Below are 72089 nucleotides of genomic sequence, written 5' to 3' on the forward strand. Positions count from 1 at the left end.
AGAGACAGAGAGACAGAGAGAGAGAGACAGAGAGAGACAGAGAGACAGAGAGAGACAGAGAGACAGAGAGAGACAGAGACAGAGAGAGACAGAGACAGAGACAGAGAGAGAGAGAGAGAGACAGAGAGAGAGAGAGAGAGAGAGAGAGACAGAGAGAGACAGAGAGAGACAGAGAGACAGAGAGAGACAGAGAGAGACAGAGAGGGAGAGAGAGAGAGAGGCACAGGTGAGAGGAGAGTTTGAAAGGGAAAGTCATGAGGTCTACTTTGGGAATGTTTTCTTTGAGATGCCTACAGGACAACCATTTTAAAATGTCCAAAAATCAGGTGACAATGCATGACTATACTTTAGGAGAAAGATTAAGGAGTATGGATCTGGGAATCCATATCACAGAGGTGATAACTGAACCCTTGGCAATTGATAAGATAATCAATGAGAGCACATACCATGAAAAGAAAAGAAAGAGGGTCCTACACAGAACCTTGAGGGATTTTCATGCTTAGTGTATAAGAAATGGATAAATAATCACTAAAGGTGACTGAGAGGGATATTTCTGATAGTTATGAGAAAGAAGAAAGAACAATTCTATGGAAACATAGAGTGTTGGGAATTCAGGAGGAAGTAGTCAGCATCGTCAAATACTGTTGACAAGGATGAGGCCTACTAAAAAGACCATTTGATGGCAATTGCAAAATCACTTATTACTTCGAAAAGGTCAGTTTTAGTTAAACAATGAGATGAGAAGCCAGTTTGCTGAAGGTTTAAAAGTGAGTGAATGAAGAGAAGGTAAAAGCAATGAACACAGATAAATTTCTGAAGGAATTTAACCATAAATTAGACAAGACATGATAGCTAGAGGGAAAAATAGAATTAAGTGAAAGTTTCTAAGGATGGAGGATCGATTTTTTTTTGGTGGAGGCAGGGAAAAGTTGAAGAGTTATGAGAAGATTTGAACAGGCTCTGTGAAGATTTGAAAAATTCATCAATTAGGAAAGAATTAAGTATTTGCTTCTCTTCCTGCTATGAGGGTTCTGTTGAGATAGTAAAAATTTCTCCACATTTTTCTGAGTCACAGTGTGTAGGATGAACTTTTGACAGATAATGATTGTGTCTAGACCTTGTTCAATGTGGAAAGTGTAATTGATCTGGGATCCTTAGATTAAGAGACCAAATACTACAATTTAAAGAGCACTGGTTAGAAGTCAGAGGTTTGAGTTTGAATCTCAGCTCTGCTACCTAATTATTTAATCTCATTAAGTCATTTAACTTTCCTGAGCTTCTTAGGCTTAATAGCCCCATGTTTAGGTTCCACATATGGTAGAAAAGAAAAGACTCACAAGTCCCTGGACAGTTAAAAAAAACAAAAGGAGATTTAATTTGCCCTAACAAGGATATGATGGCACTTAGCTTCTCTAGAAGTTACTTCCAACAGTGAGGTGGCACAGTGCATAGAGACCTGGAGTCAGGTCTAAGTTAAATTCTAGACTCAGGCAGTAACCAGCTGTGTGATGCAGAGCGAGTGACTTAACCTCTGTTTGCCCCAGTTTCCTCAACTATATAATGGAGAAATAACAGCACCTACCTAGCAGGGTTGCTTTGAGAATCAAATGAGATATTCATAAAATGCTTAGCCTGGCACATAGTAGGTGCTACATAAATATTTATTCCCTTCTGATCCTTCCCTTCCTAAACCTTGAATTTCCATATGGAAACCTTTCTGGTCATCTGGAAAGGATATGATGAGGGCGAGATATGAAGACTCATGTTGTCTATAGTTATCACTTCTTAATCTGTGGGTCGTGACCTGGTCTACAAAAATGCACCAAGTCTAAAGGGCCCAGCTCTAGAGGGGTTGTTTTTATGTCCTTAGGTTAATAGGAAGCTACATTAAGGGAGAAACGAACCCATCAATCCCAGAGAAAGGCCTTCTGCCTTTCAGAAAAAACTAATCCATATTGTGGGTAAATTAAGGAAGCTGGTCTTACCCTATCTGCCAAATAAGGTGTTTAGACTGGATGAACTATAAGATATATTTCCGTACTACATCAATTGTGCTTCATGTCAGCCAAAATGATCTGGGTCCAGTGACCAATTCTGATATATCCTGGCTAAAGTAAATCTTTCAATGTCCCATTCATCTCTCTAAGACAATAAGTTATAGAGAGGACAGAAATTTGTTTTGGTGAGAGGGAATTTCCTTACCCAAGAGCTTATATACCATTGAATTAATGGTTCCAGTATTAAAAAAAAAAAGCACCTTAGCAATTCTGTTATAGAGTCACTACACAGATCAAAAGAGATAATACAGATAAAACTTTTTTTTAATCTTAAAGTGGTCTATAACTGCCACTTATGATCATTAGTATGACTTCAAATATATTATTCTGAAAGCCTGGATAACAAAATACTATGGTAAGAATTTCCTTTTTGTTGGTGCTACTTTAATTTTTAGAAAAGTCCTTCATGTTTTAATCTATATCACCTTCTAGTTAAATCATGCCTCACTGGTGACTAAGGGGCTGTAAGGGGTGGATGCTAATTTTTTCTTTCTCCATATATAGAAATTGAATGAAAAATTCAATGATTTTACTGAGGAGTTTGGCACTATATTGACAAAGGAAAAGTATGAAATAGTCTCCTTTTGAACACTAGAAGATTTTTGACTTGGTTCAAAGTCAGAAAATTTTCTATTCATTATCACCTTATTAACCTACTGTGACAAAGTCTTGGAAAACTCTGCAAAATGACATTGACAATGGAGTTAGTGGCACTCTCAGACCAATTTTGTGCAATGCTTTTATGGTCCAATGAATTATTTTTATTGTCTTAAAGTCTAGCAGTCTCAAGTTAGCAGTTTCGGTGACTTTATGGATTGAAAATCCCTAAATGACCATATGAACAAAATTATGTAATACCTTGAAACTTATTTTTATAATCTGTCTAATATTAAATTTCCATATTATTAGATATTTTCTTTCAAATTCTCTCTTTGAAAAGAGTATAAGATACTGGGTATGTGAGATAATGAGACTAATTATCATATATAAATACAAAAATCTGTCAAAATTTTCATAGTAAAATGTTTCAAAGTGGCTTATTTTCATTCCATAGGTTTTCAACTCAGATTATTTTTCTCACTCCCAAAATGTAGACTTTTTCTTTCAAAGTAAGGGTAGAATGGAGAGACCTGGGCTTGTTACCAAAAGCTTTTCTTTGAAACCCAATGCTGCTGCTTAATACATATCATAGTCCTTAGACTACTGAACTTGGAGTTCAAAATACAAAAAAACAAAAAACTTGTTCATATGTTGAGTCAAACACTAAATAACTATCTAACTTTGGGAGAATCATTTAATCTTCAGCTTCAATCTCTTCAATTTTAAAGTCGGAATTGTAATAGCACCTCAATTATGATATTGTTGTGAAAACCAAATAAAGTATATGTGTGTATAGATATATAATATATGTGCATATATTATATAGGATAATTGTTATATGTTTGCATATGCATGTATAATATTCATGAAATGAAAATATATATTTCATTTATGATTTCTAGAAATATAGCTCTGAAAAACCAGGCTTTGTTAAAGTCCTTTGGATTTCAAATGGAGTTATTCGATTATGTTTTTCACTGGTTGGCTAATAAAAGGTCTTACATAGCCCAAGCCTTACTTGCTTATGCTTTGTTTTTGATTGTTCAGAATGAGTGTAAATAGCAACTGTTTCTGTTCTAGCCAAAAACTCTAAGAGTCTTCCCCTCTCAGACTGTTCTTCTTTTTACCCAATTGTAAAATGACTAAACCATCCTAGATCTATAGCTCTTAGATCTCATCATAGAACTATCTATTTTAAAAGTGTGAAAAAATAAGTATTTTTGATTCACATATTAGGCATATTTTAATACAACTATTTCCAGTTAAATATGAATTTATGGTATTTAAACTACTATGTATTTTTATTTATTTTTTTGTCAAGCTGGACAAATGGACTCCCAGATGCTCATTATTTCCAGAGAGGAAGCATGTATAGAGAACTACCAAGGAGTTAGGAAGACTTAGTTTCAAGCCCTGCCTCTGACACATACTAGCTATGATCATAAGGGCTAGTTATTTAACTTGTCAGTGCCTCCCTCAGAAAACTTTGTGATGACCTACAAATTAGAGTCAGACTATTGTTCTGTATCCATGGAAAGTGCATTCACACTAGTATGTCCCTATGTTGATAAAATTATGGGTGTGGACCCCACCCTCCTCCTGCCCCCCCACAAACATAGACACACACACACACATACACACACACAGAGAGAAAGATGACATAGTGCATAGTAGTATAAGTATTAATAAGTATAGTGACTTTAAATATTTATGTATATGTTATTGAATTTCAGGGAAATGATTTTGCTACTCCTATCTATACAATTCAATAAATAGTAGGAACCCATAAATACTGGAATTTGCTGAATCTGCAGCTTTCCAAATAATAACAGCTTTACAAAGTTTAACAAAATATTTTTAAGGGCAATTGAGGTTAAGCAACTTGGCCAAGGTCACAGGGCTAGTTTTTGTGTTAAGTGTCTGAGGCCACACCTGAACTCAGGTCCTTCTGACTCCAGGGCCAGTGCTCTATTCCCTGCGCCACTCAGCCACCCCAACAAAATTTTTTACAAATATTATATCATTAGATTTTTACAAAAATCTTGCAAGGTACAGTGAAAATGCAATTATTATACCCATTTCATAAATGAAGGAATGGAGGCTCAGAGTACCCAAATTGATACAAATAGCATAGATCTGAGGCAAGGTTGAAACACATCAATCTAGGATAAATATGATTACTTATGAAAATCTGGAAACAGTGCAGTGGATTAAGAAAGAAGAAGAGAAATGGCAACATAATACAATGGATGGAATTTTACCATTTATCAAAGAACTTTTCATGTAAGACTATTTTTGTCAAAAGTGTCTCAAGACATGAATTACTCATATAACTAGTACTGACATGTGTGCAGTCATGGGAGTGTAATGCGAAGGGTGAATTCTTTGCAGCTGTATGAATAATCCTTGTAATTAAGTTTCCTAATAGAAATCTCTTTAACGTATTATACTAATTATTGAAGTGAACCCATTACCTTTTCTTTACTGGTGTAGTCAAAATCTATGTCCAAATAAATAAATTTCAGCTATCTGGTTTGATATATGTGAAACTAAGAATAGACACATTTCAAAATGCATTATACAAATACATACATACACATATAATCATATATGTGTACACATACATATATATTAGAAAACCTAAATTGTAATTTGTTTACCATAACTTGTCTAATTTAGCTAAACATCCTACATGAAATTGACCATGAGCATTGGTGATCCTTTAGATAAATGTTTCCATTTCAAAGCATGCTTTTAGAATAATATTGTAATGTGATATCCATTCTGTATGCAGCTATATTCAATAACATGATCTTTGATCGTGAATGTCAGCCAAAAGCATTGTTTTACTGGAAAAGAATTTCAAAGTTTTCCCTTGTTATCAATAAAGTGTATTTCACTGGATCTGTTTTGATGTACCAATTTTAGGTGAAACAACATAGAAAAAAGCAGCTGGTTAAAGTGTTTTACATTTCTCAGTCAACAACAACAAAAATAAAGTTAGAAGATGCAGATGTCTCTGCATTTGAAATCACTGCTACATTAGATGAGAGATGGAAGGATGTGACATGCTTTCCTAAAATAATATTTGAGTCCTTCAAGAAGCTGCAATTTCATTGAAGTAGATGTTCACTTCATCAGCACAGATCTGTTACCCTTCTATAACAAGATAAATATCTATATCTATATTCATCTATCTATCTATCTGTCTATCTATCTATCTATCTATCTATCTATCTATCTATCTATCTATCCATCCATTCATCTATCTATCTTATCCCTTTGGCACCAGTGAATGGGATGATGTGTGATGAGGCTGTAATGCCAAGCAAAGGTAACTTCACAAGTTTCAAAATATCAGCATAGGTGCTCTCCATTTTATTCAGTGAAAAATTAAGAACAGAGAAAATAAAAATATATCATCATTCAAAATACAGCATTCACCAAGTATAATTCAATAATCTCCAAGTACTACTCCACCCGTGAACATTATAATTCATTTACTCAATCCCAAAGACCCTCTTCTAAGTACTACTCCATCCCTAGGCTGTACATTCATTTAGTCAACCACAAAGCCCCTCTTCTCAAATGGAGATTAGTTTCCAATCTTAAGTAAAGTACATTCATTTGTTCAATCACAGAGCACAAAAAAGTCAAAAGTTCCCCACCCTTGGATCACAATTGAATCTACCCCAGAGTTATAACAAGATTAAGCACAGCATTTAATACCCAAAGAGAGGTCTTTTCTTCATCTTGACCTGAGGCAAGTTCTCAGCAATCTTTGTTTCTGGGGAGACAAAGCTTAGCAAGGCCACAAGATACATTGCCAGTGTCTTCATTAATTCATTCTCTGTCTGCAGAACAGTCCTAAGACCCCTGAAAATATTAGCAAAATCCTCTTCCAGGATTTCTGTAAACATACAACAAGAAAATCCTTCTTCAGGGCTTCTGAACCAACAGCAAGGTTCCAGCACCTCTGCAACAACAGCACTGTCCTTCACCAGTAGACAGAATTCACTCTCTGTCTGAAGAACAGTCTCAGTATCTCTGAAACAACAGCAAGGTTCCAAGACCTCTGCAACAATAGCACTGTCTTTCACTCATGGACAAATCTGGAAAAACAACATCAAAACAGACAAAGTACCAGCATAACAGCCATGTCTCCTCAGTCTTTGGCAGCTCTGGGTGGCAGCTCTCAGAAGTCCTGGGCAATTCAAACTGGCTCTCAGCAATCCCCTCTGTCTCTATCTGCCTCCAAGATGCTGCTTCCAAAAAGTTCTTCTCCCTCTCTCTTTGCTTGTGTCTCTCTAAATTTATGTCACCAGCTCCTCCCAGTTCAGCCTTCTCTTTTCACATCAACAAGTCCATCCCACAAGTGGGATTCACAGGCTCTGGGTTTTAATACAATCAATCCAAAAACCAAGCCAATTACAGGGGATCTTTAAATTCCATTACTATTACAGAGGCTTTCTAGACTGATCTTTAAACAACATTACCAAGTCCATATGAAAGATTTTCCAGCTTAGTAAATCCTATCAAAAGCTAGATTGACCTTCAAACCACAATTGGTTATGGCTGAAGGACTTTATGAAGATTTGTTAAAATAGAATGTCCTAAATTGGTGAGTATAACAGAAGAGTCACAAAATACATACCAAAATAGCATTTTAGAGAAACTATCTGCAAATAGAACATATTCAGTATAGCTTTGTGCACAGCATATTCTTTTAAAATCAAGAAAATTATTTTGTCTACAATTAATCTACCTCAGAGCCATTTTTACTTCTAATATAGCCAAAACATGGTCAAAGAACCCAGATTTTACCATTTCCTTTGAGTTTTTAGATCAGATCTCTAATTTTATTAAGACAGGGACCTCCCAGTAAGGAAACTCCCTTATTCAGCTGTTCTCAGACTGGTCATAGATAATTATCTGCTTTAAATTACAGGTTAAGTGACTCTACCAGGGTCAAAAAGTCAAAATGTGATGGAGGTAGGATTTGAATCCAGGTCTTTTTTGATTCTGAGCTCCCTCACTACCCATTATACTATGCTGTTTCATTTGTGAGTATGGAATGAAAAAAAGTTTCCTGCAATTGATGGTTTTGAAGTATTGTTTTCTAGGTTTCCTCCTCCATAACCATGTGCACCCACACTTACTCTCTTGTCCCCCAACCCACAAATAGAGACCCAAATTAACAGTAAATACATATGAGACAATTAGTTGAGAACCACTCATAATGCTTGTAGGTGCCTTCATTAAGAGATTATATCTCATATACATTTTTGTGTCCAATGGTAGTGTATCAGCAATGCCATATTCACAATGCCTATAGAGATTACAAATATGCTGATATAATTATCCATCACAAAATACATCAGGTTTGCCATTTGGGGAAATAAACTAGAAAATTTATTAAGATACCAAAAGACTGAGTCCCAAAACCAGAAAGTGAAAGCCATCAGAGTAGTTATGATATTGGCACAGGTAGATAAAGTAGAAAGCACCCACATTTTCAAGTCTTTAAAACAGAACAGGCTACCTCAGGCAAAGGTCCTCCTCTCCCCACTCACAGCAACCACCCAGCGTCCTGGAAGCATGCTCCCAGCAGCTCCGGCCCCTGGCAGTCCTCAGCAGGAGTCCTAACTCAAAAAAAAAAAAAAAAAAGGCAACCGCCACCAACTGCCAACCGCAGGACCGTTAGCTCGGCTTTTCACTTTCTCTTGCTCTGCTATGTCAGCACGTCCATGGGGCATGGGAGATCTTTAAATCCCATAACCCTTACATTCGGCCCCAAGATCTTTCATGTCCCTTACTTAGCAAAAATACAGTAGGAATAACTGGTGTCAACAAAATTTCACAAAATATAACAAGAATAGCACACAATAAACACAAAAAACCATATTTTAGGGTGGGGCTTGAGCACAAGCTCCCCATCATTCCCCCCACCCCGAACAAATGGGGCCCCAAAATCTTGTGGTAAGGGGTGAAGATCTCTTCTTCTATGGCTACTTGCTGCTGAAATTGGATGTAGAGCTGTCCCTGTCCTTAGGGGTCCCATTTGAGAGGTCAGTTCTTAATATGCTTGATGCCAGGTCCAAGGGTGACACATCACAGTTGCAGACAGGGGGTGACATCCAGCTTAAGCTATCAGGCATCTACAGATGGAGGGTACCAAGCCTGTGGAAACAAATCTAACAAACAAGGTGAACAAACAAAAAAATCAAGAAGAAGCAAAGAGACAATAACCAGACTATTGTAGCCTCACTCACGGTAGAATAAATGATTTAAGGGTACAATTTTGTAATCATCTTCTCCAGAATAATCAATAGTTACAGTGTTATCCTTCCCATATGCTATAATCTCTGCAGCCTTTGGAACATCATCTGGCTTCCGTTTTACCCATACTTTAGCTCCTGATTTTATTCTCTCAGTAGAACCAAATCCTTCAGTTCCTGTGACAGTTATTTGGAAGGAGGGTCAGTTTTTACAAGTGGCATTGTTTTACAAGGAACGATAATCACTTGAACTATCCTATCATTCTTGTGAATCTGTATGGGCCCTTCACTTAAATTCTGGAATGTTACAACAATTTCTCCTTGATAATTAGAATCTATTACTCCAGCCAATACATGTATTCCTTGAGCTGCTAATCCTGATTTGGGTAAAATCAGTCCAAAGTTATTTTTAGGGATTCTTATGCATATCCCAGTGGAAATTTTTCTTACTTCTTTCCTGTCCAACCAAAAGTCCTCTAAACAATGTAAATCATACCCCACCGAACCAGGTGGTCCTGGGTACGGTGCTGGGACATCTGGCCTCAAGGTCCAATACTCAATATTTGGGATCTTGTGTGTTTGTTGTTTTCTAATTTGCAGATTGGGGGGTCATCATTCTGGCTAGAGGTGTACTTCCTCCCAATGGACTATTATTCAAATTACGCAAAGCCATGAACAAATTATCCTTCCAATGTTGATATGAATTATTGGAACTTAACTTCCTCAACTGTTCTTTCAGTAATCCATTCATTCTTTCAATTAACCCAGATGCTTCTGGATAATATGGAATATGATATATCCATTCTATATTGTTTAGTATACAATACTTCTTCATTTCATTGCCTTTGAAATGTGACCCATTGTCACTTTGAATCTGCATTGGGGTTCCATAATATAGACTTATGAGATCTAGGGTTTTACAAGTGTTTTTCTGGGTTACATTCTTATAAGGACAAGCTACTAGTACACCTGAATAGGTATCAACACAAGTACATATAAATCTGCATCCTTTATCCAGTGGTAGTGGACCAATATAATCTATTTGCCAGATTTGGGCTGGGACTTTTCCTCTTGCTATCTCTCCAGTTACTACCCGAGGAACAGTTCGCTCCTTTTCCAATTGACATATATGACAGTCTTCTGCTATCTGTTTTAACAGTGAATGAGAGATACCAATACCTCGATCTTGTGCCCACTGGTGTGTGGCCTGGACCCCCAAATGGCCTGCTGTTTGGTGGACCCATTTTGCTAATACCGGATCATCAGTTGTTGTCAAAGTAGGGACAATACGTTCAGTAGCAATCTTTGCCAGTCGATCAGCATGAGCATTGTACTAACGTTCTGGTGTGGTGGGGGCCACATGAGCATCTACATGAAAAACTGACAAGTCAGTGACCAAGACATGTTCCAGATATCTTCCCATAATTCTTTGCCCCAGACTTGTTTCCCATGAATTTCCCAATTTTCATTTTTCCACATGGGCATCCATGTAGCTAACCCATTAGCTACCACCCATGAATCAGTGAATATATGACACTGTCTTCCTTGTTCTATTCTGATGGCTTGATATACTGCCATAAGTTCAGCATATTGGCTACTTGCACCTATCCCAGTACTTTCCAAAGTCCTTCTAGTACATGGGTTATAGGCCACTGCTTTCCAATGTCTTTTTTGCCCCAAATATTTTGCTGTCCCATCAGTAAACCATGCATGTCTCTTTTGTTCCTCAGTTAATACATCATATCCCTCATTCCATTTTACATTGGTCTGTACCAACTGTTGCTTTGGCTCGGGGGTGTGTCATTCCTCTCAATTTCTATGTTTGCTATAGATTCATGCAGAGCAGAGACTCCGCTTTTGCCTGTTTTCGCTCTATTTTGAATATACCACTTCCATTTGATTATACTAGCCTCTTGGGCATGTCCAATTCTGTGAGAAGCTGGGGTACTCATTACCCAGGTCATAATTGGGATTCCAGGTCTTAATATCACTTCATGGCCCACACTCAGTTGTTCAGTCTCCACCAAAGCCCAATATGCAGCTAACAACTGCTTTTCAAAAGGTGTATACTGGACTCCAGATGAAGGGAGTTTCCTACACCAAAATCCCAAAGGTACATTTCGGCTTTGTTGTTTTTGCCATAAGCTCCAGTTTGCATAATCATCTTGTACAGTCACTTGCAATTCCACTGGACCATTTTACATGGGCCACAAATCTAGGGCCAATTGTATGGCAGCCTTGGCTTCTTCAAAAGCTTTACTCTGGTCAAGTCCCCAATCGAATTCATATTTCTTCCGTGTGACTCTATATAAAGGTTTTAAAATATGTCCCAAATGTGGAATGTGGTGCCTCCAGTATCCAAACAATCCTATGAACTTTTGGGCCTCCTTCTTATTGGTAGGGGTAGGAAAGTCCTGAATCTTTTGTCGGGCTTGAGGAAGAATCTCCCTTAGCCCCTTGTTCCATTGTATACCCAAAAACTTCACATTCTGAGCTGGTCCTTGAACCTTTCAAGGGTTAATTTCCCACCCTTTACTTTTCATATGCTCAATTAGAAGGGTCAAACTCCTTTCCACTACTTTCACATCTTTTCCCTGTATCATGATATCATCAATGTAGTGGGTAAGCTCTACACCAGGTAGCTTTAATTCATCCAACTGTTCAGCCACAATCCTGTGACAAATAGTGGGGCTATGTATGTACCCTTGTGGCAAGCGAGTGAAAGTATATTGTCTACCCTGCCAAGTGAAAGCAAAGTGGTCCCATTGTTTAGAGTCTATTGGGATGGTGAAGAAGGCATTTGCCAAGTCAATAACTGCATACCAAGTCCCATCATATTTCTGGATCCTTTCTATTAAGGTGATGGTATCTGGAACAGCAGCATACAAAGAAAGAGTTACCTTATTCAACTGTCTATAATCCACAGTCATTCTCCATGTCCCATCTGATTTTCTTACTGGCCAGACAGGATTATTCCATCTTGTGGTTGTAGGGACTAACACTCCTGCTTCAACATATTCCTTTATAGTAGTGGCAATTTCATCTTGCCCACCTGGCACACGATACTGTTTTAAAGTAATTACTTCAGAAGGTTCAGGTAAAGTGATTGGGTCCATTTTTAGTTTTCCTACTAAAACTGTATTAATTCCTATCTTCCTCACAGCAAATTGGTATCTTCCTTCAGGTAAATTCAGAGTCATGCCTCTCAATACATCTATTCCAATGATGTATTCAGGAATGGGTACAACAACCACAGTATATTCCTTCTTAGGTAACTGCCCAATTTTCATTGTTATTTTAACCTGTCTGGCTGATATTTCAGTGCCTCCTAGACCTGTGATGGTAATAGGAGTTCCATGTTTAAACTTATCAGGGTTTCCATAGATAAGTGTGGCCTCAGCCCCAGTATCAATCAGTGCTCTAGTCACAGTAGTTGATCCATTCTTCCAATATATTGTTAAAACAATATGGGGTCTGCAATCTCTTCTGCATATTTCTTTTATCTGGGCTGGGGCTTGGCCTATCTCCTATTCCCCCGGAAGGTGGGGCAAACTTGGATACAAAGATTCAGATTCATAAATACCTGCTGGGGTGGTTCCTGCTTCCCTGTTCATTCTAATGCTAAGTACCTTTTCTTGGTACAGCTTATGCAGCTCTTCAGTTGGAATACCATCTATTCTTCTAAAGTCCACCCCAGCTCTTAATAGAGCAGTGAACAGTTCCCTTCTTGTGGGTCTATTTTGTCTCTGAATCCTCTGGCTGTTTACTCTTCTCTCTTGAGGCAATTTGTCTTTTTCCCATTCCCCTAAATCGCTTAATTGTGAAATCTTATCCAGCACCTCTGAAAGAGGGTGCCCTATTTCTCCAATTAAAAGAGTCAGAATTAGGTGCTTATATGCAGGAGGAGCCGTCTTCACTATGATATTTCTATGAGGAACTCCTAGGGGGGTATCATAATATGCATTTGCATCTCCAATCAGGATAGCAGTTTTCATTACCTCCTCCTTTAGTTTTCTCATACAGTCTCTAAGTGAGTACCAGGGTCTGTCTCCCCTAGGCCACATAGATTCTGTTGGATATTGCTTTTCGCAACCTTCTGCAGCTAAAGCTAGAAGATTAGTTTTGTTATTTCCTCCTTGCATATGGTGATCCCTAAAAGCCTGGTGTACAAAAGGATTCTGACTGATACTTATGAATTTTAAACAGTCCTCATTGTCCAGTGTTATTCCTCCTGCGCCTTCATCAGTGATTCTTACTATCCAAGACACTAAAGACTCCCCCATTCTTTGGGTAAATCTACTCAATATATCAGTGATCTCCTGTTGAGTGAAATCCTCAATTATCTCCCTGGACTCTGTTTTGCCTCGGTGGCTCTCCTGTCTTCTTCGTATGGGGAGAGCTTCTACATTAGAAGACTCCTCATCTAACCTTGCTCCATTCTCCTCACACACATTCTCCTGGAAGCTGTCAGGGCAACTCTGCCCAGCCTGTACAAAAGCTGCATGCACATTCCTTCTGCTAGTTTTTTGCTTCCTTTTAGCTACATGAACAGTAGCTTGCTCCTGGACCACATGGGTCCCTCCAGTTTGCTCTTCTGAGTACTGTGACACAGAAGAATCCTCAGGCAAACCAGCTGACTCCCTAGCCATCCTAGCTCTTTCCTTCAGCAGCTTATCCCTACTCTTACACATAAGGCTATAACTTGTTAGCAGCACCCAGCCTCTCCTGCACACTCCTGTCAGTTCTTTGCCTGGTTCTATGGGTATTGCTTTCAAAAATCTTTCCAAATCTCCAGGTTCTCCCTCTTTTAGCCTTGGTTCCCAGTTTTCACAGGGCCCTGTGCTTTTAGCCCCTTCTCTGGCTAGAGAAGAATAAGGCAAATCCTCCCAACCTGGAATAGCCATTTCTCCCTCTAAAGCCCCACTGCTTCCAAATAGAGGCCTGACATTTTGTGATCCCATCCTCGTCGCCAAATGTATCAGCAATGCCATATTCACAATGCCTATAGAGATTACAAATATGCTGATATAATTATCCATCACAAAATACATCATGCTTGCCATATGGGGAAATAAACTAGAAAATTTATTAAGATACCAAAAGACTGAGTCCCAAAACCAGAAAGTGAAAGCCATCAGAGTAGTTATGATATTGGCACAGGTAGATAAAGTAGAAAGCACCCACATTTTCAAGCCTTTAAAACAGAACAGGCTACGTCAGGCAAAGGTCCTCCTCTTCCCACTCACAGCAACCACCCAGCGTCCTGGAAGCACGCTCCCAGCAGCTCCGGCTCCCGGCAGTCCTCAGCAGGAGTCCTAACTCAAAAAAAAAAAAAAAGGCAACCGCCGCCAACTGCCAACCGCAGGACCGTTAGCTCGGCTTTTCACTTTCTCTTGCTCTGCTATGTCAGCACGTCCATGGGGCATGGGAGATCTTTAAATCCCATAACCCTTACAGGTAGCCATTTCTAGAGAGGAGGAGGAGAAGGGAAGGAAAAAATTTATATGATAATTTTATCATATATTTAAAAGGAATAGTGCCTGCTAGGTATCATAGTGAATAGAGTACTGGCTCTGGAGTCAGGAGTTTCTTCAATTTTGCTTCAAATTTGGCCTCAGACACTGGACACTTAACTAACTGTATGACCTTGGGTGAGTCACTTAATCCAATTGCCTTCCCTTCCCCCCTCAATAAATAAATAAAAGGAATAGCAAGTTGTACATAAAAGACTTTAGTTTCATGTGCAATTATTTTTAAATATATTGTTATAGAAATGCTTGTTTGATTCCATAAATTAAAAACAAATAAATGAAAATAAAATAATGCAGATTAAATATTTTAAAAGATAATGTCTAATAATCAAATTTCTGTCATTTTCAATAAAATAATCCATAGATTAATAACTAGTCTATAACACCAATATTCATCTTGAAATGTGTAAAGGCCTTTATAGTTCAGTCACTAATATGTGAAATAAATATTAGTATATAATCCACATTTTCCAAGCTCTGTGTTTGAATAAAGATGGCTGTTTGACTCACTGTTGTCTCTGGAATACCTGAGTTAATTCTCTGCACATTGAACTAAAATATATGTCCAATGGCTAAAATATGACAAAGATTGAGCTATTCTTTTTTCTCCAACAATTTACACTTCCATTTTTCTCCTGTCACCCATTATTATTTTCTCTTTCTCTGTCAGTTACAAAGAAGTATAACTTTTTCAATTCCTTTCTACTTCTTCCACCTTATTCACCTCTTGGAATGGGGCTACCACCAAATCATGTTGCATCCTTTGAAACCTGTCCAAAATTCATTCACTTGTTACTTTTATCTCGAATATCACAACCACCTCTTCCCTGATTGAGCTGTCTTCACCTCTCTGCCCTACATTTTATTCAATATACTGTCCCCAAAATTATTCTCCTCTATCACTATTCATATTCTACCAACCAATCTCTAACCAATTACTCAATTCACTGCATCTCTTTCCCATTTTCTATCAAATTAGGACTTCTGGTTTTTGCTTACAGCTCTCTTTTAGCCCTTTTTTCACTTCTTGATTTTTTTACGCTTCTTTCCTTTTACTTTTCCCTGAAATGAGAGAAAAGAAATAAGAAAATAGAGACATGAATTCATAATAAGCCGTTTTTAAAAAGAAGTAATTTCTTGTTACAATTTTAAAGAAGGAAAGAACCTTAGAGAACATTTGTTTCAACACCCTCAGTTTACAGATGAGGAAACTGAGGCCAAAAAATGTTAACTGATTTGTCCAAGCTTAAATAGGTGGCAAATATGAGAGCAGAAGCAAATTCAAAGCTAGATTTTATGGTTCTGTAATTGGGAGGGAGTTGATCAGGACATCATGAGCAATTGAATAGTCATTCTCCCAATTCAAATCATAAAATTCCAGACATTAGGGGTAAATTAGAGAGATAACAATGTGTTATGTTATTTCATGGAGTGTGAAAGAGAATTTACACACTGTTACTTCTTTATAGGGTGTGAAGTTCTAAAATCTAATGGAATTAAAAGTCAGATAGCCTTTGGCTGGCCAAATATTAGGGATATCTTTATTTACACCTAAAATTCAGGTATACTATGTAAGACAGTTGAGTCAAGAAACAAACTTAAGATTGCAACTTCTAACAGTCTTGGAAATGGAATGAATTTATCATTCTTTCTAACTAGTAATATGTCAAATCATTGACAGGACCTTTGGAAAACCAAAGTCACTCCCATGTCTTGGAATATGAATTTAATGCAAAATTGCCCAATCCTGAGTTACTTAGCTAGTTGGATGGTTCGTTAGTTAGCCAATTAGTTGTTATCTTTCATTCATGGAGACCAAAATGACAACACTATGTTAGAGTCAAGTTACAATGTGTCAGACTACCTTGGATTGGACCATTCCAAGTTTGGAATGCTCTACCATAAGTCAGGCACAAATAGTCCATGTGGACACTTGGGGTGGGATCTCTAAATTTTTTTTTGAAAGCAATTGGGGTTAAGTAACTTGCTCAAGGTTACACGGCCAGTTATTTCTGGGTGTGGTGCTGAATATCTGAGCCTGGGATTTTGACACTGGAGCCGGTGCTCTTACTCGCTGAGCCACCTGGCCACCCCAGGGATCTCTAAATTTTTACATCTCATGTTTCTTTTGAGCTACTTCAATTCTACTTTGTTCATAAAACAAAGCACCTTCTCTAATGAGGACACACCATGCTGGGCAGTCCTGTGCTTACTGTCTTCCACATCACAAAATCAATTCCAAATTTCTTCACAGACACCTTGAGAGTGTCCTTGTATCCCTTTTTTTCTGACCACCATGTGAGCACTTATCCTATATGAGCTCTTCATAAAATAGTCTTTTTGGCAAGTGTGTGTTTGGCATTCAAACAGTGTGGCCAGCCCATTGGAGTTGCACACTCTAAAGCTGAGTTTGAATGCTTGGCAGTTTAGTATGAGAAAGGACCTCAGTATCTGGTATCTTACCCTGCCAGGTGATCTTCAGTATCTTCTTAAGAAAATTCAAATGGAAGTGATTCAGTATCCTGGCATGGTGATGGCATACCATCTGGGTTTCATAGGTATACAACAATGAGATCAGCATAACCACTCTGTAGACGTTCAGTTCCGTAGTCAGTCTACCAAAGTCTCCAAAGAAGTCGACTCTTCTCTCCAACACTTTCCTTCAAAGCTTCCCAAACACTGAGCTAGCTCTGACAATGTCTGTGTCAACCTCATTATCAATGTGCATATCCCTGGAAAGTGCACTGCCAAAGTAAGCTAACTTATGTACAGCATTCAAAACTTCTCCATTTGCTATACCCAGTGGTTCAACATTAGGATGCTGTGGTGCTGGTTGATGGAGCACCTGTGTTTTCTTGGTGGTAATTTTTAGGCCCAAATTAGCACAAGCAGAAGAGAATTGATCCATACTTTGTTGCATTGCAGCTTCAGAGGCTGCATTGACTGTGCAATAATCTACAAACAGAAAGTCATGCACAAACTTTCTCTCTACTTTGGTCTTGGTTTGTAGCCTTTTCAAATTGAATAATTTGCTAGCAGTGTGGTAGCTGATCTTGATGCCGTGTTTGTCCTCATTGAAGGTATTTGACAACCTGACTGAAAACATAATGCTAAAAAGCATGGGAGCAAGCACACTGACCTGTTTCACTCCATTGGTCACTGGGAAAGTGCAAGAGCATTGTCCGTTATCTAGAACTCAGGCAAGCCATCATGAAATTGATATACAATACCAATGAATGTCTCCAAGCAACCAAATTTTGACATAATTTTCAATAAGCCTTCATGATTGACAGTATCAAAGCCCTTATTCATTTTGATGAATGTTGAGTACAGACCTTTGTTCTGCTACTGGCTATTTTTCCTGAAGTTGTTGGAAAGAAAACATTTTATTGATCATTCCTCAACCTGTTCTAAAGGGTTCTCAGGTAGATGATCATCTTCCAAATGAAGGATAAGCCTATTTAGAAGGATTCTGGCAAGAATCTTGGAAGGAATGACTAAGTGATGGTTACAGGACAGTATATTTCCTTTAGTTTTACAGAAATGAAAAATGGAGATGTGCTTGAACTCCTGGGGGATGTAAGCAGGTCTCCCAAGGATTAGTGCTGTGAATAACTTTAAGGATATAATCCCATAGCACAGTGAACTCTCTATTTATTCATCAGTAAACTAAAGCAAAACATTCAAGAAACTAAAGCTCCACATTCACAACAATATAACATAGCAACTTATTACTAAGGTGGCCACATAGTCTTAAACAAAAGGTATCATCCAGGAAGTCATAATCTCTTCAATAAATACAGAGTATTCAAGTAAAGTTTTCTTTCATCTTGACTTGAGGCTGGTTTCCAATCATCCTTAAGCCAATCATCCTTAAGGGGGTAACAAAAAGTACAAGCACCCCTAGGTCACAATAAGTCATAATCTCATCAGTCAATACAGAGTACCCAAGTAAAGTCCTCTTTCATCTTAACTCCAGTTGTAATACCAAGCACAGAAGCTTTCCAGAAGAACTGCTACTGTGAACAGCTTTTTAAAGGTTCTGATTACTCAGTACAGTGATCACTCTATTTATTCCATAACAAAACATCCATAAAAAATCAAAGTACAGCATAATTCAAAATACAGCATTCACCATATTTCAACTTATCACAGAAAATCACAATATAATATTCACAACATAGTCTCAAAGTAAAACAATCACTCAATTCAATTAGTCAAAAAGTAGTCACTCTTAAGTTAATTCAATTAGTCACTTAAATCAGTAGTCTCAAAGTCTTCCACTCTTGGGGCAAAGTCTTAATCAACTCAATCAGTCACTAATAGGTAACAATACTCAAAGTACTCAAAGTACAATTAGTCTCTTATTGAGTAAAGTCTTACCAAGTATCATACACAAAATCCTCTACCCCTTAGGTCACTAGTAAACTATATAATTCCATAATTATTCAGTACCCAAGGAGAAGTCTTTTCTTCATCTTGACTTGGGGCCTGTTCTCAGATTCCCTGTATCCCCTTCCATGGCCCCAGATTCTAGCTGGATTCAATGGTCAAATTCCTTGACCAGCTCTCTGGGGAGTTCCTGCTCCACACTGGTGTTCACAGGGTCTGGTCCATGTCAGCTCCTTCACCATTTCTGCTCCAAGGAATTCAAGGCTCAACCAAGCCACAAACAAAGTCTTAGCATCCTGGTCAAGCTTCAGTCACATGGGCTCCTCGCTCCTGGCTCCTGGGCTCCTGACCTCTTAGCTCTGGGCTTCTGGGATCCTGAACAGAAGATGCTCCACCAAGACAAGTTTTCAGGACTCAGCTCTCCATTCTTTTGTAGCTGTTCTGCTGCCAGATTTCAGTCTCAAGGAAATTCTCACTGTTCCTCCCTGGGGCTTTTCTTATATACACAGTATTACCTATGTCACTTCCTTCAGCCAATTTCCTGTTATGTCATTAACAAGGGACAGGAGTTCATACCTTCTGTTCCTCCAATCAGAGGCTTGATCAGTTACTAAGTATTAAGTACCTGCTATTTTTGCCAACACAAAGGGATCTTCAAATTCAAAATTGCATTACCATTACACTAGTCTGACTTCCAAACCCCATGGTTCCTCTTCCATGGCCTGGATGCTCCCAATTCTTGCATGGATTGACCCAACTCTTGCCTGGATTCACATACAGGCATCTTTCTGCTCTAGTTCTCAGCCTATAGGGGCTATTCCATTCCAAGCTCTTCACAGTTCCTGTTGCTAGGAAGACAAAGACTAACAGAACTACAACAATATTTATACACATTAAGCTTAACAGTGCTACAACAATATTTACACACATTGTTGGCATTATCATCTCAATTCATTTACTGCCTGACAAAGTAACACAAACCAACAGACAAAACTTCTGTCTGTGAAATCAAGCACAAATCAACAGTAAACAGCAGTAAAGTCCTCTTTCAACAGACATAATGCTTCATTCTGACAAAGTAACAATAACCCAGCCGGAACAGGCAGAAAAAAAAAAAATGCGGACATCACATTCTCCCTCTCTTGGTCCCAGATCCTGCTAGAGTTTTTCTATGCTCTGCTCCTTCCTGTTCCTGTTCCACTCTTTTGGCAATTTCCTCCCACCATGAGCTCCACCTGATGATGTTAGGCCTATTAAGGATAACACAATGTATACTGTTTCCAACACAGACTTGACACAATCAAAGGTGAGATTCAAAGGCACTTTAAAAGCTGAAACAAGCAGCAAAGTGTTACTTTCTTTGCCATTACTGTGGATAACTTCCTCTTATCATATAAATCAGAAAATTTCAGTCACCTTTTTGTTTGAGCAATGGCCTTGTATCTTAGCTGGAATAGAATCAACGCCACGTGCCTTGCCATGTGACAGGAGACTAATGGAATTCAAAACCTCTTCTTCAGTTGGAATTTCAGTTAAGGACAGATAAAGGGTCAATGGCTTCAACACTGATGATGGTCTGTTGAGAGCACTATGGAAGTGTTCAGCTCATCTCTCTAGGATCATATCCTTATCACTAGTCAGCGTGGTATAGATAGGTAAAAATGGTAAAATGGTATGGGTGATGTCTTTTGATTTGTGTGCTAATTAAAGTTAAGTGAGGCAGAGTTGCATGAAGTCATTGACCTCACTCTCTTTGCCAGAGTCATCATAATTCAGTGGAAGAACAGAGTCAAAATGACTGGTGATGGCTCAAGAAGCAGTGGACAGCCTTGGGATCTTTGAATGTCTAACCAAACTCTAAGCACTCTAAGTGCCTGCTTCAGCTGCCTTGATGGCCATTGGAACAAATTCTTCTCATGAGTCCACTTCAGGAGGGGAAGTCTTCACATAATTGGGGTAGATAGCCCTATAACATATCCCCACCAATGAGTCTGACTCCCTTTGGTTACCTCAACCTCATTTAGCCCTTCTGCTGAAATGGTTTACGGAGGTGTGGCCACAGTGCATGCCACAGCTTCTTGGAGCCACAGGCAAGTTAGGTGGAAGAGGAAGACACTCAAAGGAAAAGCAGCCCTATAAAGGTCTCGGCAGCCCTCACACTAGAGCTACTAGTCTTCCCTGAATTTACCCTACTTTTCCTCCCAGTACTCCAGAGTAAAGTAACCAGGATAGCCAACATCCATGAAGTCATGTCAGAGATAAATGGAGTGAAAGAACTATAAATGTTTAGCCTAAAGAAGAAATTTACAGGGGAAATAGAAATGAGATTGCTATATTTGGTCTCAGAGGGGAGAACTAGGAATAACTAAAAGAAGTTAATTTTGGCTTGAGGTAATATAAAGCATAACAAACTGAGATATCTAAAAATAGGATGAATTACTTCAAGAATAGGCCCATAACTCACTGGAAATCTACAAGTATAGCTGACCATTTGTGTGTTCTGGTATATATTAGATTAAATGACTTCCTGAGTCCTTTCCAGCCTTGACATTCTGCATTGTTTTAGAAAATGGGTAATAGCAATAGAAAATAGTGTCTGAAGCAAAATAAATGGCTTTAGTATCTGTTATTATGAGGGATTACTGTATCTATGAGCTTAACTAAGAAAATACCCAAATGCAAGAAGCTAGAAAAAATACTCAACTTTCTGCTCTAGACTTGCTTAAACTTTTTTTCCCCTCTATCCAATTCATTTACTGACCAGGAACCTACCTTCTACTAGATACAGTGAAGTACACTGAATTTACAAAGACAAAAATTAGAACCCCTGTCTTCAAGGAGCTTAAATTCTGTTAGATTCTTCTACTTCAAATAAAGGGCTACCCTATAATGATCAGTCAGAATTATAGACTTGGAAAATTGTTACTTCCTTGTTTATGATTGCATTTTCGCATGCGTAAAACTGGGTGATTTTACTAGATGATTTTTATGGTCCACTGATACTTTAAATCTATGATCCTATATTACATGTCTCTGAGTCAGACTGATTTATCATGACAATCATCTGATATGGCATGACAGCATTCAGAGAAGAAATGTCATACAAGGTGTAGACTCTGAAGTCAGAGGATTTGTATTTAAATCTCACTTTTGCTACTTATTACCTATGTGACCTTTGGCAATTTAATTATTATTGATGTTGTTTTTGTTTTTATCAATTTTAGGAGAGGGGGTGAAAGGGTACCAGTGTATTAAGGGACAGGCAGGTAGTGCAGGTAGGATAGAACACTAGGCCTGGAGTTAGGAAGACCTCAATTCAAATGTGGCCTCAGACACTTACTAGCTGTGTAACCTGGGGCAAGTCACTTAATTCTGTTTACATCATTTGTAAAATAAGCTAGAGAAGGAAATGACACACAACTCCAGTATCTTTGACAAAAACAAAACAAAACAAAACAAAACAAATCAGATCATGAGGAGTTGGATACAATTGAAAAACTATTGAAAAATAATTGATTCAAAAAATTGAATTAAACATATAAAATATGCTGGTTGAACTAGATGTCCTCTTAGGTACCTTCAAGCTATAGATCTCTAATTCTATACTCCTAAACCTCCATTAGGGAATAGAAGGATTTGGGGGAGAGATTTTTAATTAGAAAGACTGGGGGAGGTTTCTTCCTGTTCAATGTGAGAAGAAATCAAAGAAATGTTCAACTATAGTGTAACAATGATAACTTCCTAAAAATGAAGTTATACATTTTGTTGCCTTCACATCACTGTTTTTTCATCACCTTTTATTTAATAAACATGTTCAGATTTCCTCTAAATAACTGTGAAATGATATCTAATTACCTAGGTGTTGTTAAATTACTTTATTATTTTGTCTTAACAGAAATAATGATCATACCTCTATGCTGGTTCCTTAAGGCATATTATTGAGGAAATATTCCAAGGCAGTTGGTGGCACAGTGGATAGAGTGCTTGTCTTAGAATCAGGAAAACTTGAGTTCACATCTAAACTCAGTCATTTACTAGCAGAACGACTCTGGGCAAATACCTTTACCTGTTTCCTGGATGATAAAATTAGGATAATAATAGTACCTATTTCACAGAATTGGTGTGAATATCAAATGAGATAATATTTTTAGAATATTCTTAACACAGTACCTAGAACTTACTAGGTACTATATAAATTCTAAACCCTCACCCACCCACCCACACTTTCTTAGAAAGATTTAGCTAACTTCCAATATATGGTATTATTCTAATTATGTACTCAAATAATTATTATGATAATTTTTTTTGCTTTTTGGAGGGCAACTGGGGTTAAGTGACTTGCCCAAGGTCACATGGCTAGTTTTTCTGTTAAGTGTCTAGGGCCGAATTTGAACTCAGGTCCTCCTGACTCCAAGGCCGATGCTGTATTCGTTGCGTCACCTAGCGGCCCTTATGATACATTTTGAATCTTTTTTTTTTTATCTTGGTTATCTTGTTAGCTAATTCCCTTGAATACTCACTGATGCACATGCACTTATTTTTACTTTGTTTTCTCTTATTTTCTGATTTTTATTTACCTAAATCTTATACTATATTCCTTTTACTTTACTAGCACTGGAAATCTTTTGTTTCATCTCAATGTTATAATTAATTTTCTTAATTTCTTGGTAATTTAGGTACAATAAATTCAATATAACAAACTTCTAAAGACTTTTGTCATGTTTTGGTTTTGTTTTGTTTTCTTTTGTTCGGTTATTTGAGCCAAAAATGATTTAACTGATATAGGGAATAATCTAAGAAAGTTTCCTCTACCAATGCAACTCAGAACTTTCTCAACAGTGATGTCAAACTACTGAGCAGTGCTGTTAAATATACATTGGGACCATTAAACTATATATATATAAGGATACTGGTGGGCATATATTTGACTTAGAAAACTACATATTGACATTATCTGTGCTTTATTATAGTTTTAATTACTTTGTTAAATATTTTCCAATTACATTTTAATCTGATTTGATTTGTTCTTAGGAGTATCATGGACTGCATTTGTTGAAAGTCCCATGTTTAACACCTCTTAGAGAATTTTCCATGGGAATTTGAGATTAAATAACTATTCCAGGGTCAGATTGTCAATATGTATCTGACCCAGAACTAGAATCCAGGTATTTCTGACTAGGAAGCTGACTTTCTATCAAATGTGCTTACCCACTGATAAATGGTTATGGGAAAAAATCAACTGGTATTTAAAAATAAAACTTTTTTGGACATTTTGTTTGAATATATTTTTATTGTTTTTTAAGTAGATAAATCTAATTTTCATTTTCAAATACATCAAGAAACTATCTTCTCAAAATACTAGAAAAGAACCCATCTAGAATACTAGAATAGTATTCTAGTCTAGTCTAGAATAGTATTCTAGTATTCAAAATACTAGAAAAGAACCCACTAGAAAAGAACATCATCATGTCTGGTATTTACATATTATTTTAAGGTTGACAAAGCTCTTCACAAGTGTTGTTTTCTTTTATGTTAATAACAATCCTGGAAGTGGATGTTACTATTATCTTCTTCTTATAGAAGAGGAAACTGAGGGTGAAATAGGTTGATGTGTCTGGGGTCACATAACTAGTAAATGTCTGAGGTCAGTTTTGAGGTCAGGTATTTTAGATCCAGTATTGGTTGTACTTTCATTCATCTCAGCTCCATGGTTGAAGTGGAAAGTTGAATAATCTTTGCTCCTCATCACTACTTGCAGGTTCTCCACTCTCCTTGTTTGAGGTTTGTACAACCCACATCTTCTATGCAACTGAATTCATGGTAGCTGTTATCTACAGACCTTCAGATCACTCTCTCTCTTCCCATATCAAGTTCTGTTCTTTGTAACACCATGAACCTTCTATTGCTTAACCCTTTAGTTCTCTTCCATCCCATCATCACTGCACTAATCTTTCTTCCTTTCTTCATTTGACACCTTAATAGACCAGTTCAACTATACACTTCTCTCTTCTCAATCCTTAGTGCCCTTATCATATTTCCTATTGTGTACTGCCAAGCTTAAGGTTTGGTTCACTCACATCAAGCACCATCTTTACTACTGATAATAACTATAATAATCATAAGTTTATGTAACACTGTGCTAAACACTTTACAAATATTATCTTCTTTGATCTTCACAACAACTTTTAGAGGTAGATACTATTGTTCTGATTTTATAGATGGGGAAACTGAGGTAAACAGAAGTTCAGTGACTTGCTCAGATTCTGAGGTCAGATTTTAACTCAAGTCATCTTGACTGACTCCAGGATCATTTTCTTTCAATGTGTTGCTGACACCAAAGTTTCTGAACAAAAGTTAAGAAAATAACACAATCACTCTGATGCTGCTAGTCATTTTTTTTCTACACCTCCATTGTCAACTTAATGTCACATTTTTCAGAGACGCTTTTGCACAACTTTTTCATCAAGTCTACAAACTTTTCATGACTCTCCTTCCCCCTCATCCTCTCAGTTGAGAATCTTCCCTCATATTTCAATGAAAAAAATAAGGACATCTACCAAGATCTCCCTCTTCTCCCTTTATTCTCACCTCATATTATTCAGATTTCTTTTGTCATGATCTTCTTCACCCTCATTTCAAGTGAAAAGAGGGTTTTTCTCCTTACCAAGACAAGCCCTGCTACTTTTACAGCAATCTCATTACATTCTGTCACTCTGGCAGCATGGCCCTTCTGTCATCTCAGTTCTCTCATTTATCTTAAATTTTTCCATGTCTACTGGTTACTTTGGTATTGCCCCCAAAACATGTACATTTCCCAAAAGACCCTTATGTGATTCTTCCATCTTTGTTATTATTTCGTATCACTTTTTCCCTTTTCTGGCTAAACTAATTGAGAAAACAATTAACAACAGATGACACTACTTCCTGTCCCATCACTCTCTATTTAATTTTCTAAAATTTGGCATCTGGGCTTCTAACGTCATCATTCCACTGAAATAGCTTCTTTCCAAAGTTACCAATTTCTTCCTTCCTTCCTTCCTTCCTTCCTTCCTTCCTTCCTTCCTTCCTTCTTTCTTTCCTCTCTCTCTTCTTCATTCTTCCTTACTTTCACATTTTCTTCCACAAAATGACTAATACATTAATATGCTTTACATAATTGCACATGTATAATCTGTATCACCTTGCTTACCATTTCAGATAGGATGCAAAAGATGGAGGAAGCGATAGAATTTGGACGACAAAACTTTTTTTTAATGTTATATATTATTTTACATTTAACTGGTGAAAAATAAAATATTATTTTTAAAAATAGCTTTTTACTGTTTCGGAATATCAATTGTTCCCATATTTTCTCCTACATATTTAACCCCTCTTCAGTTTCCTTTGCTAGATCTTCATCCAAGTTAAACCCACTAATGAAGGGTTTTCCATAGGGCTCTGTCCTGTATCTTCTTCTCTTCTCCCTTTACATTATTGCACTTTGTGATCGCATCAGGTGGACAGGAAGATGATGTAGTGTATTTTTTGGAGTCAGGAAGATTGAGGTTCAAATCCAAACTCAGAAACTTACTAGCAATATGATCCTGGGCAAGTTGCTTAACCTCTGTTTGTCTCAGTTTCTTTAGGAAAATAACACCTACTTCGTAGAATTGTTGTGAGGGTCAAATTAGACAATAGTTGTGAAGTGTTTAGCACAGTGTTTGGCACAGAGTAAGTGTTATATAAATATTAGCCAGAACAGCTAGATGGTGCAATGGATAGAGTGCTAGGCCAATAATCAAGAAGACCTGAGTTCAAATCTGCCTTCAGACACCTGCTATCTATGTGACCTTGGTAAGTTACTTAACTCTATTTGGCTCAATTTCATGATCTGTAAAATGAACAGGAGAAGGAAATAGCAAATCATTCCAGTGTCTTTGCCAAGAAAACCTGAAATAGGGTAATAAAGAGTCAGACACAGCTGCACAACATAGCCTGTCTAGAAGCTAATCTTTTACCTAACCTATAGCATTGCCTATAGAATAACCATTGAAGAATCAGACACAACTGAAATGACTGAACAACAGCAATAACAAATGTTAGCCATCATTATCAGATCATATGGATTTAATTTACATTTCTATATAGATGATTCAGTAGATGGATTCTACTCCTAAACTATCTGCCATCCTTTAATCTTGAATTCAGACAGATTGAACTCTAAGATCAATAGCATTTTAATCTCAATAGGCTCAAAACTGATCTCATTATCTTCCCCCTTACACTCTTCTTCCTTGCAAACTTCCATATTGTGATTGAGGACACCAAAATCTTCTCAGTCTCCCAATCATATGCTAGGTATCATCCTTGAGTCCTCACTGTCTCCAAACCCCCACCCCACTCCCCACATTATATATGATCTGTTGATTTTCCTCAAATATGCCCACTTATTTCTTCTAATACTGTCACACACACACACACACACACACACACAATGCAAGCCCTTTTATCTGGACTATTGAAAGGGTCTGGTAGTTGGCAAGACTTCTGCAAGTCTTTTGCTGCCTTTCCAGTCTGTCTTCCATTCATCTACCAAAGTTACTTTCCTAAAGCACCACTCTAACCATATCACTCCTTTAACAGATAAACTACAATGGCTTACTAACATCTACAGGATCAAAATCATCTGTTTTGCATTCAAAGCACTTCAAATCTATTCCTGACTCTTCTGGTCTTCTTATGATCTAACCTAAGCTCACTAATTTAAACATATACTTTTCTCTCCAGTAACATTTGCTTCCTTACAGTTCCCCAAATCAAGCACTCAATCTTTTGGCTCCAATTTCTCCACCCTGTTTTGGTTCTCCTCTATGTCTGGAAGCCACCTCAGCATCCTCACTTCTCTAGTTTTCTTTAAGTGGCAGTTAAACTGCAACCTAGTTTTTTTCTTTTTTTAGTTATCTATTTTTTTACTTTATCAAATGCTTTATCAATATCTAGTTTGCATCATTCATTTCCACAAGATTTTGATTTATTAAATTTTCTCCCCGGTTTTCCCCTACCCAACACCCCAAATAGTGATCCCACTGGATATCCCCTCCTCCAATCTGTTCTATCCCATGTCTTCCCCCATCACCACTCCGATTTTCCAGTAGGGCTCAGTGGATCTCTATGTGCCACTGACTATATATCTTATATCCCAGTTATATGTAAAATAATATAAATAATAGTATGTATATACCTAAACATTTGATTTTAAAACTTTGAATTCCAGATTCATTCTCTTCCTCCCTTGTCACCCACCCTTATTGGGAAGATAAGCAATTCAATATAGGTTGTACATGTGTAGCTAAGCAAAACATTTCCATGGTGGATATATTGTAAAAGACTGACAATGTTTCTCTTCCTCCTATACCACCTCCTACTTGTTCTATTCTCTATTTTGATCCTGTCCCTTTTCAAAAATTGGTGCATCCACCTTCCCTCCCCCCACAGCCTGCCCTCCCTTCCACCATCCCCTCTCTCATCCCCTTCCCCCCTACTCTCTTGTAGGGTGAGATACCCTATTTAGTGTGTATGTCATTCCCTCCCTAAGACAAATTCAATGAAAATAAGGTTGACCCATTCCCTTTTGCCTTCCTGTTCTTCCCCTCCAATGTATTTTCCCTTGCCTCTTCTATATGAGATAGTTTACCACATTCTGTCTCTCTCCATCTCCTCTCATTATATTCCTCTCTCACCTCTGAATTTCACCTTTTAAGTATCATCCCTTCCTATTAAATTGGTCCTGTGCCCTCTATCTATATATACCCATACACATATGTACACACAGTCACATATATATTCATATGCTCATATATTCTCCTATATAGACATATGTTTATGTATACACACATATGTATATATGTGTGTGTGTGTATATATATATATATATATATATACACACATATATACACATACCTTTCTATTCCCTTCAACTGCTCTCAAACCAAGAAAAGTTTCATAAGTTACAATTATCCTTTTTTCATGTGGGAATATAAATAGTTCAACTTTGATAAGTTTCTTATGATTTCTTTTCCCTGTTTACCTTCTCATCCTTCTCTTGCTTCTTGTATCTGAATTTCAAATTTTCTATTCAACTCTGGTTTTTTCATCAAGAATGGCTGAAAGTCCTCTATTCCATTGAATGACCATATTTTCCCCTAAAAAATCATACTCAGTTTTGCTGGGTGGGTGATTGTTGGTTTTAATCCAAGCTCCTTTGACTTCTGGAATATCATATCCCAAGCCCTTCTATCCCTTAGTGTAGAAGCTTCCAGATCCTGTGTTATCCTGACTGTGTTTCCAGAGTATTCAAATTATTTTTTCCTGGCTGCTTGTAATATTTTCTCCTTGATCTGGGAATTCCAGAATATGTCTATAATATTCCAAGGAGTTTTCTTTTTGGGATCTTTTTCAGGAGGTTATCAGTGGATTCTTTCAGCCTCTATTTTGCCCTCTGGTTCTAAAACATCAGGGCAACTTTCCATGTGAATTTCTTGAAGGATGATTTCTAGGTTCTTTTTTCGATCATGGCTTTCAGGTAGTCCAATAGTTTTTAAATTATCTCTCCTGGATCTATTTTCCAGGTCAGTGGTGTTCCCAATGAGATATTTCACTTTGCCTTCTATGTTTTCATTTGTTTGGATCTGTTTAATAGTACCTTGATCTCTAATAAAGTCACTAGCTTCTATTTGCTCCAATCTAATTCTGAAGGAATGATTCTCCTCAGTGAGCTTTTGAGATTAATTTTCGATCTGGCAAATTTGGCTTTTTAAGGCATCCTTCTCCCCTTCTCCTCATTGCCTTTTTGAGCCTCTTTTGAAATTTGAATTAGTCTATTTTTTAAGGTATAATTTTCTTCAGTCAGGTTGTTGACTCTCATTTCATAATGTTCTTGCCTTGTTCTCATTTGTCTTCACAATTTTTCCTCCACTTCTCTTATTTGGTTTTCAAAATCCTTCATATGGTCCTCTATGGCCTGTAACCAGCTCATATTTTTCTTGGAAGCTTTTGGTGCAGCAGTTCTGACTTCACTGTCTTCCTTTGATTCATATTTTGATTCTTTTTGTCCCAAAAATAGGAGTGTAAAGTTGGATTGTTCTGCTTGCTTTGCTTCCTTTGTTTTCTCATTTTGACACTCAATTACTTGAGTTTTGAGCTTTTTGGCATAGTAGGACTCTGCTACCAGACAGGGGAGCTTTGTCCCAATCGCTAGGTTTTTCGAAACTGCTGGAGCTGTTAGTCGGTGCCCTCTCTGAGCCTCCACATGCTCTGGCAAGCTGTTCACGCAACCCAGGACCTCCACCCTAGACCACAATCCAGATCCAAGCAGGTTAAAACAAGATCAATTACCCCTCTGACTTGGTCCACCTACAATTTGCAAGCCAGGAGCTGAAGCTGCCATGTAGTGGCAATTGTACGGCCATGGCACTTCAATCACTTCTCTTTCTAGGGGGTAAAAGCCGGACCACACTCTTGAACTACTGCATCCCAAAATCCATACTGCACTAACCTTTCACTTTGTCCTTGACATTTATGGGTTGATAATTCTGGAAACTTCCACAGCTGCTGGTGATCTGAAGTCCCTCCAGCCAGCAACTGGTCAGACCATCCTGAGTCTAAAACTTCAGGCTTGTGCGGGGCCGGGCTCAGCTTCCAGAGTGCTCCGCTGGTCACTTCCTGCCAGCTGCCCAGTCTGTCCTCACTGGGATTTTCACTTCTCTGTGTCATTTTGTGGGTTTTGTTGCTGCAAAGTTTGTCTGGAGTAATTTTTTACATGAATTGGATGAGGTAGAAGCTGGAGCCACAGAAGTCCTGTTTCTACTCTGCCATCTTGACTCTGCCCCTATCTATTTGGTTTTTTAGTTTTCAACTTTCATGTCCACAAGATTTTGAGTTACAAATGTTTTCCCCATCTCTCCCCTACCTCCTGCCCCAAAATGGAAAGCATACTGAATACCACTTCCCCCAATCTTCCCTCTCTTATATTTTCCTCATACCCTTCCTGCTTACTTTCTTTTAGGGCAAGATGGATTTCTATACCCCATTGCCATGTATCTTATTTCCCAGTTGCATGTTAAAATAATTTTTTTAACATTTGTTTTTAAACTTTGAGTTCCAGATTCTCTCCTTTTTTTCCCTCCTCACCCAAACACACTGGGAAGACCAGCAATTCAATATAGGTTATACATGTGTAGTTATGCAAAACATTTCCATAGTAGTCATGTGAAAAACTAACTATATTTCCCTCCATCCTATACCATCCCCCATTTATTTTATTTTCTCCTTTTACCCTGTCCCTCTTCAAAAGTGTTTGCTTCCGGGGCAGCTAGGTCACGCAGTGAGTAAAATGCTGGCCCTGGAGTCAGGAGGACCTGAGTTCAGTTCCGGCCTCAGACACTTAACACCCATACAAAAAAATCTAGCTGTGTAACCTTGGGCAAGTTACTTAACCCCAATTGCCCTCCAAAAGGCAAAAATAAAAAAAAAGTGATTTCTTCTAAACTACCCTCTCCCCAAATTTGCCCTCCCTTCTATCATCCCCCCTCTCATTCCCTTCCCCACTACTTTCCTTTAGGGAAAGATATTCAGTTGAGTGTGTATGTTATTCCTTCTTTAATCCAAATCCAATGATAGTAAGATTGACTCATTCAAATTCACCTTCCTTCTCTTTCCCTCCATTGTAACAGGTTTCTCTTGCCTCTTTTATGTGAGATAATTTGCCCTATTCCATCTCTCTTTTTCTCCTCCCAATATATTCCTCTCTCACCTCTTAATTTTATTTTTAGATATCATCTCTTCATATTTAACTCATTCTGTGTTCTCAGTCTATGTATACATGTACACACATATACATACACACATACACCTATGTATACATATATGTATATTTTCATATATATATATATATATATATACATATCAAAATGTAATCTTCTACAGAAAGGCTTCCCTTATTCCTTCTTCATTCTAGTGCCTTCCCTCTCTTGATTATTTCCTATTATTCTGGGTATCATTTGTTTGTAGCCAGGAATTTGCATGTTTTATCTTCTAGTAGATTACAAACTTCTTGAGATTAGGACTATCTTTTACCTTTCTTTGTGCCCCTAGTGTTTAATATGAGATTATAAATATATTTATTTGTGCTTTACATCCCTTACCTACATCATTAGCACTGAGACATAATATACCTGACACAGTTGAAAAATAAAATGTCTGATCTATTTCATATAATATCTGTTTGCTATTACTAGGAAATTCTTTAGCCTATTCAATATCTTCTAGATAGAATTGGGTTGTACTAAAATGAGTGACCCTAAGATTTAACTTCCCCTTCAAAGTCATAAAATTGGTTTCATTTTGGGGGGAGGGGGTGTGGGGGCTAGTTGTTATTGATAGGTATGATGGGGTTTTAGTGGGAAGCAACAGCAAGCACAGAGAAAATGACAAGACTTAGGGAAGAGAAGAACTTACTACCATTGTAGATGTCAGAATTAACCAAAAAATAGAATTGGCTATGTTGGGAGGTAATAAATTTTCTTTCATTGTAAATCTTCAAGTATTATTTGCTTGGTTTGGTGTAAGAGGATTGGAGAAATAGAAGTGGGTATGGACATAGGAAGATAGTGAAAGTTTCCTAGTGTAGTTTGTAAACCTTTGAAAAGTCTCTATTTTCTGAACATCTTTTATTATGATGTTTTCTCATCAACAACACAACCCATTCTGCAAATTCTTTTTGTTCTAGCCTCATAAATAAGGAGTATTTATATTGTATATTCATAAGCCAAGCAACATCCCTATCTGTACAATATAGCTCATATAACCAAATAATTTCATTGAGCCAAATAGATATAGCAGGAACAACTGAGCTTTAGAAGCCTGATCCACTGATTAGGTGAAGTACCAGCTCAATCCTTTCCATACATACAAAGATATAAATTCTTCCGTCTTTTATCATAGAATCCTCTATTTACATTGCAGAGGGACATTAGAAGCCTATCTAGTCCGATTCTTAATATTAGAGATGAAGAAAATGAGGCCCTGAGAAGTTAAGTGTTATGGTCAACAAGAAAAAAAATATTTTCACTTTCTTTCATCATTGGTCTGAAAATACAGTTTGTGGATAGAAAAACCTCTCACTATATTCTTTCTCTGCATCAGTAGGTAGTCAAATGTGTATTTTTGAATTAGAATAGTCACTTATCTGCTCATTCAGTACATGGTTCTTCAGAGAATAAATACCCAGAAAATATGTGGACTGACTAAACACTCTCAACTTTTATTTTAATTTCAATGATTACAGATAAAAGATGTATAGAAAACATGACAATAATTTGTTTTGTATAACATAACATCCTCCCACACCAATAAACTTTAACCATTGGCAATCTTCATAGAAATCTGTTATCCTTTAAACTGCATATTTTATATTAGAAAGTAGCTCTGCATAATTTTATATCTGTGTGGGAGGTATCAGACTAAAAATAGAGGTAGAAATATATGAAAAAAGTATTCAAATCCTTCCCATAATTAAGGATGCAACATGGCTAAAAAAATTAATTTGGAAATAGATGAGTAGACTACCTTAGGGAAATCTAAAAAAAAGGTCAAACAAAGACTGGTTATTAAAATCTCTCTTTTCCCCCAGCACTTCATCATATTTGGACAATGATGCTTTATTGATAAGAGATCAAGCAGGAAATAAAGGAAAAGGATCTTTTTTTCTCAGTCATTATCATTTCTCACATAATATTCTTTGTGGCCAAAATGCTAATGATTTAGTGTAATAAATATAATAGCACCTCAAAGCTGTAATGGTCCAAAATTCATATTCATTCTATGATCATCACATTTATTTTATACATAACTATATTCTCATTCTTATAACATATAAAATTGTGTCTAGTTAAACAATGTCCTTCCTGCTATATGAAAAATCATTTCATGGAAATAAATTCAGGTTTTCAAAGGCTACACTAGTACATAGCAGGAAAGTCTTAAAATTCAATACTGGCAATTGAAACCGGCCCAAGTTCAAAAGGATTATTACCAGAAAGTTGACCATCAAAAATAATAAGAAGAAGAAGGTGGAGAAAAAGAAGAGAAGAAAAATAAGAAGTAGTAGTAGTAGTAGTAGTAGTAGTTTGGAAATAGCAATTCAGGGAAATGGTTATACTAAAGTAGAGAGGAATTGCAAATCTGTTTTGGTGGAGAGAATACCCTCACTGATCAAATCGTATACTTTTTATATATAATGAAAGTTTATGGAGCATATTCTTTTTTTCTTTCAAAGCAATCGGGGTTAAGTAACTTGCTCAAGGTTACACGGCCAGTTATTTCTGGGTGTGGTGCTAAATATCTGAGCCCTGATTTGATCCCCAGGTCATCCCAACACTGGAGCCGGTGCTCTTACTCACTGAGCGACCTGGCCACACCTTGGAGCACATTCTAATTACATTTCAATGTTACATGTTCATCATATGCCTACTGCATGACCATATTATCTTGTCTTTCTATTTCCTTGTTTTAATCAATGGACAGGAAATGACAGATATTCAAAGAATGAAGAATAATAACCCAGTTTAACTATTTGTCTTGTATCTCTTGCTCTTTAAAAACTATAATGAAATCCATTCTACTATTGCCTCTGGAAAAAAGCAATGGACTATTCTATTTTTCTGCTCATCATCTTTGTGACATTACTAGAAACCTCTGCTCTATAAATGTTGTCTCTCCTAATGGAATGGAATCTTTGAGAGCACATGGGCTCTGCCTCCCTTTAGAACTGGCAACCCTAGCACTTAGAACAATGCTTGGCACATGGTAAGAACTTGACAAATTATTTTAAATTCAGTCAGTCATTCATTTATGTAGAAAGAGGTATGCAAAAATGCTAGAGGTAGGTTGGAGATAGATTTGGTAGATTTTATGTGACATGGATGAGAAGATAATGTACATACAATACCCTATCCCCTCAGTCTTTCCCCAAGGATGAGGCAAGGGTAGAGCTTGTTAGATCAAGGATGTGGTTAATTTACATTATGAATGGTCTAAAGGACAAAGAAGGAGTGAATCTTTCCAAAGCAGCAGAAAAAGACCCATTTGAGTTATTATTTTCCCAGGATGGCTCTATTTACCATGGCAATTTCCTTTTTCCTGCTGCTTTCCCTACACTCCACTATATTCAGCAAGCTATGGGAACTGCCTTGCTGGATTATACCACAATGCCTCCAGAAGCCCCAGTCACTAAAATCCAAACTCTTCCCCACTCCCCCATACATTAATTTCTAATTATTCATTTGAGTGGAGCCAAGGGCCCCAGCTACTTGAAATAAACCATTGTCTTTAGAAAAAGAAAAAAAAGTTTATCCCAAAGTTAACAGAATCAATACTGAAGATGGCAAACAATGACTGAGAAAGTTATAAGCAAAATCCAAATCAATATGCAAAAGTGAAATGTGGCTAACTGGGAGGCACAAAAAGAACTGAAAGCAGCAGCTACAGTGTTTAGCTCTGGGCTCTAACCTCTGGCTATTCAAGTTGCCCTTTTGGCCTGCTGGGCTGGGGCACACATCTTCTTAAGTGGTAACTGCAAATTCAAATTTCCTTCCTGAACAATGAAAAAGACTTTCCACATCCCAGGATTCAATGGAGTCAACATCTAGCATCTTCCTCTTTTCAAAGGATAGACCAAAGCTAATTAATATTTCCAGAAAGATTTTCTGCAATCTGGGAAGGGAAAACAACTTCTATATCTTGTTTATTCTTTCAGAGAAGTAAATTCCTTCCTTTCCATAAAGACCAAAGTCACTTTTAAGCGATACATTTACATGTCAATGTTGCAAAGTTGTCAGAACCTAACCTTTTCATATTTAAATGGCATGCCTGGGTTTGGGCTCTTTGCAGAAAGAATTTATACAGTGTATTTGACTGGCTCAGTACACAAACAGGATGGAGCTTAATCTGTCCTTGCTTCAGCTGTAGGAAATAATTAGATATCAACAGAAAAGTAGCGAAGTGTAGCCATGTTTTTGAACTGGAGTTTCATTAATTCCCCTTTCTTCTTATATTTAATGTGATTTCAAATTCAAGTAATTATATTTGGACAAGGTTCTTTGGTTCAAAGTGAAGCTGATTATAGGAAACTTAGACTCTTAGGTACTTGAAAGCAATAAACAATTACAGACCAACAGTATAGTTGTTCTATTTCTTTCCTACAGAAAGCCACTGTGGTGCAGCTTTAATTATACAGATCTGACCACATTAATGAAGAGTTTACATTCTTTCCATAAAAGAGCCCCTAGATATTATAGATTTTTACAAATAAACTCATAAATCAGTATTTTCTACTAGTTCAAGCATTGAATTGATAATGATTTTAAACTAAATATAAAAATATTCTGTAATAAGAAATATAAAATGATTACATTTCCTACTAGAAGGAATATTGGCTTTGGGAGTCACAGGTCAGGTTTTGCTGCTTACAGTTTGGTTCTCACATTATGGTTTTCTCAGCAACTCTACCATTTGCCATGTATATGAAACAAGTGAGTTATAATGAGATTAGCACTTACAGTTTACAAAGGATTTCAAAAACATTAAATCATATCATTCTTAACACAACTCTGTGAGGTATGTACACTTTGCATTGCCTTCTTATACATAGGGAAAATGAGGCTTAAAATGGTTATGGATTTGCCTACGGTCACACTGGTCATAAGTGTCTGAAATGAGATTTAAACTTTGGTCTTCTTAACTCAAGTCCAAGAATTATTATAATCAGGATGAGATTCCTAGGACAAAGCAAACAGACTGTCATGGTAGTTTCCTGGAGAATCACGCAATTTTTCTGAATCCCCAGGAAGAAAGGAACCTGAGGGAACTGGGGATCTGCATGGCAACATACCCTTTGCTTCCTAGACTGTCATACCTAGCAGTTGCATAGAAAAACTATAAATGTAAGTTGGTCCCAAAGCTAAATAAAGGGAAAGGTCTTGAACAAGGTTAAAACAGTCAAGATATGAGAGAAAGAATAATTCTGAAAGAAGAGGATTCCAAGATGCTAGAAAGATATTAAAACACAGGTAAAGAGATTGGCAAGATGATATTCAAGAAAAATAATCAATTAAATGGCTAGAACTGCACAATAGGCAGGAGGTTCTTTCCATAGACCCTTCCTTTGCTTTTCTAAAGACTATGTAGCTTGAGATTGACTGTATTGAGAAAGGCCTATTTCATAAAATTCCAATGCAATAGTCATAACATAGCTATGTTGCTAATTTTTATGTCAAGCTATCACTTTGAGTATAGGACATAAGTCTATCTAAATATTATATTTCCTTCAGTGAGAAGTACCATGTCCTATGCTACATACCAAAGATACTTAGCAAATGCTTATCATATAATACTCGTAGTCCCCTGAATTTTTTCCATGACAAAGTAAGGTATGGTTCAGGTTGGTGCATCAGCCATTTAATAAATTAATATTGAATATTTGAATGAATTGGTGTGCTTCTTAATTCTGGAGTTTCTTTTATAACAATGCACATCACTGAATGACAGGCATAGTTACTCATCAGGTAAGGATTTAGACCTAAATTCTCTTTCATGCTGGTTTGTTTTTTTTTTTTTTTTTTGGTTTGCTTTTTTGGGGTTTGTGTATGTGCGTGTGTGTGCACCCATATATGTGATTTAAATTTATTGTACACTTTTTTCAACTAAATATGTACCAGTAACAAAATAAATTTTGCTTATTTGGGGTTCCTCCCAACTTTCATTATAACTTAGTAGCCCCAAATTCTAGTCTAGTAAAAATTTAAGAAGGAAATCATGTCAGGAGTATCAAAGCCCTCATGTTCTAGTTTCCCATAACACACATACACACAAATGTTGTAAAGCAGAAGCAATAAAATCATATACACCACTAAAATGAAAAGATTCAAAGCCTAGCACTCCCTGAGTTTGGGTAGACAGATTCTATGGTCATTTTGAAAGGAAAAGGAAAGCTAAAGCTAACAGAGGCTGCTTCAGAGCTGTACTGAGTTCCAGGATACAGGAGGGAGTCCCTTCTTGGGGAACAGGTGGGGGAATGAGGAGGGGGTGAATGCTGCTCAGAATTTCACCAAAGCAATGAAATGTGGGCATCTTATTCATAGAATCCAGGGCCCCTGAACCAGCAGAACCTGAGAACTTTAAATGTCTTGAGTTTTAGGCACCAATCCTTTGTCCAGTAGTCTCAATCTTCAAGCTAATCAAGCAAATAAGTTTTAAGTTACCCCAAGTTCATTCAAACAATTGACTATGTGTCTAGGAAATATTTCTGGTATCTGCTAATCATGATATCACTCACCTGGTGGAGAGATCATTGCCTTTCCATACATTTGCTTGTTTAAAAGGTGGGGGAAAGATGATTACCAAACAGGACCACAGATTTAGAATGTAAATTGACCTTCAAGGTCACTCCCCTGATTTTAGAGATGAGGAAACCTAGACTCTGTGGTTAAGTGACCTGCCCTGTGTCACACAGCTAATAAAGAACAGAGGTCTGCAGGTCAACTGTCTTAGATAGAGAGATTAAATGATCTGTCCAGGGTCACACAACTAGTAAGAAGCAGAGGTGTGATTTGAACCCAGGTCTTAAAGACTTGAAGGTCATGCTGTCTTTCTTGAAAGATCTAGGGATATTTAGCCTGATTAAAGAAGACATAGGAGGTTGAGGGTTGGGAGGGGAGAGGCAGTGGGTTAGGAGGATGGTGAGGAGATGACTGATTTTCCAAACCTAATAAAACATATAAAAAGAATAAAATAATGTTATATACAGTCTTATTTTGTGGGAGCTAGGTAGCATAGTCAATAGAGCACTAGGCCTGAATTCAGGAAGCTCTGAGTTGAAATTTGGTATAAATGCTTCCAAATTGCATGGCCTTGTCCAAGTGACTTAACTTCTGTCTGCTTCAGTATCCACAATTGTAAAATGGGGATAGTAAAATCACTTACTTTGCAGGGTTATTGTGATGATCAAATGAGATAATACTTCAGAAGGGCTTGTCACAGCACCTAGCATATAGTGGACACAATAAATGCTAATTCCCTTCTCTCTTATTTCCGCTAACAGTATTTAGATAACTGTTTTCATTACCTATAATTTATGTATATAGCACAAATGTCTGAATTGTAGACTTAATGATCCCAAAGTCTATTTGTACAATTTAGTTTTTGCCATTTGATTTTAAGCACTGAGTTGAAATCAAAAGTTTTATTTCTATTTTTCACATTTTTCTTTTCTACATTCTGCAAATTAATGATACAACATTTTGTTTTCCTGGCTTTATGTCAAAGGCTGTTGATCCAAAACAAAGAAGAAAAGTCATAAAAGAGGATTAAAATCTATGTGAATTTTTGTACAAAAAAGAACTTATTTATAAAACATTCTCAAAAAGACTGAATCTACTTTAAAAAAATTCCTTCTGGACATCTTTTGTATAATATGTTTTGTGAAGTATCATTAATATAATGATCCTTAATCCAAAACACTTTTAAGCAAATACAAGACATTTTTTGTGAAGATGAAAACCTAGTGAAAGACAGCATTCATAGCAAACAGTGCCAAACATGCAGCTGAGTCTAAAAGTTCTTAATGAGTAGTAAGACAGCAATGGTTCATTATCACTTAAACACAATTGTTTCATACTGTCTAGAAAATTTTTTTTCCTATTTCCAATGAGTACATAGAAACCTGGACCCAATTGTCGAACTAGTATAATTATAGAATTAAATGAATAAATTATTCAATCCCAGAGTCATCAAATTTCAGAATTTGAAGGGAAAAAGATGTTATTTGTTCACTTATTTCAATTTATAGATGAGAGAACTAAGGCACAAAGAAGATAAGTGACTTATCTGTAGAAAAATAGCTAAATAATGATGGACCAGAGAATAGACTTTCTCTCATGGTTTACTGTCCAGTGAGCTTTCCCACCATGCTTCAGGTAATCCACTTCTATCTCAAGTACTTAAAACATCATTAGGACCCTTTTTTTTTTTTTTTTAATAAGCTATATGGCTGAAATTGAGATGCAAAGATACCACCACAAGTTTTCAAAAGATTTAATTTTGAAAATGGAAGTGAATTTCTGTAAAGTAGAAATTATTAGTTAATTTAATGAATATTAATTTATTTTAATTTACTCATTCTTATAGAAAAGTAGAAAATTGTGAACTAATTATGTTACGTAAGACTCCAATCCCCACCAATACATTATAAAAGTGTTATATTATATTATATTATAAAATATGTTATATTATAAAAAGTATTATAAATTCAGTTACACTTTAAACAGTACAGATTTCCCCTAAGAAAATCATATAATCGAGCACTGCAAATTATTGAGTTCAGATATAAATTTTGCTGGATGATATATTTGTCATACCCTAACGCTGAGCTTTCTATTCACATCAGAGTTTTTGTTAGGGCAGCAAGTATTAGATCTTGGAGAAAAGTATTAAATCTTGGAGAAAACCACCTAATTCTTTTTTTTTTTTTTTAATTTTTAAGCAATCAGGGTTAAGTAACTTGCTCAAGGTTACCCGGCCAGTTATTTCTGGGTGTGGTGGTAAGTGTCCGAGCCCGGGATTCAATCTCCAGGTCGTCCCAACACTGGAGCCAATGATCTTACTCGCTGAGCCACCTGGCCGCCCCTAAGCAATCGGGGTTAAGTAACTTGCTCAAGGTTACATGGCCAGGTGTTTCTGGGTGGGTGCTAAGTGTCTGAGCCCGGGATTCGATCTCCAGGTCTTCTCAACACTGGAGCCGGTGTTCTTACTCGCCGTGCTACCTGGCCGCCCCTGAAAACCACCTAATTCTTTCTGCAAACTACCTAGTTGTTTTCAATTTTAATTTTCTCCTAAAACATCTTTCTCCCATTTTGTCATTTTCTATGACTATTTGGAGTTTAATCATGATGAAGTCATGATTAAATGTATACAATTAATTGTATAAATTAATTCAATTGATAGAAAAACAGAAGTTATCTGGGACACTAAATCCCAAAAGAAGTTTGTAATCAATAATTATTAAGGACTAAAAAAGAGGACGGTTGAGCATTGTTTAGGAAAAAGAAAAGGAGGAGGAGGAGGAGGAGGAGGAGGAGGAGAAAAGGGATTATGGACAGTCTGGGCCATTATAGGCCACCTTTGTGATAGGCATAATTTGACATGTGCTTTATCAGTTTCTGTTCTCTGTCTCACAGATATTTTAAGTTATTCCATCAGAAATGTGTATCTCTGCTACCTCCCTTTTTCAGCTCTCTAGCTCCCCCTTTTATGTTGTCTTTCTATGGTATTAGAATGTAACCTACTTTGGGGATTTTTTATTTTAATCCTTAACACTTCATACAGTGCCTGGAACATAGGAAGCACTTGATAAATGTTTTATCTATTTATATGCTCACTACTTGAGGTAAAAGAAGCTGTCTTGACAGGTGACAGATTTATTCAACTTCTGTTTTGCTTATATTTTTTCTATACGGAAAAAATCTTCATATTTGTATTTGTAGAACAAAATTTACTTGTGAGGAATTGAAATCTAAGATATGTGAAGAGATAGTCATGGAGTACCTAGATACCCTCAATGAATCTAAGTTATTATTCTCAAGTGTACCACATTAAAAGGTTTTGAAAGAAGTGAAAGAAATGTGATGGTCAGTTTTCTGATTATGATGTTTAAGGAATCATGGGAGGGGGGAAAGCAGGTATTCTATGAAGAATGAAGATGGGCAAATATTGTAATGTATAAGATAGGAAAATTAGAACTAGAAAAAATTTGAATGTAATATTTAATGTAATTTGAAAAGACTTAGGGAAAAATTGAACATAATAATCTAACATGATTTCATAAAGAAACAAAAATGCTTAACTAAAACAATTTCCTTTTTCAAAGAGTTACAGAAGAAATATTATATTTTACTCCACTGAAAGCCAGACTCAGTACCTGGATTCAAATCCTTCTTCACACATATACAAGCCATATATGGTCTCAGACATACAGGTATTCAGTACAAGCCTGGGCAATGTGCTTGATCCTTCAAGGTTCTGGGCTACTCTCTAAGACTATAAGTTGCAGAAAAGGGAGTTTCCTTATTCTAATAAATAACAGGTACATATCTTTATTGAATGCTACAGATAAAATATACCTTGATTTCAGCATGTATTTGAAAGGACCTCATGAGAAACTAGTGGACAGAATAGAGTGACATAGGATAGGTAAGAGAATAGTTAGTTCATTCAGAAATAGTTTAATGACCATATCTAAAGTGATTTCAATGTGGAGGGAGGTCAGTAGTAGATTGTCCTGAATATATGTACTGGACATTGACCTATTTAACAAATACTGACATACTTAAAAATTTACCAAATGACACAAATCTTTGATGAATAGCTATAAAAAACAAGAGAATTCAGATATTAAAAGAAAACAGTATTCTAGAAGGATCAACCATACCAGGAATGCAATTGAAATCCTGCATATATCTTCATTAAGTTTACTTCAGAAATCCAGTATGGAATAAGAAGTGTTATTTCAAGGTAAAGGACCTGAGTACTATAACGGATTATAAATATATGAAAAAATTGTGGGATAGCAGTTTCCAAAAGTTAATGCTATATGTATTTCCATGTATGTGAGTGTATAAATACACATACACACGGTTAGCTTTATATTCACTAAACTTACTATCTTCTTGACCTTTTAGTAATTTTATATTAAGTTAATGGTGACAGTGTAAAAAATAAGGAAAGTGATAACCTCACTCTTCTCCATCCTAATCAGTGTACACTTGTAGTAGTGTTCAAATCTGAGCAGCATATTGTAGTAAGATATTGAAAGGCTTCAGTTATGTTTAGAGGAAAGTGATCAACATAGACTGAGGACTAGAAACATGTCAAATGTAGATAGACTGAAGAAGGTGTTGAATGACCTTGTAGTAGAGAAGGCTTTTTCAGGAAATGTCAATTCTGTTCATTTTTGATGGATTGTAATGAAGAAGAGGAAATAGATTTGGTGATTTGATTCAAAAGGACAGAACTAGAAATTGGCGGAGTAGAAGAAGGACCTTCCCGCAGCTCTGGCTTCCACCCTCCCCAATCCATGTAAAAAGGGGACTCTAAACAAACTTTGGAGCTGCAGAACCCACAAAATGACACACAGAAGCTAACCTCCCGCTGAGGACAGGCTGGCAGGCCGGCAGGAATCCAGCACAGAGCTGTGGGAGCCGAGCCCAGCCACCCACTGAGGCTTTTGCCTCAGGGTGGGCCTGACCAGCGGCCACTCCAGATCAGCAGCAGCTGTGGCCATTTCCAGATTTACCAACATATAGACACAAAGGACAAAGTGAGAAATCAGTACAGTCTGGACTTTGGGACCAGTAAGTGGGAGTGCTTGGCTTTTACCCCCAGGGAGAAAAGCAGCTGAGATGGCAGCACAGCCAGCCAGTGCCACGTGGTGGCTTCAGCTCTTGGCCTGCAAAGTGTAGGGGGACCAACCACCCGTCTGAGGGGTAATCACTCTTACTTTAACCTGCTTGGATCTGGATTGCAGTCTAGGGTGGAGGTTCTGGCGTGTGTGTCCAGCTTGCCAGAGTGTGTGGAGACCTTAGAGAGGGCACCCATCTAATACCTCCTGCAGCTGAGAAAACCCCAGCATTTGGGATGGAAGCCCCCCTGTTTGGTGGCAGAGTCCTACTGTGGCAAAAAAAAGCCCATAAGTCAAGTAATTAAGTGGCAAAAGGAGCAGGCAAAGGAAACAAAGCAAACATCAGATTCCAATAATACACTCCTATTTGGGGGACAAAAAGCAGCAAAGCATGGAACAGGAGGAAAGCAGTGAAGTCAGAACTCCTGCACCAAAAGCTTCAAAGGAAAATATAAGCTGGTTACAGGCCATAGAGGACCTTAGGAAAGATTTTGAAAACCAAATAAGGGAAGTAGAGGAAAAATTGGGAAGAGAAATGAGAACAATGCAAGAAAATTATAAAATGAGAGCCAACAGCCTGACTGAGGGAAATAATACCTTAAAAAACAGACTGACTCAAATGGCAAAGGAGGCCCAAAAAGGCAATGAGTAGAAGAATGACTTAAAAAGCCAAATTTGTCAGATGGAAAAAGAATCTCAAAAGCTCACTGAAGAGAATCATTCCTTCAGAATTAGATTGGAGCAAATGGAAGCTAATGACTTTATGAGAAATCAAGATGCTGTTAAACAGATCCAAACAAATGAAAGAATAGAAGGCAATGTGAAATATCTCATGGGAAAAACCACTGACCTGGAAAATAGATCCAGGAGAGATAATTTAAAAATTATTGGACTGCCTGAAAGCCATGACCAAAGTAAGAACCTAGAAAGCATCCTCCAGGAAGTTCTCCAAGAAAACTGCCCTGATGTTTTAATGCCAAAGGGGAAAATAGAGATTAAAGGAATCCACCGATCACCTCCTGAAAAAGATCCCAAAAAGAAAACTCCTAGGAATATTATAGTCAGGTTCTAGAATTCCCAGATTAAGGAGAGAATATTACAAGCAGCCAGGAAGAAACAATTTGAATATTGTGGAAACACAATCAGGATAACCCAGGATCTGGCAGCTTCTACACTGAGGGATCGAAGGGCTTGGAATATGATATTCTGGAGATCAAAGGAGCTGGTATTAAAACCAAGAGTCACCTACCCAGCAAAACTGAGTATCATGTTTCAGGGGAAAATTTGGTCATTCAGTGGAATAGAGGACTTTCAAGCATTCTTGCTGAAAAAAGCAGAGTTGAATAGAAAATTTGACATTCAAATACAAGAAGCAAGAGAAGCATGAGAAGGTAAACAAGGAAAAGGAATCATAAGGAACTTATCAAAGTTGAACTATTAACATTCCTACATGGAAAAAACAATAATTGTAACTTATGAAATTTTCTCAGTAGTTGAAGGGATTAGAAATATATATATATATATATATATATATATATATATATATTTGTCTATATATGAGGGTATATGGGCATAAGAATATATATGTGAATGTGTGTATATATATATATATATATATTTACAGATATACATAGATAGAGGGAACAGGTCCAATTTAACAGGAAGTAATGATACTTAAAAGGTGAAATTAAGTGGTGAGAGGAATATAATGAGTGGAGATGGGGAGAGACAGATTAGGGTAAACTATCTCATACAGAAGAGGCAAGGGAAAATGGTGACAATGGAGGGGAAGAATAGGAAGGCAAAAGGGAATGGGTCAACCTTATTCCCATTGAATTTGGCTTGAGGAGGGAGTGAAATACACACTAAATAGGGTATCTCACCCTCCAGGAAAACAGGGGGGGAAGGGGATGAGAGGGGGTATAATAGAACGGAGGGTAGGCTGGGGGGGAGGGATTTTGGAAGCACTCACTTTTGAAAATAGAGGGGATCAAAGTGGAGAGTAGAGCAGTTGGGAAGTGGGATGGGAGGGAGGGAAGTGTAGTTAGTCTTTTACAATGTATCTACTATGTTATCGTTTTGCATTAGCAACACATGTGCAACCTATACTGAACTGCGTATCTCCCCGGTAGGGGTGAGTGATGGGGAAGGAGGGGAATGAATCTGGAATTGAAAGATTTGAAATCAAATATTCAAATATGTATATATATATGTATACATGTGTGTGGGTATATATATTTGTGTGTGTATATATATATATATATATACTATTATTAATACCATCTTACATGTAATTGGGAAATGGGATGTGCAGGCACTGAGGCTTAGAGATCCACTGGAAAAGTGGAAAGGGGCATGGGGGAAAATGTGGGAGAGAGCAGATTGGAGGAGGGGATATCCTGTGGGACTGCTATTTTGGGGTGGTGGTGGGGGAGAAATGGGGAGGAAATTTGTAACTCAAAATCTGGCGGAAATGGATGATGTAAATCAGACGTTAATAAAGCATTAAAAAAAGAAAAAATAAAAGGACAGAACTAGCTTTGTTAGGAGAATGTTGAAAGTCTAATTGGTAGATAGGAACATATTCTGGAGGATAAAACTTACTGTATATGGTGTTAGTATATGCTCTGTTGTGTGAAGATGTAAGAATGAAATAAGAATGAGGAACACTTATGGGGATAATATTTCTTTTTTTTTTTTTAAAGTAATTGGGGTTAAGTAACTTGCTCAAGGTTACATGGCCAGGTGTTTCTGGGTGTGGTGCTAAGTATCTGAGCCCAGATTCGAGCCCCCAGGTCATCCCAACACTGGATCCAGTGCTCTTACTCTCTGAGCCACCTGACCACCCCTAAGCAATTGGGGTTAAGTAACTTGCTCAAGGTTATATGGCCAGGTGTTTCTGGGTGGGATAATATTTCAATGTATTTTGGTAATGTGTTTTCTAATGTTTTCCAGCATTTTATTTTTTTCCCTCAATTACATGACAATTTTTAGCATTCATTTTTACAAAATCTTGGTTTCTCATTTTTTCTCCCTCCCTCTATTTTTTTCCTAAAATAGTAGGCAATTTTGTATAGGTTATGCATGTGCTATCATATAAACACATTTCCAAATTAGTCACAGTTGTGAAAGAAGAAACAGATCAAAAGGGAAAAAAAAACATGAAAAACAATAAAGTAAGTGAAAAAAAAGTAAGTTCCAATCTGCATTCAGTGTCTCTCAGTTCTTTATCTAGATGTGGATAGCATTTTCCTTCCTGAGTTCTTTGAACTTGTCTTGGACCATGTGTTGCTGAGAAGAGCTGAGGCATTCATAGTTGATCATTACATAATGTTACTGAAAATGAGTGCAATGTTTTACTAGTTCTGCTCATTTCACTTTACACCAGTTCATATAAGACTTTCCAGGGGTTTCACCATTCCTTATTGCACAATAGTATCACATTACATTCATATGTATCATATATATTATTCATATCACATTACATACACAGCTCATCCAACCATTCCTCAACTGATGGGCGTCTCCTCAATTTCAAATTTTTTGCTACCATAAAAGGGCTACTATTAATAATTTCAACACATTTAGGTTATTTTCCCTTTTTAAATGACCTATTTGGGATATAAACCTGGTAGTTCCACTGATGAACCAAAGGGTAGCCACACTTTCATTACCCTTTGGCATAATTCCAAATTGCGGTCCAGAACAGTTGGGTCAGTTCACAATTGAACCAACAATCCATTAAAGTCCCAATTTTCTGACATCCTTTCCAATAATTATCATATTTTTTGTCATATTAGCTAATGTTTTAGCTGTGATGTAGTACATAGGCATTGTTTTAATTTGCATTTATATAATCAGATGTGATTTAGAGCATTTTAAGTATACATTTTGACTTAACCATCAGAAAGAATAGCTTTTAGTTAAAAACACTTTGACTTCTAAATAAATCTTTAAAAATTCATCTTATAACAAACATTGAAATTCTGTCAATCATAATCCATTATGGATGATTTTTATGTACTAATAAACATTTTTGTTTTATAAACAAGAATAATTTGGATTGTATACCACTTGTTGCATATGTATTTAGTATTGCTATTACTTCATTGTCTATGGTACCTTTTAACAAGATGTAGTTTCCTTCCTTATTTCTTTTAATTAGTTCTATTTTTGCTTTTGCTTTGTCTGAGATCAGGATTGCTACCCCTGCATTTTTTTCTCTTCAGCTGCAGCATAATAGATTCTGCTCCAGGCTCTTCCTTTTATTCTGTGTGTGTCTCTCTGCTTCAAGTGTGTTTCTTGTAAAGAACACATTGTGGGGTCCTGGTTTATGATCCACTTTTCTATTTGCTTCCACTTTAGGGGAGTATTCATCCCACTGACATGTACAGTTATGATTACTGTGTATTTCCCTCTATCCTATTTTTCATCCAGCCCATCCTCTATCTCCTTTCACTCTTTCCCTCCTCAGTGGAATTTTGATTCTCCTTACTGCCTCCTCTGGTCTCCCTTCTCTTCTGTCAGTCATCCCTCTCTTTACTTAATTTCCTCTACCCCCCCCCCCACTTACCTTCTAGGTAACACAGATCTATATTCAACTGATTTTGTATATCATTCCCTCTTTGTGCCAATACTGTTGAGAGTAGGGTTTTAAGTGATGCCTCACATTTTTCCTTACACTATAATAGGTTTTTTTATGCCTCTTCATGTGAAATGACTTAACCCATTCTACCTGTTCCTTCTTCACCCAATGTATTCTTCTTTCTCATGCCTTAATTATTTTTTTATGTCATTCCCTCAAATTCACCATATACCTTACCCTCTGTCTTTGCATAGTTTTTCTATCTGTACTATTAGTGGTATGATTTTTTTTTCAGAATTACAAGTATCTTCTCATGTATGGATTTAAGAAATTCACATTTATTGAGTCCCTTCTGTTTTCTTTTCCCTTTTTACCTGGTTTTGATATTGGAGATCAATTTTTTGTTCAATTCTGGTCTTCTCTTTATGAAAGCTTGTAATACTTCTATTTCATCAAATGACCATTTTTCCCCCCTTGGAATATTATGTTAATTTTACCAGGTAGGTGATTCTTGCTTATAGTCCCAGCTCCTTTGTCTTCCAGAATATCATGTTCCATGACCTCTGATCCTCTAATTTTCCAACTGCTAAGTCCTGTGCAATCCTGATTGTAGCTTCCCAATATTTGGATTGTTTCTTTCTGGCCATTTGTGGTATTTCTTTTTCTTTCACCTGACATTTCTGTAATTTGGTTACAATATTCATTGGAGTTTTATTATGCGATCTCTTTCTTGACGTGATCAGTGGATTCTTTCAATGCCTATTTTGTCCTCTAGCATAAAGATATCAGGGCAGTTTTCCTTTATAATTTCTTGAAAGATGCTGCCCAGTTCCTATATTTGATTGTGTCTTTCAGGTAGTGCAATTATTTTCACATTGCCTCTCCTTGATCTATTTTCTAGGTCAGTTGGTTTCTCAATGATGTATTTTCCATTTTCCACTTCTTTTAATTCTTTTTAATTTTTTGATTGATTCTTGATGTCTCATAGAGTCATTAGATTCCACTTGCCCAATTCTAACTTTAAGGAGTTGTTTTCCTCATTTAGCTTCTGAAATTCCTTTTCCATTTGACCAATTATACTTTCAGGGAATTGTTTTCTTTAGTGATATTTTTCTATCTCTTTTTCCATATAGCTAGTTCTACTTTTTAGCATTTTTTTTTCTTCTTACAAGTTGTTGATTCCTTTTTCATAATCATCTTGCATTACTCTCATTTATTTTCCTAATTTTTTTCTTCTAGATCTCTTATATTATTTTAAACTGATTTTTGAGCCCTTCCTGAGTTTCTGGGCTTGAGACCACTTCTCATTTTTCTTTGGGTTTTCCCATTGGTGTTTTGACATAGTTGTCCTCTTTTGAGTTTGTGTCTTGGTCTTCCCTGTCACCCTAATAATTTTCTATGTTAAGATTCCTTTGCTGTTGTTGTTGTTGTTGTTGTTGTTGTTTGCTCATCTTTTTTGGCCTTTTTCCTTTGTTTTAAAGTGGAGTTCAGCTTCCAGGGTAAAGGGGTCACTGTAGCTTCTTGTGCCAGGGGCTACAGGCCCTGTTTACCTGATGCTTCACTGATATTGTTGTGAAGTCCATGGGGGACCCTTGTGTCTAGTTGCTGAACTGAGGGTATTTGGGGGGTATGGGTGGCTGGGGCTACTGGAGGTTGTAGATAGGAGTCTGGTAGCTTACCTGGTGCTGAGCTGGGCTCCTAGTGGTGGTGTCTGGCATGTGCTGAGGCCAGGAGGAGTGTTTTCATGTTTCTCCATGATTACACTGAAACATATGGGAGTCAGGCATCTGGAGGCTGCCTGTTTGCCCAGGGCTACACTGAAGCATGACTGGCTGGTGCTAAGTTCTGACAGCTTGTGGAGATTTACATGTCTACCTATTTGCCCAGGGCTGTGTGGAAGCAATGGTGGTCTTTGGAGCTGGAGTCTGCCCTGGTAATTTCACTTATTCAACTGGCAATATTGAGGCACATAGGGTTCTTGGTTTTGGTGTTTGCCTGAAACACCATACTGGGACTCAGAATCTCCTGCTGCTTTGCTGAGGTATGACTTGCTGCTGGCTTACTGGGAAGCTTCCTCTTGTAGACTATGCTCCACTTTTACTAGAGTGAGACTGACCTTTTATACTAATCTTCCAAGGTTCTGTAATGGAAATACAAATTTAAAGATCTTTCTTGCCCCAATGCCCTTTGATAGGCTTAAGAGACTCTGAGAACCTTCCTTGATTTGAAAATATACTCTTCCCCCTAATAGGCCGAATGTGGTCACATGGAGTCTGTGGCAGGAGGCTTGGTTTTCAGGAATGCCCACACATTGATGTTGTGCGATTGGGCAGTGGTTCAAGAGGGTGGTTACATTTTCTGACCCAGGAGAAGGCTATATAATTCCTGATGTGAGGCTTTGCTTTGGGGATCACTTTGAGAAGTGTTGTGTGATTTGACCATATGAGACTCTGGGCAGCCATTGAGAGCCCCCCTCTCCCTGGCTTTGAAAACCCAGATGTTGATGCTTCCCTCTCTGGTAACTGTGATTTGGTATGGATGTAATGGTTGGACAGTTTGGAAGCCTGTCTGCTTGATCTGTTTCTCTGTCTTGTAACTTCTGTCTGCATACTCTGAAGTTTGGGGTGCTGACCTTTTTCCCCTGAACTAGGTAAATGGTATATATTCGATTGATTAAAGTAAGCTTGTTAACCCATTTTGAGTTGCCTTCCTTTATAAAAGCAGATCTAACAACCTGTGTTGGCAGCCACCCTGGGGATGCTGGGGTGCTTGCTGCTACAGGTTTCTTGTGCTACAGATTTGTTTTACCCCATCTTTTTGCAGGTTTTGCTACTCCAGGATATGTTTTGGAGTACTATTTTATGGTTGTTTGGAGGTGAATATGGGAGAGTTACAGAGATTTACTGCTTACTCTGCTATACCCAGCATTTCTATATTAAGCAAATTTTCCTTTTCCATAACTATAATGTGATGTGATTCAATAGTGATAGATTGCAAGAAAGAAAGAATAAGTGAGCAGCATTAATTTGAATAAACAAGACCCCAAATCCCATTTAGATAGCTTGAATTAACATAAAGGACCTGTTCAATAAACTTTAGAAGCATTATGAGCTCAGATGGCTACCCATTCAGTCCTTATCATATGCGATTCTTTTGCATATCTTCCTGTATGTCCTTCATTGCTGGTTCATCGAATATGCTTATGTCCTCTTTTAGGTCTTTTGACAGGTTTTTTTTTTTTGATATATTTGAATTATAAAATCATGACCTCCATTTGCTGTATGAGAAAGAGGTGGGACTAAGAAAAACAAAGCAAAGCAAAAATGGAAAGAGCAATTAGACCAAACTAAGATTATTCATAAGAGCTCCACAACTTAGACTACACAATTGTAAGATCATGGAATTCTTTATTTTTTAAAGTTTTAACTTATGTTAAATATATAGTCTGCTTCCCTTATTGCTCAACAGTTAATTTGACTACTAGCTTTTACTGAGCATGATACTGTGAGGTATTGTTTGATGTATAGTTTGGACTATATGGATATTAAAGACATTCTAATTCTCAGAATGGAGAGTTCTGTGTAGAACTATTCATTTCTTCTCTACACTACAAAATATAAAAGATACAGCTACAGATATCATGTTCTCATCCTAAATTTCCTTGTAATCTAATTGGAAAAACACAAGTAAAATAAACAGCAGATGTTGTAGAAGTACATAGTTGAATACAAATCTGGGTTGTGAAGCCTATATGTGATATAAATATAATAATTTTTATTTGAAGATTAGGATATCTAAGTGGGATGTGCTATATGAGTTCTATTTCAACTTTGATAACCTTTATTATTGATACACTCACACAGTCTATAATATCTTCATGAGATTAAATTCTAAATGTTCCTTTTTTTCTTCATGCTGGACTCTTTCTTTTATATCCAACCTATCTTCCTCTTATAGAACCTGAGACAGCAAAATAAAAATATTTTCTATCACCTTTCTTATATAGCTATTTGTTTTCTGAGCATTCTCATATTCTGAAAAGCAGATTTTGGATAAATATAAGAAAAGACTTCATAACAACTAAAGTTGGCAAGAAGTAGAATGAACAACCTCAGAAGTTTCCCTATTTTTTAGATCCTCTAGTGGGGAATTATTTCCATTTTCAGGGTTGAATATTTTAGTTGAGGGACAACTGGGACTGTATGATTTCCTTTCTGCTTTATAACTGTAAAATTATATGATTCTCTGAAATGCCAACTGTGTTTTCTGCAACTTATTGCTTTCCCTAATCCCAAACTTCACATTGTCCCTCCGATAGATTTTGCTAAGATGTATTGGTGCCTTGAGATAAATATTTTTTTTAGTATTCTATAAATTTTCTTTTCATCCTTAGAGTTGATGTTTTGGTAAAACAAATAGCAATTGTTTCCATTTCTCCTCATAGTCAGATGACACATTTAATTACATATTTTGCTTTTCCCTCCACAATAGTGTCCAGAATGTGCAAAAACATGACATCGTGACTTAAGAAAAACATTATTTTGATTCATTTACAGTGAATCTTCTTTACCTCAAAATCTATCTTTTCCTGTTCAGTTTCTCCAAGTGTACCTCAAAAATTTCCCATTATTATTCCGGTATATTTCATTTCAAAATTTAAAATGACAATATTTGCATGTCAAACTGTTCTGATTCCATCTTAATGCAACAGTCTATACAATTCTCTAACATACTGAAATAATTTGTTTCTTCTCCTCTCTTTTATTTAAATTACTTTTTTAACATTGTTTATAATTTTGAATTCCAAATTCCTCTATCCCATTTTCTTCTATTTATCCTCTGATCTCACTTTTTCTTCTGTCCCTCTAAAATATGCTGCTTTGCTAGTGATCATTGCTTTCTTTAATTTGTCCGGCCTTTTATCATCCCTTTCCCCTTTTTATCCTGTTGTCCTCTGAATTCCGTGTTGGGTAAGATAGATTTCTATGCCAGACACATTCACACACACATGCATATATGCATGGGTGTGTATATATCTATATCTATCTACATGTATATATGTATGTATGTATGTTTGTACTTCTTTGAACCAATTCCAATGAGACTGAGGTTTGAGCATTGTGGACCATACCCTCATTTCCCCTTCTACTATAAAAGCTTTTTCTTCTGTGCCTCTTTTATGTGGAAAAAAAATTCTCCTTTCTACCTCTGCCTTTTTCTTTTTAAATTATCCCAACATATTTAACCCATATCCATGCTCTTAGTCCATGTAGAATTCCTTCAAGTGCCCTAATAGTGATAAAGTTCATAGAAATTACATCTATCATCTTCCCATATAGGACTTTAAATAGTTTAACTTTATTGAAACCCTTATGGTTACCCTTCCATGTTTTCTATTTATGACTCTCTTGACTCCTCTATTTGAATGTCAACTTGTCTATTTACCTCTGGTCTTTTAAGCAGGAATGTTTAAAAATCTACTATTTCATTAAAAAATCCTTTTCTCCCTAAGGGATTATTCTGTTATGCTATGTAGTTTATTTTTGGTTGTAATCCTACTTCTTTTGCCTTCCAGAATATTATATTCCAAACCCTTCACTCCATTAACATCAAAGCTTCTAAATCTTATGTGATCCTGATTGCGGATCCATGATATTGAAATTGTTTCTGGCTGCTGGAAACATTTTTTCCTTTGACTTGGGAGCTCTGGAATTTGATTATAATATTCCTGGGATTTTTTATTTTGGGATCTCTTTCAGGATTTGACTAGCACATTCTTTCAATGTCTATTTTACACTCTGCATCTCAGATATCATGGAAGTTTTCTTTGATAGTTCCATGAAATATGATATCTAGATTTTCTCTTTAATCATGTTTTTCAAATTGTTCAATAATACTTATATTTTCCCTCTTTGATTCTTTTTCCAGATCAGTTGTGTTTCTAACGAGATATTTCATATTTTATTCTATTTTATCACTATTTTGACTTTTGTTTGTTTCTTGATGTCTCGTGGGGTCATTAACCTCCACTTGACCAATTTTAATTTTTAAGGGATTATTTTCATCAGTGAGCTTTTATACATTCCTCCTCTCCCCAGTCTAGGCAACTCTATTTTTTAGGGACTTCTTTTCTTCAGTGAATTTTTGTGCCATGTTTACCATTTGGCCAATTCTGTTTTTTATGGTATTATTTTCTTAAATCTTCCTGTTAATTACCTTTTCATATTTTTGTATTATTCTCATTTCATTTCTCAATTTTTCCTTTACCACTCTCATCTCTTTCTTTAATATTTCAGGAATTCTTATTGGGCTTGAGTCAAATTAGCATTTTTCTTTGAGGCTTTGGTTGTTGCTGTTTCCAAATCCATGTCTTCTCCAGAGTTTATTTCTTGGTTTCCCTACCATGGTAACATCTTTTTTAATGGTCCTTTTTTGGCCATTTATTAATTTTTCCAGTCTATTTCTTGATTTTGCCCATTATATTAAAATTTGGTTGCTCCCCTGGGGCTGAGGAAGCACTGTCTCATGTTTCAGGCTTTATTAGATTTTCTGAGATGTTTCTGGGGAATCACAACGTTTTCATGCTTGGTGTGGTGTGATCCTGAGAGAGATATGGTCACTATTCTGGTCTGCACTTTGGTTTTTACTTTCCTGGGCCCCCACTCCTTTGCAACCCCAATTACTAGTACTTTTTTGCCTTCAAACTACAACCAGGGCCCCTGCTCCTTTGTATTTGACACCCAGTATTCTTCTCTGCCCTAGAACTATGAGTCAAAATTGACTGTAGGCAACAGAGTTGCCACTCAGTGCCAACTCTGCCCAACATCAACAAATAGTCCCTATTTCTAGGAATCTCTACCTAACTTGTTGCATAACTTCTTTAAAATCTCTGGACTGAGAGCTCCTAAAGTTGATGCTTTTGCTGCTGCAACTGCCTTGACATGTGTGGGTTCCAGAAAGGCCTCATTTCAGTTGTTACAATCTTCTCCTGCTGACCACCTAATTTTCCTTAAGCCAAAAAAAAATGTAACACTTTGATCTTTGCTGGTCTTTACTAATCCAAAATTTGACTTGAGGTGTTATTGTAAATTTGTTTGGAGGGGCAGATTGAGAGCATGCAGGTTGCCTTTAATCGACCATCTCTGTCCTTCTTGCAGGTTGGAAGATTTATTTTAATTTGTCTTCCTAACACCAGGTGCAGTGTTCTATCCACTGTGTCACCAAAATGAAACATTTGCTTCATTATCACTTCTTTGCTTATGGTTTTCATTTCTTATATGAACTATTCTCAATCATCCTGCAGTGTTTCCATACTTGTTCAGTTTTATACAAGGTTTTGGTGTTCATCAGGCATTATTTCAATTTCCTCTGATTTGTAATATTCATTAAGAGGTTTTTATGTTTTAATGTATATCCTGCCTTTTCATTTTAATATTCTATGTGTTTATGTGCTTGTGTTTTACTTTTAATTTAATTTTCTTCTTGAAATCTTTGTTGGTCTTTTCCCCTTACATATTCTCCTGTCACTCATTTTCTGGCTTTTAACCCATTTAATGGTAGATATAATTTCAAGACTGCTCCACACTGCTTCCTCATCATCTTTCCATATTTGAAAATTTGCTTTTCACCTGCCTGGACCCATGGCCACAATAACTATTTACCTGAGCTTCTGCCCGTCTAAAAGAACCATGTGAAAATCTTCTGATTTTTAGGGTGAGATATGGCAGAACATGTTTTTTTTATATAGGAAAGAGGTGACAGCTCAGTCTAGGATTTCAACTAGATAGCACACTCATATACTAAGAATAAATCAAATGATTGGCAAAAATCGAGATGCAAGTGCAGCAAAACCACCATGAAGAATAAAATAGTAGACATCAGTGGTCCTCTTAGTGCCTGGGTTATTTACAGGAATGCCTAAAATACCCCAATGATTAGTCTCAGATTTGTAACGTATGGCATTTTGAGTTGCATTTCACACACTTTTTTTTTTGTTTGTTTGTTTTTAATTTTCTCCCAGAATATGTTATTGTATTTTGTTATTTTATTTCTTATGGACTCCAAATAGTTTCATGTTATTTAGATTTATTTTTCTTTATATTTAAAGGTCTTTCCCTTGGTGGCATAGACAATTTATTTGTATATTAGTTGGTTGGTTTTCCATTGGAATTGTTTAATGGAACCACTATATGTTCTGCCATATTCTGCTAAGTGTTTCTGTTGTTGTTGGCTTTCTTCTGAGGCAATCTGTGAGCTACTTATGTTGTTTTTTAATCACTGCTTCATTGTTGTTGTTCTTGTTTATTTTGTTTTTTTTTTCCTGTTTGTTTGTTTTGTAATGAGAAGTTCCAAGCAGTTTTCTTGTGGCATTTCTTGCATTAGAACATTTGGTTCATGGACTATTTGTGTCTTTTTTTTCTGAGAGGTCTAGAATCTTTAAATTATCTCTATGGGTCCTGTCTTTGAAAACAATGTTCATTACTCATGTAGAATCCATGTGTTCTTTTAACATTACTGTTTTGCTTCCTGTCTTCAAAATTATTCATCACTTTCATTTGCTTTTATTTCCAGTAATTGTTCTTTCGTTATTTCTGCTTTGCAGATCATAAATACTGCCATTTCTTCTCCTGTGACTTCTCTCAAGATTCTGACTTTTCTCCTAAACTATTCTGGAATATTCTGCTACAGATTTCTTCATAATGAACAAGGTCCTCTGTTTCATCAAGTTTTGATTTGATTTCCTTTGTCTTTAGAGTGGCTTATAATATTTTTGATACCTTTAGTATTCATCTTCCCTTCTCATTTCAGTAATGTCTCTAATGATATATCGGTTTATACTCTAGGTTTCTAAGCATATTGAGTTCCCCCAGATCTGTGGGAGTTTTTACCTTTTGCTTTTGATGCTCTTGGACTACCCTCTCTTTCATGTTGGGTTTCTCTGAGGATTGTATCTTAAAACTGTCTCTGAAGACTATTGTCTTGGAAAATTTATTTTCATGGGCTTCCATTTCTACCCTGGGAGTCTGTAGCAGCAAGCACCCCAGCATCCCCAGGGTGGCTGCCAACACACGTTCTTAGATCTGCTTTTCTAAAGGAAAGCAACTCAAAATGGGTTAACAATCTTGCTTTAATCAATCAAACATATCATTTACCTAGTTTAGGGGGAAAAGTCAGCACCCTGAACTTCAGAATATACAGACAAAAGTTTCAAGCAGATGTTATAAGAAAACAGAGAAACATTTCAAGCAGACAGGCCTCCAACTGCCTGACCATTACATACATCCATCCCTAGTCACAGTTACCAGAGAGGGAAGCATCAACATCTGGGTTTTCAAAGCTGGGGCAGGCCTCAACGGCTGCCCAGAGTCTCATCTGGTCAAATCACACAACACTTCTCAAAGTGAGCCCCAAAACAAAGCCTCACATAAGGGTATATATAGCCTCCTGGCTCAGAGAATGTAACAACCCTCTTGACACACTGCCCAATCAAAAAGTATCTCCTGAAAAACAAGCCTCCTGCCACAGGCTCCAGGTACATTTAAGCCTATCAAAGGGCCTAGGGGCAGGGAAGATCTAAAATTTACATTCTCATTAAAGAGTCTTATGGGAGCAAGGAGGACATAATTTTCTCTGCCAAAATTCCAGGTCCCTCTTCTTTGGCTAATTTGGCCCACATTCTGACCCTTATAGCAATAACTCTCTTTTTTTAATCTTTCACTGGGCTGAGTGCCTGATATTGTAATAATTAAATAAATATCAAGATTTGCTCTGTGTATTTAGGGTAGAGACCCTAGAGCCTTGGGGTACCCTAATGTAGGGGTACCCTAATGTAGCAGTTCCCATAGGCAGAAAGGAAGCATTTCCTCTCCTTTATCTCCTCCCTCCCAAAGTTCTTGTTTTGAATCCCTTAATTTTGTGCAAAAGCTTTTCAGTTTCATATAATCAAATATATTTATATTTTCTAATTGCATAGTTTAGGAATTTATTTTCTACTTACATACACATATAATCTGCTTCCCTACTATTTGTTTTGTGATATGAATGATCTCTAATACTTAGATCATTTAATCATTTTGAATTAATCATCTAATTAGATTCAAGATTTTTATCTCTGACTATTTTTTTCAGATTGTTTTCCAGTTTTCCCTGTAGTTTTTATTGATAAGGATAATGTTTGCCAGGTAATTTATATTTTCAGGTTATTCAAACAACAGATTTTTTAGTTCAATTGCAATATGTCTTTTTTTTGTGTTTTCCCCCATTGTTCTATTTCTTTTCAATTTTTAAACTAATAACAATTTTGATGACTTCTGCTTTAAATTATAGTTTTGCATCTGGAAGTGTTACTCCTCTTTTATCCCTACCTTTCTCCACTTTTTTCCTTGACATTCGAGATTTTTTTCACCTACAAATGACTTTTCTTATCATTGTCTCAAGTTCCATAAAGTACTCATTTTCTTCACAGATGGCTAGAGAGGACAGAGGTCTATTGATTATTCCAAGAGGATTCTGGGAGAAAGGCAGGGGTGAGGAAAGTTGGCAGAGGGAACAGCAGGTTGAAAATCCCTGAGTGTGTCTCAAAGCAAAAGCTGATATGTTGGTTTATGTATATTACATGTAATTGTAAATTGGTAAAGGAGGGGTACTGAATGAACTCATAAAGCAATAGAATTTTATATTCATAGGTCTGTTGCCTTGTTGAGCTTCTTGCCTTCTTGCTCTGTGGAAACAGTGGTAATTGCTCTACTTTTGGTGAGTAATTCCCCTTTTGGGGTTGTTTGGAGAGTTAGTACAACAGAGGAAATTATTTAGTCCACCACCTTGTTGTTTATATGATTGCTATATATTCATCAATGTCCCTGAAATGTGAAAAACATGAGTTGTCTTTTGTTTGTATAAGCTATTTACATATAATTCTTGCACACATGCTTCTGCATATGTTTCCTACATCAGCCAGTTCTTTCCATTGATGATGTTTATGTGTGTGAGGAAGGTAAAACTCAAATTTTGGGAGAAAATGTTTTGTTGCTTTTCTTTACACAATTTCCTTAAATTGCTGTACTTTGAACTAATTATGTTCTCTAACCAGAAAAAAAGCAAACATGTTAGCATAGGTCAGTAACTGGATTTGAACACAAGAAGTTTCTTATATCTGGGGATCTACATGAAAGTTGGAAAGTGCCTACAGGTAATTTATGTTTTTCAGCCTACTTATGCTTACTATGAAATGCTCCATTTCTTTTTAATGAAATCTAATTTTATCAAGTGTGTTTAACCTAATGTCAAAGAGGTGCTTAGATCATTCATCCATTGGAGGATTTGTCAGGCTGAAAAGGATTCTGGGAAGATGACAGGATAAGCAAAAAATTCCAAGCTCTCCAGATTTCCCTCATATACAAGACAAAATAGTGCCACAGGGTGAACATTGAGCAGGTAAAAGGAAATAAGAATAGAGGTAGAATAGTGGTCCTCCTGGGACAATCAGAGAAGATCTGAAGAAAAATTCCAGGATGAGATTTGGTCCCTGTGAAGAGTAAATACCTCCAGCCTAGTGCTGCTCAAACAAGCATTGAGATCTTTGGTTAGCCAAGTTGGGAGGCAGCTTTGGTTCCAGTCATTGAACTTTTTCCCCTAGATTAATGTTGAGCCTGGGAAAATAAATAGGAACCTCTGCTAACCTGGAACACCAGACCCAGCTGTGCTGTGAAAAGTGACAGGGCTAAGAAGGAACTAGCAAATGTCCAGTGAGTGCAGAAGCAGTGGGACAGAAAGCCCCTGGCTGTCGGTTACAGGAGATTAGAGGTTTGGTTTTCGTCTCAGGCTAAAGGGAGAACTGAAGACCTGGTGCAAGAGGAACCATTTCCCATACCACAGAGCTAAAGGCGATTACAAAAATTAAACTATTATCACAAAAATATGTACAGGCAAAGCAGATAGAATCCAACCCTAGAAAGCTAGTATGGAAATAGAGATGGCCAGTGTTCATCTTTAGAGGAAGATATTGAAGTAAAGAAAGTAATTTCAAATGGTTCCTTGCCCCAAAATAATTCATAGAAGATCTTTAAAAAGACTTCAAAAATCAAATGACAGAGATGGAGGAAAAACTTTTAAAAAAAGAATAATCCAGGAAAAACAAGAAGGTTGTAAAAAGAAAGTCTACCAATTAGAAAAGAAAGTCCAGAATCTTAAGGAGGAAAATGACACCTTGAAAATTAGAATTGGCAGGGAGGCTAGGTGGCACAGTGAGTAGAGTACCAACCCTGGAGTCAGGAGGACTTGAGTTCAAATCCGGCCTCAGACACAACACAAAAACTAGCCATGTGACCTTGGGGAAGTCACTTAACCCCTATTGCCCTCCAAAAAGCAAAAAAAAAAAAAAATTAGAATTGGGCAAAGTGAAACCAGTGAAATTATAGGAGATCAAGATATCATTAAATAAAATCTGAATAATGAACAAATAAAAGTGAAACATCTTATAAGAAAAACAAGAGATTTAGATAATAAAAGGGAAAATATAAAAAAATAGTTGGATTAACTGAAAGTTAAGATAAAAAAGAATCTGGATAAAATAATACAAGAGATAATTAAAGAAAATTGTCCTGAAGTACTAGAAGGGGGTAGGGGATGGGATAGAAAAAGAAAAAATATATATATCAATAACCACTTAAAAGAGATCCTGTGAGGAAAATTCATACTAATATCATAGTTAAATTCTTAAGGTCTCAGTTCCAGGATTAAATATTAAAAGCATCAAGATTAAAACAATTTAAATATTGTGCTGCCACAATTAGACTCACACAAGTCCTAGCAGCAGAAAAATTAAAAGATAATAGGTCTTGGAACCCAGTATATAAAAAATCAAAAGAACTGGGGCTCTGGCCCAAAATATTATACTTGGAGAAGTATTACCCTGAAGGAAAAAAATGGATATTTTATAAACACCCTGATTTTCAAGACTTTGTTAAAAAAATTCCTGAACTCAAAAGAAGGTTCTACATACAAGAAGCAAGGGAAATATTGCATATGTACCAAAGTCTGATTTTAAGGATTGCATAAGGACAGATTTTTTTGTAAGAAAAACAATTGATCTGAAGAACAGATCAAGAAAAGTAAACAAGAATAATCCAACTACCTAAAATCTATGATTAAAAGAAGAATCTTGATACAACAATATAAGAAATAATTAAAGAAAATTGTCCTGAAACATTAGAACAAGTGGGGAAAATAGAAATGTAAAAAAAAAAATCTTCCAATTACCATCTGAAAGTGATGCTATGAGGAAAATTCACAGGAATATTATTGTCAAATGCCAAAACTTGACCTCAAGGATAAAATAATACAAGCAACAGGAAAAAAAAACCATATATGGCAGTGCCACAATTAGAATCACACAAGACCTAGCTGTGGCAACACTAAAAAAAACATAGGACTTAGAACACAACGTACCAAAGAGAAAAATAACTGGAGATCCAGCTGATAATATCATACCCAGCAAAGCTAAGCATAATCCTGAATGTAAAAAATGTCAGACTTTCAAAATTATATTAAAAAAAACTTAACTTAATAGAAGGTTTGATATACAAGGGCCAAGAAATATATGAGGTACATACCAAAGACTATTTACAAGGGACTCGATAAGAACAGACTGTTTACCTTTTATATGAAGAAATGTAAAATATATGTATAAGATTGTTATTAGTAATTGGGTTGTTCATAAGAAAGATCGAGGTAGACTTGAGTATGATATGATTTTAAAAAAGTAAAACCATTTAGGAACAACTATAAAGAATAATTATATTGTAAAAATGAGGTACAAGAGGAAGAACTGCAACACAGGTATTAGATGGGGTAGGAGGGTTCTTAGTTCTGGAAACCTACTTTCATCTGGAATGGTTTTAAAAGGAAACAGTACATACATACATACATACACACATATGTATGTGTGCTCATACATAAATATATACACCTACACACATATATACATATATTTAGAACAGTATAATAGTCTTCTAAAGTCAGAAAGAAATAAAACACTAAGTGGATAATGGGGGGAGAGGAGAAGGCAGGTATTTTTAGAGAAGAGAAGGAGGGAATAGGTAACAGGGGGAGTATAGAAGGGTATTTAGATTAATAGGAATGGGAAGATAAGGGAGGAATTCTTTGAAAAGGGTAGGTTAAATTATAGGAGGGAAAGATAGCATGTAGAAGTAAAGTAGAAGAGTCAGGAGGATTAGGAAATAAGAGATACACACAAACAAAAAATAAAAATTAGCAGTAGAAATTGTTAGGTAAAAAGGAGCAGAGGTCAAAATAATAATCTTGGACAAAGTTAAGGTTAAAATAGAGTTAATCAAAAGAGAAAAACAGGGAAATTACACCATGTGTCAGTCATAATAATCAACATTGTTTTGGACTATTTAAAATAACTAGACAGTATAATATGGAATATTTCTGTAGTATAGGAAATTATAAGTTGGTGGACTTGGAAAAATATGGAAAGAATTGAACTTATGAAGTAAGAGGTTATCCACCCTCAGAGAAATAAAGAATGAATAAGTATACAGTAGTCTTACATAGATGCATATGAATTTATATGTCTATATATGGGCATGATTATAGATATCTGAATATATTTAAGTGTAATTGTGTGTGTAAGAGTATATGTGTGTGTATATACATGCATGCACATGGGTGCTGTGTGTATATGTGTGCATATATGTACATATACACACATATATTTCTGCACTTAATTGTAGCCTTCAGCGGTGCCGGGGCGGGGGGGGAGGGAGGTGGAAGGAGCAAAAAAAGAACAAAGAAAAAAAGTGTACAGAAGAGAACAAAAGAAAACTTGCAAGGAAGCAAAGAACAGATGGACAGTTCTCAAAAGAAAATAGAGTGAAGTTTACGACTTTGCACAGCCTCATTTAAATTGACTTCACACACAAGTCAAAGTATCACCCATGGTGTCAATGGTCCACGTTGAAAACAAAGGATAAATAGTAACCAATCAACTATGTGCCAGGCTTTGTGCTAAGCTCCAGTTATACAAAAGAAGGAAGGGCCAGAATCTGACTTAGGAGCTCATGGTCTAAGATAGGAAAACATATGAACAACTACACCAAAGTAGCATTTATAACAGGAAAAAAAATGAAGATGATATCATGGGCAAGGCACTGACATTAAGGGAGCTTAAGAAAGACTTCTGATAGAAGGCCACATTTTGGTTCAAAATGGACAGAAGCCAGGGAATTGAGAAAGTAGATATGAAAAAGTATTCTAGGCATGAGGGACAGTCAATGAAGATGCTCAGTCAGGGGATGGATTATTTTGTTCAAGGAACAGCAAGTAGGACAGTGTTACGGGATCACAGAGTACACAGTGGTAATCAAATACTAGAAAACTGGACAGTTAAGAAGTGATTAGATTGAAGATTGTGGAGGAGAAGCACGATCTCCAAGCTGCTCCAGCCTCCACCTTCCCCAATCAATGTAAATAGGGGAATCTGATAAAACTTTGGAGCTGCAGAACCCACAAAATGACACTGAGAAGCTACCCTCCCACTGAGGACAGCTGGGCAGGCCAGCAGGAATCGGCCAGCTCAGGGATCTGGGAGACTAGCTCAGCCCCAAGCCAAGGCTTTAGCCCCAGGGCAGGCCTGACCAGCCTATGGCCAGAGGGACTCCAGATTAGCAGCAGCTATGGCCATTACCAGATTTATCAACACAGATGCAAAGGACAAAGTGAGAGGTCAGTGCAGTCTAGACTTTGGGACCCAGAAAGTGGGAGTGCATGGCCTTTGCCACCTGGGCAACAAGCCCCTGAGACACTGGCACAGCCAGCTGGCAACACGTGGCAGCTTCAGCTCCTGGCCTGCAGAGTGTAGGGGGACCAAGCACCAGTCTGAGGGGTAATCGCTCTTGCTTTAACCTTCTTGCATCTGGATTGCAGTCTAGGGTGGAGGTCCTGGGGAATGGGTACAGCTTGCCAGAGCATGTGGAAGCCTCAGAGAGGGCACCCATCTAATATCTCTGCAGCTGAGAAAACCCCAGTGTTTGGATGAAAGCTCCACTGTCTGGTGGCAGAGTCCTACTGTGGCAAAAAGCCCAGGGGTCAAGTGACTGAGGGGCAACATGACCAGGCAAAGGAAACAAAACAGACAGAAGATTCCAACATTAGACTCCTATTTTGGGGACAAAAAGGAGCAAAGCACGGAACAGGAGGAAGGCAGTGAAGGTAAAATTCCTGCACCAAAAGCTTCAAAGGAAAATACGAGCTTGTTACAGGATATAGAGGACTTTAGGAAGCAGATAAGAGAAGTGGAGGAAAAATTGGGAAGAGAAATGAGAAGGATGCAAGGAAATTATGAAATGAGAGTCAATAGCCTGACTGAGGAAAATAATACCTTAAAAAATAGATTAACTCAGATGGCAAAAGAGGCTCAAAAAGACAATAAGGAGAAGAATGTCTTAAAAAGCCAAATTTGCCACATGGAAAAAGAATCTCAAAAGCCCACTGAGGAGAATCATTGCTTCAGAATTAGATTGGAGCAAATGGAAGCTAATGACTTTATGAGAAATCAAAATGCTGTTAAACAGATCAAACAAAAGAAAGAATAGAAGGCAATGTGACATATCTCATGGGAAAAAAAAACACTGATCTGAAAAATAAATGCAGGAGAGATAATTTAAAAATTATTGGACTACCTGAAACCCATAATCAAAGTAAGAACCTAGAAATCATCCCCCAGGAAGTTCTCAAAGAAAACTGCCCTGATGTTTTAGAACCAGAGGGCAAAATAGAGGTTGAAAGAATACACCAATCACCTCCTGAAAAAGATCCCAGAAAGAAACTCCTAGGAATATTACAGCCAGGTTCCAGAATTCCCAGATTAAGGAGAGAATATTACGAGCTGCCAGAAAGAAACAATTTGAATATTATAGAAACACAATGAGGATAACCCAGGATCTGGCAGCTTCTACACTGTGGGATCTGAGGGCTTGAAATATGATATTCCAGAGGTCAAAGGAGCTGGGATTAAAACCAAGTAACCTACCCAGCAAAACTGAATATCATGTTTCTAGGGAAAATATGGTGATTCAGTGGAATAGAGGACTTTCAAGCATTCTTGCTGAAAAAACCAGAGTTTAATAGAAAATTTGACATTCAGATACAAGAAGCAACAGATGCATGAGAAGGCAAACAGGGAAAAGAAATCATAAGGAATTTATCAAAGTTGAACTATTAACGTTCCTACATGGAAAAACCATAATTGTAACTTATGAAACTTTTCTCAGTAGTTGAAGGGAATATATATATATATATATATGTATGTATATATATGTATATACACATATATATGTCTCTATATGTCTATATATGAGGGTATATGGGCATATGAATACATATGTGAATATGTGTATATATGTTTACACATATACATAGATAGAGGGCACAGGACCAATTTAACAGGAAGGGATGATACTTAAAAGGTAAAATTAAGAGGTGAGAGAGGAATATAATGAGAGGAGATGGGGAGAGACAGAATGGGGTAAACTATCTCATATATAAGAGGCAAGGGAAAATGGTGACAATGGAGGGGAAGAATAGGAAGGCAAAAGGGAATGGGTCAACCTTATTGTCTTTGAATTTGGCTTGAGGAGGGAATGAAATACACTATAAATAGGGTATCTCACCCTCCAGGAGAGTAAGGGCGGAAGGTGATGAGAGGGGGGACTATCGAAGGCAGGGCAGGCTAGGGGGGACGGACGTTGGAAGCACCCACTTTTGAAAAGGAACGGGATCTAAGTAGAGAATAGAACAAGTGGGAGGTGGGATAGGAAGGAGGGAAATATAATTAGTCTTTTACAATATATCTGCCATGTTACTTTTTTTTTCATTAGCCACACATGTACAACCTATACTGAACTGCTTATCTTCACAGTAAGGTGGGTGACAAGGGAGGAAGGGAATGAATCTGGAATTCAAAGTTTTAAAATGAAATATTCAAATATATATGTATACTATTATTAATAGTATTTTACATGTAATTGGAAAATAAGATATACAGGCACTGGGGCATAGAGATCCACTGGAAAAGTAGAAAGGGATATGGGAGAAAATATGGGAGAGAGCAGATTGGAGGAGGGGATATCCTGTGGGACTGCTATTTTGGTGCAGTTGGTAGGGGAAAAACGGGGAGAAAATTTGTAACTCAAAATCTGGTGGAAATGAATGATGTAAATCAGAAGTTAATAAAGCATTTGAAAAAAAAAGAAGTGATTAAATTATGAATCATTTTAAATGATAAATGGAGGGGCTTATATTTGCTCCTGGAGTTATTAGGAAGCTACTGAAGTTTATTGAATGGGAGAGGGGTGGAGGAGATAGGTGGTCAGGTCTATGCTTTAAGAAGATTACTTGGTCAACTTAGTGGAAGCATATGTAGAAGACTACTATTGTTTTTAAAATGATGGATACTTATTTTTGGGAGAAAGCTGTAATCATTGAAAATACTAAACAGTTGCCCAGAGGCAATATCTTCTTATTGATTTATTGGTTTCTGAACCAGGTTCAGGGCCCATGTTCTGTGTCTATTGAAGGTATGTGTGTCTGTGATTCATCTCTGTGTTTTCTGTTTAACTGCACTTTATAATTTAGTGAGGGATGCACTTTATCTTCCTATTTATTTTCTTTTGGGATAGTTTGACTGAACTCTTAAGTAACTTTGTATCATACACTGAGGCTTTGCCTTGTTTCAAGATTTGTATGAGCACAATGTCATCTAAACAAGAACGTTAGGCAGCTATTAATGAGAGGCTCTATAGTACAGTGTAAAGAATATTGGATTTGAAGGCAGAGTACTTAGGTTAACACCTCAGTCCTGCCATTTAATACATAGGAATGTTGACCTTCCTCTGCCTGAATTTCATTATTTATAAAATGAAATAACTGGATCAAATGACTTATCCTTTCAACTCTAAATGTAAGATCTTACAATTGATAATTCTTAGATCTTATTCAGGGCATCTCACCCTCATGCACTGGCATTTTTTTTGTGGGGAGCATGTAACCCTGTTTTTTTGCCTCACTTTATATTAAATAATGAAAATGTGAAATTTTAAGAAATAATGATAGTAAACACTGGAATCCCAACTGGCCATATTTAGCGTGAAACTTTTGGTTTAATGTTCAAAGTAAGTAAATCAAGGGCATCTTCCTTTTGGTTGAGATTTACCTGTTTTCTAAATGATGGGATTTAGAATTTAATAAAGACAAAATAAGTACATGATGCTTCAAAATTAAATGTGTTATAATGAAATAAATTATGTTAGGGGAAAGTTAATTTTATAATGTACGTAAATTACAGTAATTAAAAACTCATGATACTTTTCAATTGGCTTTCAGTTAATGCCTTTCTGATGAGAATTACTCAAGCAAAATAATATTGCATAAAAAAATTATTTCTGAACCATTATTTCTTGAGTTAAAATTTAGTTTAGGAATCATTTTTCATCTTTGCACATTCCAAATTAGTCTTCAAGAAAGTTCCCAATATTTAAATTATCTTACTATAATTCTCAATTCACACTTGGTATTAGAACTCAGATGGTACTCTTTTTCAGCAATGTCTGCATGGTTTCCCATTAAAATGATTAACATAGAATGACATATTTGAAGCAGAATCTCTTAGTTATCTTTACGTGAAGCTTAGACAAACACTGAAATATCATTCTTTATGGCCTTTAGCTACAAATCTATGTAGTAACATTTTAATAATAAAGCCTGGACTCTACTATCACCCCTGAGAGTATTGTTATATTTAAAGATAGCCAAGAGGAGACAGAACAAGGACAGCAGAGTGGTAGGAAGCAGGGCAGCCAGCTCTTCTTCACAAAACTCCTCTAAAAAGACCTACGGAATCAGACCAAACACTATGCAGTAACCCAGAATATCATGTGCAATGAATCATCTGTCTAATGTAGTTTGGCATAGAGAGATACATCTGTGGGCACTGGAGTCATGTCTGTCCAGGTTCATACTATGTGAAGCGCTCCAACGCTTATGCAGTGGTTGTATACTAGAACATGAGGAGATACCAAAACCACACCAAGGCACTATTAGCCCCATACAGGGGCACTATGACAGAAACAAATAGGAAATGGTAGGTTTGTTGCTTACTAATTAGTTCCAAATCAAAGATCCAGGGTGGACTAAGAAGGCAACCTGAGGTCAGGAGTGGCATTCCTAGCTTAGGGGGACCTTGCATGGTGTACCAAGAAAGGAAGAAATTTAGAAGTCAACAGCTGTAGCTATATGGTTCAGACTCCAGGTGCACAGCAGGGTCTGATTTTTTTTAATATCCAAGTCAGCCTGCAGAAGAATACCATGGCAGGAATCCCAAACACACACACAGAATACATTAACTTCAATAGGGAAATAGAGAGGGAAAGGAGAGAAAGTGAGGTAATTAAAGGGAAGTTAGATTAAGGGTTGGATTTATCCTAAGAATAATAAACTCTGTGAGAATATGTTTGATACCCCTACTCAATTAATCAGGATTTATTCAGTTCATTGTGATTTATGAGTATCAATGATTGTCGATTAGTAAGAAAAATAGGATAGAATTAGGTTTAAATGTTAGGATAAGAATTTGTAGGCTGGAATCAACTAACCCACCATATATTGATGATAATATCCACGTACTGATGATTATATTGCTTTTAAATATTTATAAGATAATAGTTTGTTATTTAGGCCTGTATTAATCCCCCTCCCCACATCTATGAATGTGCTCTGAAGGTTATTGTGTTGCAAAAAAACCACAGTTTCCCCTTTTACTTTCTTCTTTTGCATTTGGTATTTGTAGAAACATGATTGTCGGAAGTCCCAGAAAATTCCCAGAATCCTGCTACCTATTCACTGACTGAACATTCATGATTATGACATGGAAAAGCCTGATGACTGAACTTTGGTGACTGATAGATATTTGCCTTTGACCAATCATATGGGTTTCCCACTTTTGAAATTAGCCGATTGAAGAATTGTATTGCCTCATTCTATTTCTAGTGCTCTCTCAACCCCTCTAAATATTTGCAGCCCTTGGGCAAAAAGCACCTGGCCTGCAGGTTTGAGGCTGGGATCCAATTGCTTAGGGACCACCATTGGTTTCTCTAATATATTGAAACTGCTCATAGGTCTGCCTCACTATTCTTGGTTGCAGATTGGAATTTGGGGGGTTTCAACTCTAAAGATGTTCAACTATACGTTGTCTTTTATAGTGGAAAAGCATGGGAATCTGAGTGGTACCAATAAATTACAAAAGGGATGACCAAATTATGGTATGTAACTGTGATAGAATACTCTTTTGTTGAACTTTTTCATGTACTGACCAATGACCATTCCAGAAGATTAGCAATGAAACATGCTAACAACCTCATGATAGAGAGGTAAAAGACTCAGAAAGCAGAATGCAACAAAAACTTCTTTTGGATATGAATAGTTTGAATATTTCTTTGATTGATTATATGATTTTGTAATGGGTTTGTTTTTCTTATGTGCAGTACTGGAAGAAAGATTGGCAGAGGAGATATAAGAAGGTAGTTTTCAGCTGATTGAAACGAAAGATTTTTACAAACTAAAATGAAAACAAATATACATATTATAAATGCATATATAAATACATATATGTCAGGAATTCATCACATCATGTTTTATCATGTTTTCCACACTATAAATAAAAACAATTCTGTATGCATATATACATTGTTGTTCAGTCACTTTTCAGCTATGTCTGATGCTTCATGACCCCATTTGAGGTTTTTTGGCAAAGATTCTGGAGTGGTTTGCCATTTCATTGTCCAGCTCATTTTACAGATGAGGAAGTGAGGTAAACAGGGTTAACTGACAAAGGTCACCTAGCTAGTAAGTGTCTGAGACCAGATTTGAACTCATGGAAATGAGTCTTCCTAACTCCAGGAGTGGCACTGTATCCACCATGCTATCTAGCTGCCCATCTACATACATTACAATTTATTTAATATTTAATTTAAACATTTTTAGGGATTCAGAATCATGTTAGACAATAGTTATGCCAAAAATTACCTATATATTTTTATACCTCATTAAAATATGCTTCTTTTCCTAAGTGGTAAATGAAAATGCCAAATGTGTAAGATGTTTTCCTTTAATATGTCTTATATTTAAATATAATGAAATCTTCTAACTTAAATTTGCTATTTCTTCAGCAGTTAACATCAAAATCTCAGGTTAAATTCCTCTTTTTTTTCCTTTCACTTTTGTTATTACTCTACCTTTAGAGAAAGTTCTAATTGTAAATGTATGATAATTTTTTTTTAGTCTTAATGACTTTCAGGGATAAAATTTGACAAGGTTCTTTACCTTGAAGGAATTTAGGTCAGTTAAAATCCGTTCAAGACAGAGGTTCCCTTTAATTCAGACCTACATTTGAAATCCCACTGCTTCTATAAATGATTCCTTTTTTTAATTCACACATATGGTATTCTCAAAGTTAATTGAAATTGAACGTACCAGGCAGCACAGGTGTTGCCAACAGAGAACTGTTTTTCCATGGTGACTAGATATCTTTGCTTTTCATAGCAACTTTCTTCTACTTCCAACCTTCACCCACCTCTAATTTTCATCCAAAGAATTAATATTTTAAGGGAAGCAAGGATTTTTGAGTTGTACAAAATTTAACATTTTCCTAGTATCTACCTATGAGCACAGTTTCTAACATATTTCATATTCCTGAAATAACACAAAAGTGCACACACACATACACATGCACACACACACACCAAATAGAACTACCCTGTCTAAAATATCTTTAAATATCTGTTGTTATAATAAAATGCTAAAGGAAATTTATTAACCTAGCCACGAGCAAGAAGAGATGACGACCTAATCAATTAGAATAGTGGTTATCTTAGCATTTTATTTAGTGTGGTTAAACTGCCCTAAGTTCCAGCTCATGGAGTTTAAAATTCCATATTTTCAATTGTGGTAGCTAGTTGTAAGACCTGTTGTCTCTCTTTATCAGCAGAAAAATAGTTGGAATAAGAAAGTATATAAAACATTTTCCTAAGCATGCTTGGTTATAAGGTATATCCTTTTGGTGAAGATCTCTCTGTCTCTCTGTCTCTCTCACTCTGTCTCTCTCTCTCCCTCTCTCTGTCTCTGTCTCTCTCCACAACATATGTATATATGTATGTGTATATATATATATATATATACATATATATGTGTGGAGAGAGACAGAGAGACAGAGACAGAGACAGAGAGAGACAGAGAGAGAGAGAGAGAGAGAGAGAGAGAGAGAGAGAGAGAGAGAGAGAGAGAGAATGAGAATCTAATACTTCTCTTTCATACTTTCTATTGGAGTGTCCTCTGAGGCTAGCTCTGGCAATGCATGTGTCAACTTCATCATCAATGTGTACATTCCTTAAAAGTATATGGCCAAAGTAAGTGAAATTATCCTTACCATTCAAAACTTCTTCATTTGCTGTAACCAATGGCTCCTTGTATGAATGATGTGCTGCTGGCTGATGGAGTACCTGTGTTTTCTTGATGTTAATTGTTAGGTCAAAATGAGCCCAAGCAGCAGGGAAATGATCCATACTGATGTGTTAGACTGACTACCACACTGAAGGTTTATAGAGATATTGTGCTGACCTTTTTGCTGTATGCCTGTGAAACCTGGACAGCATACCAGCCCCATCCCAGGAAACTGAATCATTTCTATTTGAATTGTCTTAAGAACACTCTGAAGATCACCTGGCAGAGTCAGGTCCCTTCTTGAACTAAACTGCCAAGCATTACCACTCTACTGCATAAAGTGCAACTATGATGGCCTGGCCATATTGTTCAAATGTCAAATGTATATTTGCCTAAAAGACTACTTTATGGAGAACTGACACAGGACAAGTACTCACATGATGTTCAGAAAGAAAGACAATCACACTCTCAAAGTATCTCTTAAGAACTTTGGAATTGATTGTGTCACATGGGAGACACTGGCATAGAAATTCCCTCCATGGTGTGCCCTCATCAGAAAAGGTGTTGTGCCCTATGAGCAAAGCAGAACTGAAGTAGCTCAAGAGAAACATGAGATGTGCAAATTTAGAGAATCCAGCCCCAATT

This window comes from Petaurus breviceps, unplaced genomic scaffold, assembly GCF_028583685.1.
Source record: "Petaurus breviceps papuanus isolate PSGF00001 unplaced genomic scaffold, PetGlider_PUasm1.0 90895, whole genome shotgun sequence".
Taxonomy (NCBI): domain Eukaryota; kingdom Metazoa; phylum Chordata; class Mammalia; order Diprotodontia; family Petauridae; genus Petaurus; species Petaurus breviceps.